Source organism: Styela clava, chromosome 11 (assembly GCF_964204865.1).
Source record: "Styela clava chromosome 11, kaStyClav1.hap1.2, whole genome shotgun sequence".
Taxonomy (NCBI): Eukaryota; Metazoa; Chordata; class Ascidiacea; order Stolidobranchia; family Styelidae; genus Styela; species Styela clava.
In genome coordinates, this window is record NC_135260.1 from 2,910,026 (window position 1) to 2,982,114 (window position 72,089).

The 72,089-nt window shown below is 35.7% G+C and overlaps 6 protein-coding genes and 1 long non-coding RNA gene across 8 annotated transcripts; 2 read left to right on the forward strand and 5 right to left on the reverse strand.

Moving 5' to 3' along the window:
• Window positions 1-2,036: 2,036 nt before the first annotated feature.
• LOC144429947 (uncharacterized) lies at window positions 2,037-3,695 on the reverse strand. Its single transcript, XM_078118195.1, has 3 exons — window positions 3,326-3,695; window positions 2,835-2,946; window positions 2,037-2,249 (listed from the first exon to the last, which is right to left on the reverse strand). Exons 1-3 carry the CDS (start codon window positions 3,334-3,336, stop codon window positions 2,061-2,063), a joined length of 312 nt encoding a protein of 103 aa, XP_077974321.1. The 5' UTR covers window positions 3,337-3,695; the 3' UTR covers window positions 2,037-2,060.
• Window positions 3,696-14,732: 11,037 nt separating this feature from the next.
• LOC120347002 (uncharacterized) lies at window positions 14,733-17,059 on the forward strand. Its single transcript, XM_078117979.1, has 6 exons — window positions 14,733-14,802; window positions 15,032-15,139; window positions 15,437-15,529; window positions 16,060-16,146; window positions 16,519-16,575; window positions 16,889-17,059. Exons 1-6 carry the CDS (start codon window positions 14,733-14,735, stop codon window positions 17,026-17,028), a joined length of 555 nt encoding a protein of 184 aa, XP_077974105.1. The 3' UTR covers window positions 17,029-17,059.
• A 641-nt stretch (window positions 17,060-17,700) lies between these two features.
• On the reverse strand, window positions 17,701-31,071 carry LOC144429859 (uncharacterized). Of its 2 annotated transcripts, none has more exons than XR_013479113.1 (3): window positions 31,020-31,071; window positions 20,282-20,490; window positions 17,701-19,748 (listed from the first exon to the last, which is right to left on the reverse strand). It is a non-coding gene; the product is annotated as an uncharacterized LOC144429859 (long non-coding RNA). The 2 variants fall into 2 exon arrangements; XR_013479112.1 differs by lacking the exon at window positions 31,020-31,071 and adding an exon at window positions 20,880-21,116.
• LOC144429857 (uncharacterized) lies at window positions 21,111-23,357 on the reverse strand. The gene is made up of 4 exons (XM_078118080.1): window positions 23,264-23,357; window positions 22,244-22,305; window positions 21,891-21,930; window positions 21,111-21,628 (listed from the first exon to the last, which is right to left on the reverse strand). Exons 1-4 carry the CDS (start codon window positions 23,322-23,324, stop codon window positions 21,183-21,185), a joined length of 609 nt encoding a protein of 202 aa, XP_077974206.1. The 5' UTR covers window positions 23,325-23,357; the 3' UTR covers window positions 21,111-21,182.
• A 5,007-nt stretch (window positions 31,072-36,078) lies between the features above and the next one.
• On the reverse strand, window positions 36,079-41,867 carry LOC144429777 (uncharacterized). Its single transcript, XM_078117980.1, has 2 exons — window positions 41,770-41,867; window positions 36,079-41,704 (listed from the first exon to the last, which is right to left on the reverse strand). Exons 1-2 carry the CDS (start codon window positions 41,865-41,867, stop codon window positions 36,079-36,081), a joined length of 5,724 nt encoding a protein of 1,907 aa, XP_077974106.1.
• A 2,746-nt stretch (window positions 41,868-44,613) lies between these two features.
• LOC144429778 (general transcription factor II-I repeat domain-containing protein 2-like) lies at window positions 44,614-46,155 on the forward strand. The gene is made up of 2 exons (XM_078117981.1): window positions 44,614-45,296; window positions 45,537-46,155. Exons 1-2 carry the CDS (start codon window positions 44,614-44,616, stop codon window positions 46,153-46,155), a joined length of 1,302 nt encoding a protein of 433 aa, XP_077974107.1.
• A 4,199-nt stretch (window positions 46,156-50,354) lies between these two features.
• Window positions 50,355-60,149, reverse strand: LOC120346989 (uncharacterized). Its single transcript, XM_078118231.1, has 16 exons — window positions 60,038-60,149; window positions 59,773-59,844; window positions 59,296-59,337; window positions 58,704-58,799; window positions 58,321-58,395; window positions 57,955-58,080; window positions 57,495-57,596; window positions 57,142-57,228; window positions 56,721-56,777; window positions 56,449-56,559; window positions 53,325-53,381; window positions 53,045-53,155; window positions 52,611-52,753; window positions 52,365-52,458; window positions 51,774-51,870; window positions 50,355-51,082 (listed from the first exon to the last, which is right to left on the reverse strand). The coding sequence occupies exons 1-16, from the start codon at window positions 60,081-60,083 to the stop codon at window positions 50,749-50,751; spliced, it is 1,650 nt and encodes a 549-aa protein (XP_077974357.1). The 5' UTR covers window positions 60,084-60,149; the 3' UTR covers window positions 50,355-50,748.
• Between the last annotated feature and the right edge of the window lie 11,940 nt (window positions 60,150-72,089).

A 72,089-nucleotide genomic window follows, 5' to 3' on the forward strand; every position in this document is an offset into this window, starting at 1 on the left:
TCCCTTTCTTATTTCATTCACACATAGTCATAACCAACGCTCCCTATGAATGATTTAGCCACCTATTCCTCCAACTGGGAATCAGCTAGTATTATTCCTTTTGATGATTCAAAACCCAGTCGATACCTCGAAATAACTGATGTCAATGAGGTTTCCTCCAGGTTTTTACCATCAGACCTTATTCTAATACATTATAACATCAGATCGCTAGCAAAATATGTTGACAATCTAATTGAACTGACTTCGAATTTTCATTTCCTTCCTCATGTGTATTGAAGTGAGACACGGATCAATAATAGGACCACATTTCTTAATGTAGACATCCCAGGGTACACTTTTTTCCATGTCCCCTCCCCAACTCAGGCGGGTGTGTGGGTGTCTACATCAAAAATCATTTAGATTTCCAAATAGTTCGTGATCTTGACTTAGCGTTCCCTAACTGTGAGGATATGTGGATCGAGCTCAAATTTTCACAACCCAACTCAAAACTACAGAGTCTCACTATTGGAATTATTTACAACCATCCGAGAAGTAATATTCCATCGTTTACCCTAGCAATGGCTCGCCTTTTCGAAAAACTTGCAATGACCAAAAAAAAATTGTGAAAAAAATAATACTGGGTTTTCCACTGCTGTGTATTTCGAAATGCTCATGTCATACTATGTTCTTCCTGTGTATACTAAACCTACTAGGGTCACCTCTACCTCCCACACCCTCATAGATCACATTTATATAAACGCCATAAACCAATGTTCTTCATCATTTATTTTAATAAGCGACTTGACCGACCATTTTCCTGTAATGTGCACAATATCAGGTGTAGATATAAGCATCAAGACCAATACTCGCATGAAGCGCGATATGTCTAAATTTTGTAACGATTCTTTTAGATCCGATGTTGAGTCAATGTGTAGCAACTATGTGGGTGTTACCTTTTGTAGAGAAAATTTCAACTACTCTTTTGATACATTCCTTGGTCGCCTAAAATGGTTAATTAACAAACATGCGCGTTAACAACCCCTTTCATGCAGAGAGAACAAACTTTACTCCAAACCCTGGATCACTAGGGGAATTAGGAAGTCCATCGAACACAAAAATATTATGTTCAAAAATAAATTTTTAAGGGGCAATACATCCCAGCGTGTCTACTTCAAAAAGTATAGAAATATGTTAGTACATTTGCAAAGGAAATCTAAAGAACTCTTTTATCGCAATGTCCTTGAGACCAACCGAGGTGATGCTAAACGCACGTGGAAAACGATCAATGACATCATTAAGATACAATCCAAAAATTCCATCTCCATCTCAGAATTGAAGCTCAAAAATCGAACCACTGTGACTGACCCAGTCCTGATTGCTAGTGAATTCAATAAATTCTTTTCAACGGTAGACAAGAAACTTGCCGATGATCTCCCACAAAGCTCAGTCTCATTTACCGACTTCTTGGGTACTCCCATGCAAAATTCATTTTTTTTTTGAACCTACGTCACCTTCAGAGGTCTTCCAAATTATAGCGAACCTGAAAAAGGGAAAAGCTGTTGGACATGATGGTATTCCATCCCACATTCTTAAATCTGTCGCTGATATCATCTCACCAGCACTAAGTCACTTTTTCAACGTGTCATTTAGATTAGGTACCTTACCTTCTTCACTTAAGATTGCAAGAGTGGTACCAATATTTAAGAATGGTAGTAATAATGATCCTTCAAATTATAGACCAATTTCAATACTACCCCTAATTGGCATAATCTTAGAAAAACTATTGCACAGCAGAATGCTCAATTTTTGTACCAAATTCAACCTAATCAACAAATGTCAATTCGGATTTCAAACCAATCACTCGACCAACCACGCTATTCTCGACCTAATTTCTTATATTTACGATAAACTGGATAAAGGAGACATTGTTTGTTGTATTTTCCTCGATCTTAAAAAAGCTTTCGACACCGTCAATCACTCTATTCTCTCACACAAACTGAGACATTATGGTTTTCAAGGTGCTACAGGCAACTTATTCTGCGATTACCTGTTCGGTCGACAACAATTTGTCGAAGTGGATTTCAATAGGTCCGCGATGCTCCCCATCCACTGTGGAATTCCTCAAGGTTCTGTATTGGGACGGCTTGCTCTCCTCGTCGCAATAAATGATCTGTCGTCCTCCTCCAACTTCTTGACCAAACTTTTCGCTGACGACGCCTGTTTGCTTGACAGTTCAAAAGATTTGAATACGCTCCAAGACAAAGTAAACTCTGAAATTAAAAAAATATATGATTGGATGGTTTGTAACAAATTTACAGTGAATGTGGATAAATCTAAAGTGATGTTGTTCACCCCCAAAACTCGTACTAGACATGCAAACATCTCGATTTAAATAAATGGTATCACTCTCGAAGTTGTCCACTCATACAAATATCTGGGCCTTCATATCGACAGCCAGTTAAAATGGAACACCCACACTGCTGAACTACACAGAAAACTTTCAAGATCGGTAGGGATTCTGAGAAAGCTCAGGCACTATGTACAAGACGCAACTTTGCGAACTGTAGATTTTGCCCTTTTCAAATCCCATTTACAATATGCTATAGCTGCTTGGGGAGCTGCCTCCCAATCAAACTTGTATAAATTAGAGGTCCTACAAAATAAGGCCATTAGAATTCTCACTAACACCCGCTCCTCGTCAAGATCTAATTTATTTGTACCCCGCTATTCCCTAAGCAAAACCCAAAATTTCCTTAAAATATAAAGGCGTTTTAATTTGGAATAGTATCCCCCAATGTTTACGCGACTCCACATACTCTACCTTTAAATATAAAAAACTCATGCTCTCTTCTCACCTGTCTCCTGCCACGACCTTGAGTTGATGTGTTGTCAGCTTTCAGTCTTGATATTGCCATGAATCCTCGATCTGATCCACAGATCCTAACAGTTGTAGTTGGGTTTTTGAATCTGTTATTTAATGTTTTCGTATCAAATGTTGGTATGCTATTTTCTCAATTATTGTCATTTTATATATTGATATAACCGTATAACTCGCCTTACACATTTTTGAACCATGTACCAATTGCTTTTATAGATAATATATTTCGTAAGACTAAGAGTCTTCATAAGAACATATGGATGGAGCTAAAAACTCAAAATCCATTTATTACTGCTGTTGATTAATGATATTTAAATCGTCTTCTATTTGATTGATCGAATATTATTTTTTATAACCGGTTTGGCTATGTATTGCATACGCTAGGTAGGTTGGTGAGCTATCTGAATAATAACTCTTATCCTGCCGGAAGAATTTTTGTGTGTTTTTTTCTTTTAAATAGTTTCTTACCTGTTATTCATGTTATCTTGCTTTTTAACTTATTGGATTGCTTTTGCATTTAATTCTCAATTCTTCTTGGACTTTGTAATGACTCCAGCACCACCTCTTTCTCACCTCAGCTTCACCTCATTCTCTATTTGAAGGTGAACTTAACAAAGTCCATGGTTACCGGCAACGTACTCTGTGTGGCCATATCTTTGAAATGTCGTTTCCATGGTTACATTACTGACGGTGCTCGGAGTCTAGTGTTGTACGTATTTGGTTTGAATTTTGCTGTCTTTTTTTTTCTCATGATATAATGTTTGACTTCTTTCTCTCTCCTGTTTATATTTTTGTTAGATTAATTCACGGGTGTCGCTGCTCGTTAACCAGTTTTGGTTTTTCGCGATTTAACACTTTCGATGCCAAGATCAGTTTTTTCAATTTTACCGTTCCGTGCCAAGGTGAAAACGAGAGAGTTCTCTCCTATTCATTCTCTCTCGTATTTAGTTTCTGATTCATCGGGAAAGGGGCGAACCCAGCGGTGTCATCAGTTATCGTTCATTCCGACACTTCAGTCGTAGGTGAAAGAACTCACCTACACACGCGTATCTTGTCGGAATTGCTCTCTCATGCTATTATAACATAAGTTGATGATAACTTGTCTTGATCTCTCATTGCGATAAAGATTCAATTCGAACATTTTATTCAGCAATCAGAATCATTTTATTATACGAAAATATCAAATTTGAACAAAGAAAACAAAATCGTTTACTAGCATAAAAATATATCCTTCATTCGCTATATATTCCAATAACATTAATAATGGCCAATTATTGTCACTCACAAGGATAACATATTGCAAAATAAACAAAGTAGTCACATTGCATATTCATACAACTGTAACACATATGTATCTCTATGACCTCGTCACCATTACAATACGTCGAAAGTATTGAAATCGGCCTCTTATCTTGCCATAGTAGTGCGAGTAATTGTCCTTTTCGTATTGAGATGATTTCCCCTTTCTTTAGTTTTGTTTTTATTTCTGCTGGAAGTCCCTTCCGGTTTGCCGTGACTGTTCCCGTTATCGATGTTTTCCTTCGCTGCAATTCCTCGGCTAATGCGACAGAGTTATAGAGTCTAAATTAAAAATGAATATTATTAAAAATTGGTTGTGATAAAACAGTTTATGCAATTGATTGATATATCCGACAATGATTCGTTATCTAAAATAGAACGCAGTATGGCGCCGATACGTAAATTATCTAATTTGTCTTATCAATACCGAATAATCAACATACCTATCAACAAATACGTGATATCCTCTATCCAGATGACTTTCCATTAGTTGCAAAACTAAATTCGAAGTTTTTGTGACGCCGGGTGGAATTTGTTCTAAGTTTGGATTACCATAATCTATTTTTACATTGAAAATGTATCCAATTGTTGAATCAGCAATCGATCTATCAATGATGCCCCATTTAACCGGTTTGTTTGGCATATATCTTCTGAATGAAACTCTTCCTTTATATGCAATCATGGTTTCATCGGTTCAGTCAGTAAACGATTCGTGGGTTCAGTCAGTAAACGATGAAATTCGAAGTCTTTACTTGCCTCGGCAAACATTTCATTCAATCTGGTATTTATAGCGAGCAAATACTTATTTGTGTGGATATTTGAACTAATATTGGCGTGCAAATGAAGTATTTCCAAATGCAATTTCAATATTCATTATACGCATCCGGTGTCTCTAAGTTGACATAATAAAAAGGTTTAAAGCTTCATCGAAATTCGTCAGTTGATCTGTCAAGAACACGATTTTCCGAAATTGTCATCTCACGCAATTTGCTACGCAAGTCGTCTCGACTGCACGTAGTCCCGTCTTCGTGGCGCCAGACACGTGATCGCTATTGCGTAGCTACGTAATCAGTACGCCATGGCTGCTTATTGAACTTGTTCATCCGACACAAAGTCGTAGGATTGCATATTTTGCTATAATTATGGTTATACAATAGCTACGGAAGTAATTCAATATGAGCTGAAAGCATACGAGGGGCTCTGTGTTATTGGTAATATATTTCCCACTAAATTACTATATCTCGGATCATATCTCACTGACAAGTAGAAAAATATATGTTCCGAATAATATCAATTTCTCACTTTATTATTTCAAAATGTAACATATCACCTCTCAGGACGATAAAATTTGCTTTCGTTGCAGATGTCCGTCAATCCGTTACCCAAAAATGATAAAAAATTCAAAAAACGTTCAAAAATACCAACATTTTGAATCATTTCATCGTCCTGCCAATAAGACGACGATCATGCATATAAAAATATTCGAATTATTTCCCGGTTTAGTAATGTTTTTCTACATCTTCGTAACATGATTGATAATATTATCATCTCTCCTCACACCTTTCAATCACTTCACCGTAAAAAGTTGAAACCGTGTGTTGGCGTCAGTCGGTCTCGTACAAATTTTTGATGATAATTTGCGGCTAATATGTACCTCGGCCATGCTAAATAGTTGATAATTTACTTCATGGCAGACCCTCCTTCTATCTTGGTATTTCTTGAATGACGCGATTGGCTGACGACGTCATTCTTTCCCCCCAACTTGACAACAAGAGAGAGAGAGAGAAGAAAAAAGACGGCAAATACCTGAACTCGACCTTCTTCTATCTATTAAACTTTTTACTTTTCGAATGACGTATATATACGTCATTTTGCATTGATGGCACTGAACGGTTGGCGCCAAATGACGTATATATACGTCCTTGGCATCGAAAGTGTTAAATACGGCGAAAGGCCCTGAAATGCCGTATTTAAATTCCTTTTTTATATTTGTTTGCATGAAGTGTTTTTTTCTGTTTGGTGAAAAAATAAATTACTGAATACTGATTACGTCTTATTTCTTATATGATTTCGAGTTTGCCACAGGTTTTGGTATCAATTTGATTTATAGACATAAGGATTTCCATAGGACATATTCCAGTATTAATCTCGGTTTATAGATATATTATGGTGTTATATGAACAACGGGTAACTATTAAACCTTATGGAATTTGGGAATGCCAATTCGAACAAGTGGGATAACCAGGTTCTATTATATAGTGTGGGCAGAAGACTAAACTACCTTTTGTGGTAATTTTCAACAGGGGTCAAGTGATTTCGGATTGCGCGAGAGAAAACGGACAAATACGACTAAATGTCCAATTTCGTAAAACATGAAACTTCAAAAGTCCGTGCGGTTAACTGGGAGATACAATGTATATCGTTGGCTCAAGATTGAACGAATACTAAAGTTTAAAGAAAAGTATTCATTATCAATAAATAGTGTTCAAGAGTGGAGCGGGATTTTATATTTATTTTTGTCTTTTTCGGGATTAATTGGGATGTGTTGGGCAGGTAGTTCAAGGTTTTCATGGATATATATATGCTGTTAATACACTTGAAAATAATAAATTTCAAGGGACTACTACATATACAACTACAAAAAAAAACGTAATCATATACTAAGATTTGGAAGGTATATAAAGTTTAGGCGGCGTTGGCTTATTTTCTATAAAGTTTATTTGTAAGACATTTCTTCGCGCAGAAAGCACGACATACTAACAAATGTCAAATATACTTTTCAAAAATCGTAGGGTAACTGAGAGATGCACTGCATGTCAGTGGCCTAAGGTTGCACTTTACGTAAAATAGGGTTCGAAAATGCATCTTTATTATCAAAATATACTCTCTGAGTAGTGCGAAGCCTGTTTTTAAAATATCCTTATGGAATTGTTTCGGGGGGCTATTGGGTACATGGGACAGGCGATGTCTGGTCTGTCACAGATAAACGTAAAGTTTAATAATACAGTATAAAAAGTTTACCATTTTCACTAAAGGATGGCGGCGTTTATAAATGATATTGATCGTGGATAATCGTGGCGTTTCAAAAGAAACAGAGTTACATGGTATAGTATGGAACAGCTAATTTTGTTTACAACAGCTTGTCTGGCCAATTATGTTGCACTTTTCAGAAAATACAGTAATTTAACCTGGTTTGTCGTGTGCAGCCATGATCGATATTTATTTTTACGTTATGCCTATATCTGTTCTGAAATCCTTTTCGTGTAGCTTAATGCTATGGACTAAATTTAATATAGAGTCTATAAGACTAGATTGAGGACGTTGTCTTTTCAGGGCAACTCTATCTTGTATGTTTTGAACAAATTTTCGGAGGACTTTTGTAGTTGATACAGGGGAAGTGGACTTGATTTTTCGGTTTCTTACGGCCCAGATGGATGCTTTTATTCCAGCTAGCATATAATTTAGAAGGGTTTTGGCTTTCTCTTCTCGTTGAATAGATTCGGGGAAAGCATGATAGATGACGTTTTCTTTTGTTGCTTGTGGCGGAACACTATTCGTAGCGGTTCCCCAGATTTTTAATATGCTTTCGATTGTAGTTGAGGAAAACTTGCATTTGAGGAAGACGTGTGTTTCCGTTTCTTCGTATTGATGGCATAAGGGGCACTTTACTTTCCCTGTTATTGCTTTTATCCTTGATTTGTTCGTAGTAGGTAATATCTCATGTGCTGCTTTCCATAGGAATTCGGTCTGTTTCGGGTTGTTTATGAAGTCATGTAAATTGGACCAATTCCTGTTGACTAAGGGCTTTATTTTCCAGGGGTTTTTGTCTCTAATAATTCTGTTGTAGATTTGCTTGCGGTTGCACGTTTGGATTTCGTCTTTTGTGATAATGTAGAGTTTGATAATGTCGAGGCATCTCTTCCAATGGCTTTCTGCATTGATTGTATGCGGTTTTGAAAGGTTGATTTGGAAGTCTGTAAGGTGACGTATTTGATATGCCAATTGGTAGTCCATTCTTTGTTGTATTATCTCATTCTGGAAAGTATAGTTTTGGCAGTATTTTATAACTGGGTCGACGAAGATTAGGTCTAAGAAAATTGGTATATCTATAACACTGAAACCACCTAATATCTTTGGTCGGACTAAAATTTCATAATCAATGCATTCTTTCTTGTTAAAAACGAGTCTCATTATCATTTTCCTAATTTTAATTTTGTTGTTTCCGGTGGTGGGAGTGGACGTTGCCGTGTATGTGAAAAGTAGGAGAATTTTGCTCGTAATTATTTTTGACTTTTTTTCCCTGGGCCAGATATCTATGTGATGAAACTTCTATTATAGATTGGGTTTTTGAAAATGCTTTATTACACTTAGCTTTGTCTTTCATGTCTCCGTAGTTATGTCCCAGAATGTTGATGTTGTCTGTCCACTTGATTTCTTTAAAATTTGAAATATTCCCGAATTTGATTCCCTTTGTTTTTGTTGAGTTGATTTCGAGCCCGGATACCTTTCCAAATTCTTTAATTAGTTCCAGAGATCTATGTATTGCTATATTGTCCGTTAGTGTTAAGGTGACGTCATCCGCGTACGTTGGTGACTCAATCTTTGCATTTGTTCCCTTCAAGTAGAAGGGTTTTATAGACTTTTCTCGGTTTATTTATTGTGAGAGTGGATCTATTGCCAAAGTAAAGAGAATTCCTGATAGGGGATCGCCTTGCCTAATTCCCCTATTCAAGTTGACATGGTGGGTTAGGTGGCCGTTTACTAAAATTGAAGAAGTTGACACTCTATATAAATTTGTTACGTAATTTACGAATACGTGATCTACGTTTTAGGCTTTAAGAATTTCAAAAAGGTATTTATGATGTATAGAATCGAATGCTTTTCTGAAGTCTATCGATATAAGTGCTCCAGATTTTGCGTCTTTTATGTCCGAGTAAATTTCTCTTAGCATGAAGTTAATGTCCGATATTTTGTGGGGTGGATTTAAAAATTGGTGGCAGTGGGTCAAATGGGGTAATAATTTCTTTATTCTTTCTGCCAGTATTTTGTTTGAAATTTTAATGTCCACGTTCAATAAACTAATCGGTCTATAGTTATTTAAATTCTACGTTGGACCATTTTTATATATCAAAGTTATAATTCCATATGTTGTTTCAGAAGTTGGGGGTGAATCTAGATAGATTTCGTTGATGGTCATGAGTAAGTCATTTTTTACAATATCTCAAAATGTTTGGTAAAATCGGCACTTCTGCCGTCGGGTCCAGGCGTTTTGTTTGTGGCTAAATTGAAAACAACGTATTTAAGTTCTTGTTCTGTTATTTTGCGTCCCAAGTCTGAAGTATCCACATCCGGATTGTTAGGTGTAAATTTATTTGGAAGTTTTTGGTCATGTCCTAGTTCTTTTTGAAATAACATTTTGTAAAATGCTCCCACTATATGTAGCTTTTTCATCTTCTTTGGTCCGAATTATACCGAATTCATCTATTACTTTTGGAATGGTGGTTCTTTTATTTCGCTCGCGAATTTGATTGAAGAAAAATCTGACGTTAGTTTTTTTTAATTTCAAGATCGGCAATTTTGGATTGCATTTGAATAGTCGAGAGGTTCGTTACGTGAAGATTCTTCAATTTGGCTTTTGTGCGAGTATATATTTTAAAAAGTTGCTCACCATCTGTTATTCTTTTCCTGATTGTCCTCAAGTCGTACTCCAGTTTTTGGATCTGATTTTGCTTACTTTTTCTTTGCATCTTGCCAAATTTGATTAATGTTGTCTTGATTTTCTTTTTTATGTGGTTCCACCATTCCTGATTTGTATTAAAATATAGGTCCTTGAGTGTTTTCCCATTTTTCACTAATTATTGATTTAAAAGTTCCGTTGTAGTGAGTGACGTTGTTTTTCCAGATTCCCGGGCCGTTAGTTTTAATATTTGTTATTGGTAATTCAATTTGAACAACGTCGTGGTCTGCAATTCACACGGCGTGTGTGTACAAGACGTGGGTATAATAAGATGGTTCGTGTAGAAACGATCGAGTCTTGACGAGCCAGTCGGGTAGTGGTAGGTAAAATCCTTTTTGTTTTTGTGCAGTGTCCAAAATAAAACACTCAAATTTAAATCTTTTAGAACATTGGTCATTTTGTTTATAATTTGTCAATCGTAATTGGTGAATTTTGCATAATTTGTTCGGTCGAGCTGTAGGTCCATCACCATATTGAAATCACCTCCAATTATTATGGGAGTTCGGGTATTCACAAAGGATGGTATAGCCTCGATTAAGTTTGGTCGAAGGGCTCGTACGTCTCTACTATCGATGTATCCGTATACATTTACGAGGTTTATTTTGTGCCCGTATGCGTTTATATTTATTCCAATTATCCTTCCTTTATTATCAACTTGTGCGCTGTGTAATTCAGTTTCTACATTTTTGTTGCATATGAGTATTGCTGTCCCAGCCGACATAGAAGTATACGAATTCCAGATAGATTTTCCGTATTTCCATTGTTGAGACCAAATTATTCGTCCTGATTAGTTGCGTCTCCTGAATTAAACATATATCACATTTGGATTCAATTATGAATTTAAGATTTGATAATCTTTAGTTTTGGTTTCGCATTTCATTTACGTTAATTGAGAAAATTTTGAGTTTATGATCCATTTATTTAGCTGTGAATAAAACGTTATGTGGGCCTAATTGGGAAGGGGCTTTTTATTTTAAACACTATTTAGGGAATGGGGCTTTGCATCTAGGGCATGACGTTTTGGATTTTTCATATTCTGTAGTGGGAATTAATGAATTGCAGCAGTTTGTTGGTATTGAATTCCTCTCGCATTTTCCGCAGATGGAGGGTTTCCGGAATTTAAACTGGGTACTTTCGAGTAACACTAACTCCTCGTCAGCACAGCAAGTCCAGAATATACTATAATCAATGTTACATTTAATGCAGTAGGTATCTTTTTGGTCGCTTACTATATCCATTGCTCTAGTACACTTTGGGAATTTAATGACAGCTATTGGGTCCGTTACACTTGCAAACTTTTGCGGTTGTTGTATTGATACATTGCTGATGCTGCTGGTAGAGGGCCGCGATCTTTTAATATTGGCCTTGACCGAGTCAAGCGAGTCTTGTTGCGGGTCGGTTTCATCTGCCCAGCTACTAGATGTCTTTGTAGTTCCCTCGTCGTTTAAGCTCTGTTCTTCGTTCTCCAAATTTTGATCGTTTGCTTTCATGTTTTCATTTCGGGTTTGCTGTTTTTTCGGTTGAGTAGTTTCGCTGATTACTCCGGCTTTACTTTGATTAATTGGCTCGTTTACGGTTTTTTGTTGTGGTTTCGGTCCTGTTTGTTTATCTTTGTTCTGGCTAGCCCGTAATGGGCATGGTGATCTGGTGTGGCCGGGGTTGTTGCAGTGGAAACAAGTCGGAATTATACCATGATGTTTTACGTAAAGGGTACATCCGTGGATTCGAATATAGCTCTTTACCGGGTTTTTAGTTATCAAGTCCTCACGCTTCAGAATTAGCCTCCTGGTCCCGGTTTTAAAACCGTCGTCGAATACATGTGCCACTTGATGGACTTCACCATGGTGTTTTTCAAAATATTCTTTTATGGTTTAGTTTTCCATCTTGATTGGAACGTAATTCACGTATACGGGGATCTTATCTGATATGTACATTCGGTGTATCGGGAGTTTTAAACCACGCTCTTTCATATCCCAGACCTTTCGGTCTAATTGTATTGCTTTCAGGCTTGTGGCGCAAACTGAGGTCTACTGATCCTGTAGGGTATAGTACGTATCCATCCAGATCTTCTTTTGTTAAATCCTATATATTTAGGAATTCTTTTAATTCATCTTTTGTAATCTGGCTTCTAAATTTAAAGTTAATATCGCAACTTCTATCGATGGTTGGGTGTGGCTCCTGCGAATCTAATTGCGCTTTCGTGATACTTGAATATGACGTCATTGTTGCTAACTGCCAAACGCTCAGACTGTAAGAACAACTGGTCTAGATGTTATTTAAACCTTTGCCTCCTTTACCTCGTCCAGACATTGTTTACGAGTAAACACTTTCACTAAGTAAAAAGCTCAATTTGTGCCGAAAATATTGTAAAAAAAATAGTTTACGCGGAACAACTCTATTTTTTTTATTCTTAACTTGTTCCGGCATGCATTCTAACAAAATACCGCATATCCATCGATAAAATGCTTTGCTGGTATATTAATTAACGTAAAATTTATTCAAAAGACATTTTGAAGTGCATTTATACGCAGAAGTCTGTCGAAGCGAATAAAAACGTAACCGAAAAAAACGATTGGCGACCGCAGACTTATCGATCTTCCAAAAAAATCAAATACTTGCTAATTATACGACATATTTCATCCAAAATCAATAGGCTTTTGTTCCGAGATATGATAAATGCACATGCAAAATTTGGAGCAGGTTCAACCTCCCTTTCGTGAGATATTGCGTAACATACCAAAGTGTCTGACAGACCAACAGACAAATACCTATCATACATACTAACCGATCAAACCGATAAGTAACAAAGGCGGTTATTTGCAAACTAGACTCGAACTCGTCTATCCGCGACTCGAAGAAAATGTTTAGCGTTGAAAAAACTACTAGGACTCGGACTTTAGAGACTTGTGTCCAATACTGATCATATTTTTTTATAGTCAGTAGTGTACTTACAGACGTATTTCTCACGCCTTGTTGTTAGACAAAGTGCATTTCATTTCTATTATGCTTCGACCAATATACATTGGTAAATTTAATAACCTTCCTAGCAGTACATTAATCTTATGACAAATGCATCTCAACACCCGAATATTAATAAGACAATAAAATTTTTGTGTAGCCTTATAATATCAATTAAGAAAGTATTATGAAAGTATAGTATGACGACATAAAGAGCTCGAGATGTATAGCAGTAGTTTGGCAAGTTGATTTATCCATGTTCTGGTTTACGATTAGACAGTTAGTCTATGCTATGTAGTGTTGTGTATTATGTATCGGAATTCAGTGAAGTTCCAGTGAAATATTTCACCACCAAGATAGAGAAGTGAATAGATAAGCGAAAAAGGGATAAGCGAAAAAAGAGAGAGTAAATAAGTTGACCAAACCAAAAACATGATGGTTCTTATATTTATTCGAATAGCATGACTTCTGTCTTTAAACAATTGTGCTTTAAATAATATAACTAATGCTATCTGCTGGAAAACGTATGAACATTTATTATTGGTATGAAAATACAACATGAAAAATCTGTCAATTGTAAGTTGCAAAAAAAAGTAAGTTATGTCTTACTAGCGTTTCGATCTCATCTTATAAGTTTTTCCGGGCAACTGTAAATCTGTAAGAAAATGATTATATCAATTAGGACGTCAACTTCAACAGCAGCGAGATTTGAGTTAGTATCTTGTGCGCCATAGTTTGGTATCATAATTTGTCTACCTCCATCTTTCCGAAATGGGTACTATGACCTCACGTTTCTAGTACCGCATTACCTTTAATTAGAAGCGATTTGCACATATTTCGAACTAGTTTCCTGTCTCAACTAATTGAGCAATCGCATACAGATTGCACCCGCAGTCATTTGCACCCCGGACATTTGCACCCACGTACATTTGCTCGCGTGTACATTTGCACCAACGGACGTTTGTACCCTGAACATTGGCGCCAATGGACATTTGTACCATATACACTTGCATTTTCTAGTTGCACTCATGTAAAATGTTGGTGCAACTGCACGTGAATGCAAACGTTCATGGGTTCAAACGTCCGTCAGTGCAAATGTTCATGGCTGCAATCTGTATGTGGAGTGGGTGCTTAATCTACTGGTGCAAAATGTATGGGAGCAAAAGTATACAGGAGCGAATGTCCTGGCTGCAATGTAAGGGTGTAATGATAATGGAAGAAATGTCAACCTATAACTAACATCTCTGTTGCAAATCTAAACATTTATATTAAAATTCCAGCGCTCAATGATTAGCTGCGAATCTTTTGACTTCTTGTCGAAACTTGTCCTTTTTTTAGCAAACTGTATAATATTGCACAGTTCATATCAGAATGAATTTGTTTTAAGAAAACTCGCAAGGGCAACATGGACGTAAGTTTGATAATGATATGCATGATCTCTCCGGTGTCCAAAACGACGGAATGCAAGGCAATTCGTCTGAAAGAAATGCGATTAAGTACAGTTCATTTTATGTATATTTCTGGGCAATGCGTTTTGTGAAACAAAGTAATAAATATCTAAATAATAGAATTTGTTTAAAAACATTTAGGTCCAATATTCGTATGCAACTCTTGCTAACTGGTGAGGATTATATTAACATTCTGTAGACAGTTGTTGCACAATGTGACTTTGTATCTTTCCCACACAACGTTCAGAAAATCAACCCCGCAGTCTCACTACTGTTGAGGGAACAGCCAAGTTTCATGACACATAGCGAATGATTTGTTACTTATCACCGAGTCGGCGAATTATGTCTTACAGTCGTTTTGATTTGATATCTTAATAATTTTTCCAAGACAACTCTAAATCTGACTAGGATTTCATCAGTTACAGAAGTTAACATGAAGATGCAGGAACTTGAAAAAGAAGTGCTTGCGTTGAAACGTCAACAGCACCCACCTCGGGATGCAAGTAAGAACCCTGATACATTTTTTGATTCTACCAAATTAACACTATATCGTCAAGTTTGCTGAAAAAATGGCTCCCGTGTTAAATACAATGAAAGTAATTTAATTGATGGTTTAATTATTATCAGATGCAGCATTTCATATGTAACTTTGCAAACAGGTCTGATGAAACATGGTGAAACATGAAAAAAGCAAAAACGTTGAAGTAATATTCTTATATTTTTATTCAATAGAAGAAAGAGAAAGTGATCCACAAAAAAAAATTGGCGACGGAAAGAAAATCGTACTTAAGGTTAAAGATACAAACTTGGAAAACTACTTGAGAGAACAGCTAGAGAAATGTATGCTTTCATTATTATTCGTACTTTAACATCAGATCAATGCTCAAATATATTAACAACGTAGTCAATATCAAGTAAATTGTTCCCATTATTTGAAAAAAAAAATTGGTGGTGAATATCGAGTTCCTTAAAACCTGAGGAATTGAAAAAATAAAACTAGATCTAACGATTTTAATTTCTCGGAATCGGTGATTGACATTTTCTACATTTAAAATGTGCAATTATACAGCCTGCGATAATTAAGGTGCAAAGTAACATTATACACTTATGCTTCACACATTTTGTATTTCATTCTAGTGATGACAAAACAGAGAGATCTAGAGAAGGAAGACGCGAGAATTACGAAAGAATTGCGGGAATATGAACGGCAAAAGTACGAGCAAGATGGAAGTAAGGGCTTTATACATATTTTCGACCTTGTGGGACAGGAGTCGCTTTAGCACTTCAAGCATAATTTCAAATATAAGATCACAAGACATCTTCTATTATAAGCTTTGCTTTACTGAGGTTAAGGTTACCTAAGCTTTGCTGAATATTTGGCAACTCTTCAAAGTTAGTCCCCGTCGTTTCCACACAATTCTTCAGTACATTAAGTTAGTACTAGTCAATTTGGTAATTCAGTCATGCTTATTGGACACGTAGTGGACATAACGATGGTTTCAATATTATGTTGTTGTTGTTGTTGTTCTTGTTCTTTGACACGTTTTTAAAAAGTCGCTTTTCTCTTCGAATACTGGACCAATTGCTTCGAAATTTTCAGTGGTTAAAGATAAAAATTTTCTCCAGAAGGCTATTACTTTTTTTTCGCTATGACGTCATCAAAATTATGTGACTCTACGTGTCCATATATTTGAGCATAGCTCTCTTGTTTATAATTCTAATTTGTTTTGTTCAAAAATATGGCCGCCAACTTATTTCAGATTTTCGTCGCAACGCTATCTATTATACTGTCATTTGTATCGCTGTCCTGGTCGCTGTTCATGATGTTATGGAAATATCATTGCAAGGTACATGTTCTCTAAGTTGAGTTCCATTGAAATTATTTCCAACTTGAATACCCATAATCTGTGAAATGCATTTAAGAGTACATAATCGCTATTACGACAACTTACCTTATAATTAAGGAAGTGATTCAGAAGTGAATTGACAAGTATGATCAATATTGATATAAATGACCCTCGGACATTATTTTTATACTCACTCCCATCCATCACTCTGCTGTGTAATAGATGAAATTTGTGCTAAACCTGATTACGAGTTGTTTTCTTTCGAGGCTTATTTATTTATCCATGCATAAAAGCACTTTGCCCTACTTCTGGCTTCAGAACTATTGTGTGCAGCTTCGCAACAAACTTGATTTTGTTTATATTTTATCGTAGCCGCCAGCAAAGCAGCAGATGACCTAAAACAGAAACTGGAATACTGCCAAGAAAGAGGTGGGTTGCTCGATCTAATGAATTTTTAATGAATTCAAAGCGCCTAAAGTGCTATATAATTAACTTGACTGTTTGTAACATGTTATCTAAGACGGTTTCCTACATTACAATTCAATAAAGTGCACACGGAACCCATATCACAAATGCATATAGAAAGGCTTCAATTTAGTACACGCGTGCCATACTGTTTAAAGTTTAATGAAGTTTTTAATTTGCATTTCATTGAATTTGAATATAGATATTCGCGAAGCTGCATTCATAGATTTTTAAATTCCATTAACTAGGAACTCATTGTTTATTATCCCCAAAAAAGGTTTTCCAAGAACGTGTGAAAATGCTCGTAAATCGGGAGATGTGAGCGGGAGATTGGCGACGATTTTTATTCCAGATATTGGAATGACGAATGTTACTTGCAATTTTGACATTGACGATTCAAGCACTGCATTAAATTAATCTAAAGTAAACAAATATCGTCACACGCGTTTTTTTAAGTTTTCAGTTTTCGTCCCTCCGTATATTTAGAAAATTTACATTAGCTTAAGTAATATTTTTTTATACGTAGAATTTTCGTAAGTTGGATTTCTTGTATACAGACAGAGCCTTTCGTAGGTTGAGTTTGAATTGCTGTTTAATTGAGGTGCTAAAATAAAAATAAAAACTTAATGAAGAAGAACCATTGGGGTTTTGTTATGTATTTTTACGCTAACAATTATTCGAACTTGATAGGGTACGCACTTGATAGGGTACGTAGTCGTGGTTAAAAACATGAATGTGCATTGAACAAGAGCTAAAGCCACTGTGATTTTGAACCAGCTCTACTGACTGGGCTCTTACGACTGAGTCATTGCCACTCCCGCATTTCCAGTTTGCACCATTCTTCCTCTAAGTTGTACCCGTACCTGTTTTCAGTTCACTCTAGTGATAAATAAGACACCAAATTTTCCCTTCTACTACAAAACATTTAAACTACCTGAACATTAAAATTTTACGTATAAATACTGATACAGAATGGAAATGTGATGAAAATTAATTAATTGAAAAATTGAAAAAAAAATAAATAAAAATAAAAAATTATTTATAAAAAGAGGGCGTGACACTAGCTCATTGGATCAAACTGTGTTGACAAATTGCTGCGTTGCGTCTTCACCGAAGTATGTGCTCGCCACTGGTGAGTTCAAAAGATACTGCTGCAAAGCCACACAAATAGATTCGAGTTCACGATGCAAACGAAGAAAAAACTTTATTATACTGTGTAAAACACTCGATTAAAGCAGATAATATCAAATCATAAAATGAAGTGCCGTGACAGCAAAAGCAAAAAGAAAGACGCTGCAAACAGCAGCACAGGTAACGTATGCAGCGGTGGTTGGAGTCGAGCAACAAGATATGACTATCAGCGCAATTAAGGCTCAGACTCCACACACCAAAGCATATTTAATAACTAGACAAAAAAAATATATAAATAAAAATAAAACAATGAAAATAAAACGACTTCTGATGAAGTGCATACACTCTTTCGCTCATATTAGCTTGTCAGTGTGGCGCATCGTGCTGAGCATTATGAATACTACAAGAAATATAACTACCCTATTTTGATACCTTCTGACAAACTTGAGTTCCTTATATTTTCTTCAGGCTACAACGAAAACTCAATTTAATGAGAATCGAAAAAGATGTCGAAAAAAATGTCAAATACAACTTGAAAACGCGGAGCCAAAAATCTGATCTCTGAAAAAAAATTTTCAGCAAACATTCTTCTAATTTATGATATTATTTTATCTGGGGGAAATATATGGACCTAGCAATTGATGTAAAAAGGTATGATGGCTTTAAACATCGACAATAGGATCTCTTGGACTTGTTGAAATAATTGCTCAAATATTTTAGTCAAGAACAATTAACAACAACAGCTTTTACTTAAAGTGCTTTTAATCGAGAAACGACCTTCTGGAAAGGCATTCGTCGGTAAAAAAAAAGTTAAAATAGCAAAAATAAAATAAACTCATTCCGACCAATTAAGTTTATATCAAAATTATTCGGTACTTTTAATTTATGGTAAATTTGATTTCAATTTTTCTAAATGAATCTAATTTGCATAAAGCGATTCATCGTAAAATGAAAAAATTCATAAAATGAAGGGCTGTGAAATCGGAGTTGAGCAAGTTACCACTAGAGCGCGAGTTCAAGATATGAATTTTGTCAGAATTGTACATTTTCTATGCTTTCAAGATGAGTCAAAACTTCACCATAAATTCAAAAGGATTATTTAACTGAGCGTTCTTATCTTTCTATTGAGGAAAGTTTGCATTTACCAAAGGTTTCATTATCAAAATTAGTTTTTTTTAGAGTCGATTGTGTTTTTTATCCGATTTCACAGCATTGACAAAATGAAGTTCAATGCCAATTATTCGAAGACGATGTCTTTTTATAATTTTTTAAATTATAAAATAATGTTAGTTGTATTCCTTTAATATCAAATATTTAGAGGTTACATATATGAAGCCGTTATTTATAAAGTATCAATCATTTTTGTAATTTAGTGAAATTTCCTAAACATGAAATATATATTTGAAAAAATCTAATCGAAAACCTTTCAAGATTATTTACATTCACTCAGAATAAATTGAGTTATATTAATAAATTCAAACATTTCTTGGACACATCTAAAACATAAAAAATAGTTTGTTTGGTAGAAATATTAAAATAAATGCGTAAATAATTTTTTTTACGTCGTCACCCCACACCCCAACTGTATCCCATACGAGGGTAATATACCACATGCAAAATATATTTACTTTATATGCTCGTTCAGCTATGGGCCGGGGAAATAGTAAGTTAGGCTGTATGTGTGGATAATGAATATTCTAGTATACAAAAGCCTAAATAGTAAATTTAGTTAAGCTACTGAGGTGAATAACAATCACTCTTAACTTTTACAGTTTTTTTTTTTATCGACCTTCCAATGGACAGAGTTATAATTCATTTTCACAGATGGCTCCATGAGATACACTGTAAGGATGAACATTTAAAATCCCTTGATGGCTGTTTGTCGGGTTTCGATCGACACGGATAATAACAGTTGTGTCCGATGCATAGGAAGACGGATAATTAGGATACCAAACCTCAGTTGGCAGAGATATAGATTGGCCCATTGTTGAATTCAGCTTACCGTTCTGTTGAAATAAAAATATGTTTTGAGAAATGTGACAAATGGCAGTTTTAGAATATAGTTGGATATGGTTGAACCAGTAGTCCTTGCCATATGACCTGACAGAGCAAAACAAACTTATTTGGTCTGCAGGGAGAAACTGATTGAAGCGTGACACCATCACGTGATTATTCTGCTCAGTCACACTTCAGTGATTACCGTTGGTGGATGACAATTGAATGGAATAGGCACATAAAATCAAATTAGTTTGAATTAGTCTTTTCTGATTTAGTATCAGAGTCGTAAAGTTGAAGCGTTCCACTAGAGTTGGAGTCAAATTTGGAAAACGAATCCGGTAAGGAATTTTAATTTGATATCATCCTGCAGTAGTCAGTGTTATAAATTTCCTGATTTAAACTTCTCTCCCATGCTAAAGCTATATGGGTTTACCTCAAGATAAAATGTGATAACACATGGTAATGCAGAAACAATATCGGCCACATTTTATTATGAGTTCACGTATGGCCGCATAAGCAACATGAATCAGACTCGACTTACCAAGTGGTTGTAAGTCATTCCAGTACGAACATAAATATATGACAATTCATCAAGAATCATGGATCGTAAATAATCTCGAACCATGTTGTAGTGTGTGACGCCATAAATGTTAGCAAGTTTGTTTTCGCAAATAGATTCAGCGACGCTTAATGAGACGTTATGCACGTTATAAACTCGAAAACATTTCGAATTATAGACAACGCCACATTCTGAAAAATAAAATAACAGTTTGAAGTCAGATATTTATGAAACTATTATTAAGGAGAATATTTATTTTTACGTTTTAATTAATAAATTTCATTCATTTTCTTCCGGATAATTGTCTTTTGTAGTTTTTTTACAATAAATAATACGAGTGTCCCTTTAGAAGTTTCGATCATTCAAGAAAGGTAACGCTACTCACTCAGAAATAAAGTAAACGTTTCTCTGAAGAAATTACGGTCAACCACTGAGCTATTAAAGCTAAAAAAATACAACAGTGAGATATGCGCTAGAATTAGATAATACAGACAGGTGGGACTTGAGATTAACTATGGTCAGGTTAATTGAGTTAATTATGGTTGCGAATGAAAAACGAGAAATAGAATGCCAAACCAACCTGTACTCTGTCCGACTTTTGTAGATTGGAGGTACACAGTAGAGAGAAAGGTTTCCTTAGTTGACCATGGGTATGTAGCAAGGACGGTTGAAGTATAGGACAAAGAAGTTTTCTTGACTTTGTTACCTGTGTGAAAAAGTGAGTTTATCTCACAAGTTATAGAATGATTTATAGTTTTTGATACCTAATGATAATGGGGGTATATTTCAAATTTTTCTATTTTAGCGTCTTCGCATAATTGCCATAATACCAATTACTATGACTGGAAAGGACTTTTCAATATCTATTCTAATGAATGAGATTTCACAAGACATAGACATTTATACCTTGGGCCGTGGTCGTTTCCTTGACATCTACAGCAGAGGGCGTGGTCGTTTCCTTGACACCTACAACAGAGGGCGTGGTCGTTTCCTTGACACCTACAACAGAGGGCGTGGTCGTTTCCTTGACACCTACAACAGAGGGCGTGGTCGTTTCCTTGCCTCCTACAACAGAGGGCGTGGTCGTTTCTTCGGCGCCTACAACAGAAGGCGTTGTCGTTTCCTTGACACCTACAACAGAGGACGTGGTCGTTTCTTTGACATCTACAACAGATAGCGTGGTCGTTCCTTCAGCGCCTACAACAGAAGGCGTGGTCGTTTCCTTGACACCTACAACAGAGGGCGGCACAGAGTCCGGCTCTGGTTCTTCCATCATCTTTTTCAATTGATGTACTTTACTTTCCACTCCGTCTAATTTTTTTGTTAAAGCTGCGAAACATGAAAGAAATTAAATTGAGCCCTCAGTTTTATAATTACTTTTCAGTGAATTTATTGTCAGAATATATGTAATGCTCTCTTTCTGGTTAAATTTGGAATATGAGTTGGAATTGCTAAACTACACGACATGATGTGATCCTTAAAAATAAAAAAAATCATACATTTTATTTAAAACCATTGTTTGAGGGCGTGTTTGTTATCATACCGTTTGACAAATATGAAAAAAAAGCAAATTTATATTGTGGACACGAACCTTCCAAAGCCTTCTCTTCTTCTTTTGTGCACTGTCCTTCCTGAAATAGAACAAGAGAGAAATGTTCAAATACATGGACATGAAGGTTTTAGCTGACCAGGTGTTCCCATACGCAGTGAAAAAGTGTTTCCATGGATTAAAGTGGAAACGTAAAATCTGAGAAGAGGTATCAATTAAAAAAGTCTCAAACCTCCGGAACTTATTGCTGGAAGAAATCGCTAGAACGTAGAATTTTTTTTTTTGTTTTCAAATTTCAAACAAACAGTTTAAATTTTGCAAATAATAGTATAATATAAAATATAAAAATACAAAATTTAATATTCTATATAAAATTACTTCACAGAAGTTCTCACCGTATTAATATCTTTCCAAGTAGGCTTCCCGTCGCAAACCATAGGCGTCCAGCATTTCTCACCTGTCGGGGGAAATTAAAATTAGATATCTCTCGAATTATTCCTTACAAAATGAGGCAACCTAATAATATTTAGCGTTACTGCAAGCATGGTCTAATTAGATCTGATCGATACCCGCGATTCAATTTTGAGAATCTGGGAATCATATCAATTTTTTTCTGACGAACAATAAACTTAGGAATAAACAATAAACTTAAATTTCCACATAATTTGATGCTTTGGGTCTTTTGTCTGGGTTCACATAGTTCTGAGTAATTGTGTAGTTAATTTGTCATCTAACTGTGAATTTTTTTTTATACGCCTTCCTATTCGAACAAGACTCTGTGTGGACGATCGCTGAATATTCAGTTTACAACACCTTTGGTAAGGAGGTTGGTATAAAATTGTACCTGACATTCTACCGCACGATGCAAAAATATCCGAATCCAACGCTTGACCAATGGACCACCACGCCCGCTAATCTATGATCAAATTTTCTGTTCTGAACGAAACGATTCGAATGGATAACACGATTCCAAAAGTTTAGGTTCAAAAACTAAAACATTCTGTATGAGGCTATCCTGTCATCGAATATATATATATATATATATATATATTATGACGAAGGAACGGCAATTTAGCATGCTCTACGGTCCAGCTGTGACAACGCATTAAATACGAACAATAATCATTTATTTTTTTCATCAGGGACAGTCTCCGTTTTTGGAGTGCAACGAAGTAGAATTTTCTTCGTACCCAATCCAACCTTTAAGAAGGGATCGAAGTTTGCCATTAAATTCCTCCTGAAGTATGCGCACCAAGATGGCGCACAGCCTGAAAATAGTATGTACAGGCCTGTTCGGATTCAGGTTGTGCGACATCTTGGTATGTATACTTCTGGAGCACCAAATTAAACCGTCATACTTGCCTCCTCTATAAGCACAGAGGAGCACAGAACAGAACACGCCCGGTAATACAGACCTCCTATCATTTGAAATGCCCCGATAAACATAATAAGAACGTGTTGAATCAGAATCTTCATTTCGAATCCATAAATTTCGTCAAATGAAGTCGACTCCCGAACAACGTAAGTTAGAATGAAGCTTCAATCTATTTGCATCGGAATATATCCTATGCACACTTACGCAGAACTCTGGAGCAGAAAGAGAAATTGGTTTTTCTCTTTCAAATTTTAGGATACCAGTTGCGTCATAAAAAGAGAATTTGGTAAACGCTGCTCTTTCTTTATGAAACGATTAAGACGACGTCACCACCGCACCCGCGGAAGTAATATTTGATTGAAATTGTTGCCAATTGTTAGAATGTGCAAAATATGATGCCGGGGTTATGATAGTTTAAAACGACGAAAGTGTCAAACGATTATTTCCTGAAACCCAACAGGTTAAACAAGTTGAACAAATTAAAATATTTTGATATTGATTAATATCTATTTGATTTGCCGTTTATATAACATTATGTAAAGCAAATTAATCCCTGAATATATCAGTCAAAGACCAGATTATGATTTTCTTAAAACTGAGATATTACACATACAGAATTATAAAAATATCGTGATTTAGATATTTCTCCACCACTTATAGAAGGGTGTGCAGAAACCGCGGTTTCTGCTGATTCATGCACAAATGCTGCGCTTCCAAAGATTTTGTTTTCTATTAAATCTAAACTCGCTCAACTGGTAGAAGGCAAACAATACAATTTAGTCTATGTCTTAGATGCCAATACCAGTGGTTTTGAAAGCATTTCGGTGTAGCGGTAATGTTTGGATTAAATCGTTTGCAAGGGTTAGGATGTGCAAAATATGATGCTAGGGTCACGCTAGTTTAAAACGGCGAAAGTGTCAAACGATTATTTCCTGAAACCCAACAGGTTAAACAAGTTGAACAAATTAAAATATTTTATATTGATTAATATCTATTTGGTTTGCCGTTCATATAACATTATGTAAAGCAAATTTATCCCTGAATATATCAGTCAAAGACCAGATCATGATGAAACCCAAAACCCGATTTTTTTTTAAAACTGAGACAACGCACATGATAATGCAACAAAATACCGCGATTCAAAAACATGTGACACTTTGAGCCTTGGCTCTGATGACAATTTTTATTTAAGTACTTTCTACGGTTCATTTAAAACTGAGATATTACACATACAGAATTATAAAAATATCTTGATTTAGATATTTCTCCACCACTTATAAAGGGTGTACGGAAATCACTGTTTCTAGTGATACATGCACAATTGCTGTTAACTTCAGCCAACGTTTCCGAAGATTTTGTTTTCTATAAAACTAAAACATGTTCAACTGGTAGAAAGCAAACAATACAATTCAGTCTATGTCTTGGATGTCAATACCAGTGGTTTTCAAGCTATTCGGTGTAGCGGTAATGTTTGGTTTAAATTGTTGGCAATTGGTAGATTGTGCAAAATAGCTTGCCGGGGTTATGCTGGTTTAAAACGGCAAAAGTATCAACCAATTAATTACTGTAACCAAAACAGGTAAAAAAAATTGAAAACAAGTTGAACAGGTTAACATATTTTTCATATCGATTAATATCTATTTTGTTTGCCGCTTATATAACATCATGTAAAGCAAATTTAACCCTGAATATATCAGTCAATGACCAGATTATGATGGTCTTAAAACTGAGATATTACACATACAGAATTATAAAAATATCGTGATTTAGATATTTCTCCACCACTTATAGAAGGGTGTGCAGAAATCACTGTTTCTAATGATACATGCACAAATGCTGTTAGCTTTAGCCAACGTTTCCAAAGATTTTGTTTTCTATTATACTAAAACATGTTCAACTAGTAGAAGGCAAACAATACAATTCAGTCTATGTCTTGGATGTTAATATCAGTGGTTTTCAAGCCTTTCGGTGTAGCGGTAATGTTTGGTTTTAAATCGTTTGCAAGGGTTAGAATTTGCAAAATCTGATGCCGGGGTTATGCTAGTTTAAAACGGCAAATTTTCAAACCCTCATTTCCCGAAATCAAACAGGTCAAAAAAGTTTAACAAAAAATTGAACAGGTTAAAGTGTTATTTATGTCGATTACTCACAGTTGAATCAGAAATATCAGTGAATATTGTTGTGTTATGTAACGTGGGTTTTTAGTGCTATTCGTCGATATACAATCATAAAAAAAAACTTAACACTAAATATATCAGTCAAGGACCTATTTACGATATCAACCAAAGCACTTTGTAGATTTCCCTGTAACTGAAACAGCACTTATAACAATGCGACAAAATACCGCTATTCAAGGACATATAACACTTTGGGCCCTGACTATGATAACAATTTTAATCAAAGTACTTTCTACAGTTCTCTTAAAACTATTATAATACACATACAGACTCATAAAAACATAGTGATTCGAAAATAAGAAGCACGCAGGTTTTTCATTTCTGCTAGAAATTTCAATCAAAATTATTTCCTCTAAATTTCGGATTCAAAATTTCCAATATAATCAATTTTAAATCAATTTGGATATTTGGTTCGATTTGGGCATCAAAACTGCTAGTTGGCCGATGGGAAGAGGCCAGGCGGGAAGGATACCCGGAGGAAGCACTTTACAGTCTTAGAGCGAAAATCTGCGTACATCCAGTCCAATCAATCAATATACCGAGTCTCATCGGTGGTTAGTTGCGTCCGAGATATTTAATTCAGTTAACTCGATTCGATTCAAGTCATTGATAAATCGCCATTCGATTTATCACAGCGCTGCTTCTCTTACGTTGCGATATTTGACATAAGCTTCAGTGTCAAAATATATTTCATATTAAAATTTATTAAAAATAAAATCAATAACTGTTTGGCAAGCAACCCACTTCGCGACGCAAAGATTGCAAAACATTGCCCTGGCTAAAACCATAATAATTCATAAATAGGCTTTGAACTATTTTTCGTGTTTTAATGAATTGATCACTGTGGTAGAAATTTAGGATATAAATTCACATAACGTAACATACAATGATAAACTGTAATCTTTCGGTAGAGTATTCATATTCACTACGATAGCACCATCATTTAGTTCCTTTTTGATTCGTGTTATAGTTGATTTGTAGAAAATATTAGTTGAACATCCGATCATTTGTATCACGAAATAATATAATATCAGTTCATTAAAAAAGAAAATTGTCAGACATGATGTAATACAGCAATTTGTATTTGAATTATCACCACTAAGTGGACAAGAAGTTCAATCGTTAGTGGAGATTCAAAAGTTTATTACTGCATGTTCGTGATATTGAATAACATCCTGATGCTTCAGCATATTTTGTGCTATATTTCAGTGCTTAGTTATCGAATATTATCATCATTTTCTTGACCCAGTGCTTCATATTATTGCTTGATTGCAATGTGTATCGCGTTTCTAAGTCAACTTCTCGATGACATGTTTAGGCGGAGTCGTAGTCAAAAACGGTTACCGATACTGTCAGCACATTGTTATCTCTCTGAACAAGGCTTTGGAAAAACATCGACATGCATTAAACAAATAACTTCCTTTTCCCTGGGATAAATTTTTATAAATGTATTTCTATATTTGTTTGTATTTACTCGACTTGGATAGAACTGTTTTCAAATTATACTTCTCTGATTAAATTAATTTCCTAGTTTTCAGAGAGATAAATTTGGTCTCTATCAATTTAAAAATACATCGATAACGTTTTGCGAGACTATTTTATTCACACAAAATGGCAAATAACATTTTTGAACTGAATTTTTCATAAATTTCAATTTTTAAGTCTGTTCGTAAATAATAATTTGTTTCATCGAAAGATTCAGAAACACATCTAAAAAATAAAATATTAGAGCAAAGTTGATGGAAAAGTTCTTTATCGCACTAATTCATACACAATAAGTTGAAAAACGAAAGAACTGACATTTTTGCTATGTTTTGAGGGGACGGAGGTTCAAACGAAATATAAAAATTTATTTTAAAGAGAAGACAATGCTTTAATTTGTTTTAACATTGGTAACTTTTTGACAAATTTGAGTTCCCAATATTTCCTTCAGGTCGTAATAAAATTTTATGAAATGAATATGAAAATCGAAAAATATGTCACATTTAAATCTCAAATACAAATTAAAACTTGGACCCGAAAACTTGGTAAAACTTCTCAGCAAAAAGTTTTCTAATTAATGAGCTCATTCAATCTGGAAGAAATATATCCATCGAAATATAACGACCTGGCGATGAAAATAAGAAGAGATCAGGCTTAAAACATTAACAATATGGACTGTTGTACTTATCGGAAATAGTTGTGAAAGCTATGTGATAAATATATCAAGGACAATTAACAACAATTACAACTCTTTTACTCAATGTGCTTTTTATCGAGATACGACTTTCTGAACAGGTATTCGTCGGTAAAAAAAATTAAAATAGCAAAAACAAAAGAAATTCTGCGAAACAATGAAGAAAAGTAATATCAATCCATTCCGGCCAATTACGTTTATATCAAATTTATCCTGTACTTTTATGTTTTATGGTAATTTTTATATCCAGTTGTCTAAATGAATCTATTATGCATAAAATGATTCGTAGCAAAATGACAAACTTTCACAAAATACAGGTCTTTGAAATCGGAGTCGAGCAAGTTTTCACAAGGGTGGTAATTTGAATTTGTCAGAATTGTTGATTTTCAATGTTTTCAAAATAAGTCAAAACTTCCCTATGATTTGAAAAAGAATTATATTACTGAGTGTTCGTAACGGTTTATTAAAGAAAATTTGCATTTACCAACGGTTCCATTATCAAAATTAGATTTTTTCAGAGTCGATTGTGAATTTTCTTCGATTTCACAGCCTCATCAAAACAAGGTTCAATGTCTGATGTTCAAATATCCGAGACTTTATTTTTCAATATTTAAAGATATGAACATCAATATGACAGATATGAAGCCGTTATTTAGAATCAAACATTTTTGTAATTTACTGGAATTTCTTGAACATGAAATATATATTTGAATGAACCAAATCGTCAACATTTCAAGATTATTTAGATTCACTCAGATATAAATTGGGTTAAAATAATAAATTCAAACATTTTTTCAACGCATCTAAAAAATAAAAATAAGTTTGTTCGGTAGAAATCCAGCAATGAATGCAGTTTCATTTATTTTTCTATCCAAAGAAATGCCCGAAAGACAATTTGAATAGGTGAGCATTAAATCGCTTCGGTTAAACACACAGGCCACAGGTTCGAATTCAGTGGAATTGATTGCGTGGAGTAAATAAGAGAACATGGTCACCGAGACATCGACTCGTCTCTTTTCAATATAATTTTCAATCTTATTCCAAATGTCATGCGAACATACAACCTTCCAATATACCGATTGTTATCTATTTATCACAATTCGAGCCGAGCCGAAACAAACTATTCTTAGTTTCCCAAATATAAGCGACAGACTGTGAAGAGCCTTGTGAAGAGCGAGGATTTGAAATACCTTATGCTTTTAAGCAAACTCTGTTATTGTGCATTCAACAAATAAAAGTATCGGTAAACAAGAGAACTATGCTCAAATATATGGGCACGTAGAGCCACATAATTTTGATGGCGTCATAGCGCCTTCTGGAGAAAAATTTTATCTTTAACCACTGAAAATTTTAAAGCAATTGGTCCAGTATTTGAAAAGAAAAGCGATTTTTTAATTATATTGACGAAGAAAAATAACAACATAATATTGAAACGATCGTTATGTCCACTACGTGTCCAATTATACAAGTGATAGGAAGTCACCTACACCCCAACAAATTATATATTATGTTAGAGTGTAAATCAAGCTGCGTGTGCGGCATAACGAATATTCGGGAATACAAGAGCATATTGTTCAACTGTGAAAATAGCAATTCGAAGTTTTATTAAGCTACTATGATGAATACCAATTACTCTTTAAACTCAAGTAATTCTACAGTGTTTGTGCATCGATCATTCAATGGACAGAGTTATAATTCATTTTCACAGATGACTCCATGATATACACTGTGAGGATGAATATTTAAATCCCTTGATGGCTGTGATTCGGGTTTCGATCGAGACGGATAACAACAGTTGTCCACGATGCATCGGTAGACGGATAATTAGGATACCAAACCTCAGTTGGCAGAGATATAGATTGGCCCGTTGTTGAATTCAGCTGACCGTTCTGTTGAAATACCAAATGTTTAAAGAAATGTAACGAATGGCAGTTTTAGAATATAGTTGGATATGGTTGAACCAGTAATCCTTGCCATATGATCTGACAGAGCAAAACAAATTTATTTGGTCTCCAGTACGAAGCTGAATGAAGCGTGATACCATCACGTGATTATTCTGCTAGGCCACACTTCAGAGTGATTACCGTTGGTAGATAAGAATTGAATGGAATATACACATAAAATCAAATTAGTATAAATTAGTCTTTTCTGATTTAGTATCATAGCTGTAAAGTTGAAGCGTTCCACTGGAGTTAGAGTCAAAGTTGGCAAACGAATCAGGTAAGGAATTTTAATTTGATATTATTCAGCAGTAGTAAGTGTTATAAATGGCCTGATTCAAACTTTTTTCCCATGCTAAAGCTACATGTGTTTAAACTCAAAACATGGTAATCTCACATGGTAATGTAGAAACAATATCGGCCACATTTTATTATGAGTTCATGCATGGCCGCATAAGCAACACAAATCAGACTCAACCATCCAAGTGGTTATAAGTCATTCCAGTACGAACATAAATGTATGACAATTCGTCAGGAATCATTGATCGTAAATAATCTTGAACCATGTTGTAGTGTGTGACGTCATAAAGGCTATCAAGTTTGGTTTCGTAAATAGATTCAGCGACGTTTAATGAGACGTTTTGCACGTCATAAACGATCGCTCAAAAACATTTCGTATTATAGACAACGCCACATTCTGAAAAATATAATACCAGTTTGAAGTCAGATATTCATGAAACTAGTATTAAAGAAAATATTTATTTCCACGTTTTAACTAATCAATTTCATTCATTTTATTTCGAATAATTGTTATTTGTATTTTTTTTTACAATAATACGATTGGTCCCTTGAAGTTTTGATCATTGTCATATTTAAGAAAGGTTACGCGAACTCACTCAGAAATAAAGAAACGTATCTATGGAGAAATTACGGGAAACCACTGAGCTATTAAAGCTAAAAAAATATAACGGTGAGATATGCGCTAGATAATACAGATAGGTGGGACTTGAGGTTAATTATGGTCAGGAAAAAGCCAAAAGGTATTGAATTTTAAATAACTCAGGTTTTAAAAAAACATTTTATCAATAAAACTTTTTGTATCAACGTCGCAGTCAGTGTGTAAAATTCTCCAATCATTTTAGAAATGATAGCTCGTGTCCTATCTGTGGCTGTTTGTGCAAAGCCTTGTTCTAAGTGAAGAGAGGATTGAAACCAATAGTCCTTCATCTCTAGTACAGCCTTGTTCGGAGAGAACGTGTGAAAACTATCGGTAGTATCTCAGATACATTTTGTGATTCGTATTTACATTCCACTCCAAACAAGATGCTAGACAAGACAATTACTAGTACACAAGGATCTTCTTTTTGGGAGTATTATCATTTTTCCTGTTTTGAACCTGTGATGCTGGAGAATTCCTCATTAACATATATGACACGTATTAAAAAGCATTCAAGGGAGAAATATTTTCCGAATGGAAAACTAGAAATAGAAGGCCAGACCAACCTGTACTCTTTCCGACATTTGTAGTTTATAGGTACACGGTAGAGAGAAAGGCTGCTCTAGTTGACCACGGGTATGTAGCAGGGGCGGTTGAAGTATAGAACAAAGAAGTTTTCTTGATTTTTTTACCTGTGTGAAAAAGTGTGAGTTTATCTCACAAGTTATAGAATGATTTATAGTTTTGATATACTGAATGATAATGTGGATATATTTCAAAATTTTCTATTCCAGCAACTTCACATAATTGCCGTATTACCGATTATTATGACTGGAAAGGACTTTTCAATATCTAATCTAATGCATGAGATTCCACAAGACATAGACATTTATACCTTGGGCCGTGGTCGTTTCCTTGACATCTACAACAGAGGGCGTGGTCGTTTCTTTGACATCTACAGCAGAGAGCGTGGTCGTTTCTTTGACATCTACAACAGAAGGCGTGGTCGTTTCTTTGACATCTACAACAGAAGGCGTGGTCGTTTCTTTGACATCTACAACAGAGGGCGTGGTCGTTTCTTTGACATCTACAACAGAAAGCGTGGTCGTTTCCTTGACACCTACAACAGAGGGCGTGGTCGTTTCTTTGACATCTACAGCAGAGAGCGTGGTCGTTTCTTTGACATCTACAACAGAAGGCGTGGTCGTTTCTTTGACATCTACAACAGAGGGCGTGGTCGTTTCTTTGACATCTACAACAGAGAGCGTGGTCGTTACTTTGACATCTACAACAGAAGGCGTGGTCGTTTCTTTGACATCTACAACAGAAGGCGTGGTCGTTTCTTTGACATCTACAACAGAGGGCGTGGTCGTTTCTTTGACATCTACAACAGAGGGCGTGGTCGTTTCCTTGGCACCTACAACAGAAGGCGTGGTGGTTTCTTTGACATCTTCAGCAGAGGGCGTGGTCGTTTCTTTGACATCTACAACAGAGGGCGTGGTCGTTTCTTTGACATCTTCAGCAGAGGGCGTGGTCTTTTCTTTGACACTTACAACAGAGGGCGTGGTCGTTTCTTTGACACCTGCAACAGAGGGCGTGGTCGTTTCTTTGACATCTACAACAGAGGGCGTGGTCGTTTCGTTGACACCAACAACAGAGGGCGTGGTCGTTTCTTCGACACCTACAACAGGGGGCTTGGTCGTTTCTTTGACACCTACAACATAGGGCGTGGTCGTTTCTTTGACATCTACAACAGAAGGCGTGGTCGTTTCTTTGACATCTTCAGCAGAGGGCGTGGTCTTTTCTTTGACATCTACAACAGAGGGCGTGGTCGTTTCTTTGACATCTACAGCAGAGAGCGTGGTCGTTTCTTTGACATCTACAACAGGGGGCTTGGTCGTTTCTTTGACACCTACAACATAGGGCGTGGTCGTTTCTTTGACATCTACAACAGAGGGCGTGGTCGTTTCTTTGACATCTACAACAGAGAGCGTGGTCGTTTCTTTGACATCTACAACAGAAGGCGTGGTCGTTTCTTTGACATCTACAGCAGAGAGCGTGGTCGTTTCTTTGACATCTACAGCAGAGAGCGTGGTCGTTTCTTTGACATCTACAACAGAGGGCGTGGTCGTTTCTTTGACATCTACAGCAGAGAGCGTGGTCGTTTCTTTGACATCTACAGCAGAGGGCGTGGTCGTTTCTTTGACATCTTCAGCAGAGAGCGTGGTCGTTTCTTTGACATCTTCAGCAGAGGGCGTGGTCTTTTCTTTGACACTTACAACAGAGGGCGTGGTCGTTTCTTTGACATCTACAACAGAGGGCGTGGTCGTTTCGTTGACACCAACAACAGAGGGCGTGGTTGTTTCGTTGACACCAACAACAGAGGGCGTGGTTGTTTCGTTGACACCAACAACAGAGGGCGTGGTTGTTTCTTCGACACCTACAACATAGGGCGTGGTCGTTTCGTTGACACCAACAACAGAGGGCGTGGTTGTTTCGTTGACACCAACAACAGTGGGCGTGGTCGTTTCGTTGACACCAACAACAGAGGGCGTGGTTGTTTCTTCGACACCTACAACATAGGGCGTGGTCGTTTCTTTGACATCTACAACAGAGGGCTTGGTCGTTTCTTTGACATCTACAACAGAGGGCGTGGTCGTTTCTTTGACATCTACAACAGAGAGCGTGGTCGTTTCTTTGACACCTACAACATAGGGCGTGGTCGTTTCTTTGACATCTACAACATAGGGCGTGGTCGTTTCTTTGACACCTAAAACATAGGGCGTGGTCGTTTCTTTGACACCTACAACATAGGGCGTGGTCGTTTCTTCGACACCAACAACAGAGGGCGTGGTTGTTTCTTCGACACCTACAACATAGGGCGTGGTCGTTTCTTTGACATCTACAACAGAGGGCGTGGTCGTTTCTTTGACATCTACAACAGATAGCGTGGTCGTTTCTTTGACATCTACAACAGAGGGATTGGTCGTTTCTTTGACACCTACAACATAGGGCGTGGTCGTTTCTTTGACATCTACGACAGAGGGCTTGGTCGTTTCGTTGACATCTACAACAGAGGGCTTGGTCGTTTCCTTGACATCTACAACAGATAGCGTGGTCGTTTCTTTGACATCTACAACAGAGGGCTTGGTCGTTTCTTTGACATCTACGACAGAGGGCTTGGTCGTTTCCTTGACATCTACAACAGATAGCGTGGTCGTTTCTTTGACATCTACAACAGAGGGCTTGGTCGTTTCTTTGACACCTACAACATAGGGCGTGGTCGTTTCTTTGACATCTACGACAGAGGGCTTGGTCGTTTCGTTGACATCTACAACAGAGGGCTTGGTCGTTTCCTTGACATCTACAACAGAGGGCGTGGTCGTTTCTTTGACATCTACAACAGAGGGCTTGGTCGTTTCCTTGACATCTACAACAGATAGCGTGGTCGTTTCTTTGACACCTACAACATAGGGCGTGGTCGTTTTTTTGACATCTACGACAGAGGGCTTGGTCGTTTCTTTGACATCTACGACAGAGGGCTTGGTCGTTTCCTTGACATCTACAACAGATAGCGTGGTCGTTTCTTTGACATCTACAACAGAGGGCTTGGTCGTTTCTTTGACATCTACGACAGAGGGCTTGGTCGTTTCCTTGACATCTACAACAGAGGGCGTGGTCGTTTCTTTGACATCTACAACAGAGGGCTTGGTCGTTTCCTTGACATCTACAACAGATAGCGTGGTCGTTTCTTTGACACCTACAACATAGGGCGTGGTCGTTTCTTTGACATCTACGACAGAGGATGTGGTCGTTTCTTCGACACCTACAAAAGAAGGCGTGGTCGTTTCCTTGACACCTACAACAAAGGGCGGCACAGAGTCCGGCTCTGATTCTCCAATCATCTTTTCAATTGATGAACCTTACTTTCCACCCTGTCTAATTTTTTCGTTAAAGCTGCAAAACAGGAAAAAAATTAAATTGAGCCTACAGTTATACAATTAGTTTTCAGTGAATTTATTGTCAGAATATATGTATCTCTCTCTCCCTCTGGTTAAAATAGGAGTTGGTATTGCTAAACTACACGTCATGATGTGATCATTAAAAATAAAAAAAATTTGTATATTTTATTTAAAACCATTGTTTGAGGGCGTGTTTGTTATCAGACCGTTTGACAAATATGAAAAAAAAAATAGCAAATGTATGTCGAAGGAAAGGAATTGTTGTGAACACGAACCTTCCAAAGCCTTCTTTTCTTCTTCTGTGCATTGTCGCTCCTGAAAGAGCACAAAAGGGAAGTGTTTAAACATGGACATGGAGGCTGCAAATCGTTAAAGTAGGCGGTTATCTGACCAAGTGTTCCCCGTGAAAAAGTATTCTCATGTATTAAAGTGAAAACGTGAAATTTGGGATGACGTATCGATTAAAACAAGATTACAACTGTTGCGCTCGATTCTATGTAGCCTGGTTACTTCTCACGCACATTAAGAGATTGGAGACTTCAAAAACGCGTCCCAATACCCCAGTCCTGACCCCAAACCTATATCGGTTAATTGTTACAACTAGTCCGTGCTTCCAAGCAATTAAAGTCTGTAAACAACGGTTAAAGTGCCGCCAGATTCTTCTGTGCCTTTCAAATGCTGCCCCAATATAATTCAACTTGAAACCGGTGAATATCTTTAATAACAATCAACAGACACTTCAAATCAAATCTCGTACATGAATCAGGAAAATAGAACTTGCCGGGTACCGGAAACGAAACGTTGTTAATGGAACGTAACGTAAATCTTGATACCGGGTATGAGGAACGTAAAGGTACGTTGTTAATGGAACGTAACGTAACGTTGTTAAAGGAACGGTTTTCTGCCAAAATAATAGATAAAACTAAATAGCTTATATGGCACAATTAATCAAATGTAACAGCATTACCATTTTTACAAGCAATAACAATTCACATCAATTAGCAGATAACCATATGTCACAATTATGTACAGATTAAATCACATAGGATAAAATAGTATTCATAATACTAAAATACAGAATAAATCATACAAGATAAAACAATATTTACATACCGAATGTTTAGGATCTCCAGGCAACTCAATTCAACAATTTATAATCCAAAGTAAATACAACTTAACTTATGTGACTAAATACAAGAAACAGCATTTATCATTCTATTTGGACTATATTACAACCCTAACCTGTATCCCTACATTATATTACCACTCCAGTATGAACCGTTGATTTTAAACCCAATTAATAACTTCAATTCGAATCGTTTATCCTAACCGCAATAGTAAACCCAATATTAAACACGATAAACAACTACTAGCGCAATAGATTACACTGTATACAAGGACAGAAGGTGCCAACTCATCGAAGCAGCGTGGCGATAATTTAGAATTCCCGGGATTAATCGAGAAACAGGACTCTGTCGCAATAATGCTGCGTCGATACGTTTGCAACGTCTGCGTAACAACGTAAAACGTCATCAAATTAGAAACACGTTATGATTCTCGCTAACATTCCCCGCCCCAGATGTAGGAACGAAGAGAATACATCTTACAATTCAAAAAGAAAAAGTGAGAATCATCACAAATAAGTAATACAACTAACAATGAATTACTCATCAGCTCTCTGAATCATACAAAGTTTTGCTATTGGTCTTCTTAAAAACCCATGAGAAGTTTTGACAGTCACTTGTCTGACAGCTCCAAATTTGTCTGGTATAACTTCCATAATTCTGCCAGTCAACCACTTCCCTCTTGGTATTGTGTTGTCAACCAGTAGCACAAGATCATTGACTTTGAAATTGTCTTCCTTCTTCAACCATTTATGTCGAGCTTGTAGATTGACAAGTACTTCTCTGGACCATCTTATCCAGAATTGGTCAGCCAAATATTGTATTTGACGCCATCTTCTTCTCGCATAACAATCTTTCTTGTCAAATATTCCTGGTGGTAAATTTGCTTTATGCTTCAGCAACAATAAATGATTTGGTGAAAGTGGTTCTTCATCCAAAGGATCCATACTAATAGGTGTAAGTGGTCTTGAATTCAATTGACTTTCAACTTCACAAAATATAGTAGACAACGCTTCATCAGTAACCAATTGATCATGCAATAATGCAGTCAATATCTTCCTTGCTGATCTGATGAGTCTTTCATAGAAACCTCCAAAGTGTGAAGCTGTGGGAGGATTGAACTTGAATATGATATCACTTTGTCTGCAAAATTCTCCCATTTTACTAGAATTCCAAATTTGAATTTCTTTCTTCAATACTTTATTTCCAGCTGTAAAATTGCTCCCATTATCACATATAATGGTTGACATCTTGCCTCTTCTGGCAATGAATCTTCTTAATCCATTAATAAATGAATTGACATCCATACTATGCACAATTTCCAAATGCACTGCTCTAGTTGTTGCACAGGTTATTATCAAGCCCCATCTCTTCACAGAACTTCTTCCTTGCTTCACCAACAACGGTCCGAAGTTGTCAACTCCAACACATGTGAATGGTGGTTGATCTGGTGTCACACGCTCTTTAGGTAGGTCAGCCATAAATTGCTTACCCATCGAAGCATTTCTCTTTTTGCAAAAAATGCAATTACGAATATTTCGCTTTACAACAACAGCTCCATTGATAATCCAGAACTTCTGTCTCAGCAAATTCCATGTATGACTTGCTCCACAATGATGTGAACTTTTATGGTATTCTCTGACAATCAACTGTGTGATATGATGGTTACTTGGCAGTATTATTGGATGTTTCAAATCAAATTCTATGGGTGCGTTCTGCAATCTTCCACCCACTCTCAATATTCCTTCAATTAAAACAGGATTCAACTTTTGCATTGAAGGTGCAATTTTCAAATTTCTAAGCACACTTTTCCCTTGTACATCGGAATTTTGTAACTTTGCAATAACTTTATTCAACTCACGATTTTGTAAATACTTTATCAGCTCATTTTCGGAACTTCTCAACTCTTCTGTTTGCAATTCACCCTTTTGAACAGTTGGTTTAGCTTGTAAATAAATTTTGAATCTGATAATCCATGCCGTAGCTTTCTTCAACTTATACCATGAAGAATAATAGTTGATAAACTTGTCCAAAGGTTCATTCTCTGTCACTAGATTCACTAGAACGTTAATTGGCTTCTTCAGAATAAATTCCAATGGTAAATCTGGTAATTTAACTGGCATTTGTGGCCAGTTCTCTTCATTCTGGTAGAGAAATTCTGGTCCTTGTAACCATGATTTCTTTGCAATCAATTTCTTTGCTGTCATTCCACGGGATGCATAATCCGCTGGGTTCAATTCACTTGGAACATAATGCCATTGATGTGGCTCTGAACCTTCTTCAATTTTTGCTAATCGGTTAGCTATGAAAGTAGGAAATCTTTTCGACGAATTGTAAATTGATTGAATAGTAGCTGTGCTATCACTCCAGAATATAGACTTAACATTCTTCTCAAATTTTAATTGACGTCTTAAAAACTTATCCACTCGCACACAAAGCGCAGCAGCTGTAATTTCCAGCCGTGGAAGTGAACATATTGTCTTGATAGGACATAATCTTGATTTTCCAAGTAAAAATGAACAGTGTATCTGACCGTTTTCATCTGTTAACCTCAAATATGAAACTGATCCATAGGCAACTTGTGATGCATCGCCAAAATGATGTAATTCTTGTGAAACAATAACCCCAAATGAATTCGGTTTAATGTATCTTGGTAATTTGACTTCTGATAATTCTGGAAGTGCTTTAGTCCAGCTTTCCCATGCTATTTGTTCATTTTCTCCGATAGTTTCATCCCATCCCAATTGTTGACGACATAACTCTTGGAATATAAGTCTTGCTTGCAATATCACAGGTGATACAATACCCATGGGATCAAATACGGAACTAAGAATTGCTAGAACTCCTCTTTTCGTAGCAGGTTTTGTCTTCAGCTTTGTATTAAATCCAAAGCAATCTTCTATCACGAACCACACAACTCCCAAAACTCGTTCAACACGATTTGGGTCTAAATTTACGTTTGCTTGAATTTGTGCTCTATCCTTTTCTGGAACACAAGAAATAATTTCTTCTGAATTACTCCTCCATTTGTTTAAATGAAAACCTCCACATTCAGTAAGTTCTGAGGTTTGCTTGACAATTCTCTTCCCTTCAGATATACTATCTGCTCCAAGTAGGAAGTCATCTATATATGAATTATCTTTGATATTGTCACTTATATCTGATGGAAAGTCTTTTCCAAAATCTTCTGCAGTTCTCCTTAAACAGTAATTTGCACAAAATGGACTTGATGTATTTCCAAAACAATGCACTAACATCTGATGATCGACAGGAGTTTTTGTCAAATCTCCATCAGGCCAAAATAGGAATCTCAATGCATCAACATCCCTAGGCGTTACACGAGCTTGTAAGAACATAGCTTCTATATCTGCAGTTATACCATATTCGTACATTCTGAAACGTAGCAAAACAGATAACAATCCATTTGCCATATCTGGACCTTGCAGTAATTGATCATTCAGTGATGTGTTCAAATATCTTGCACCTGCATCAAATACCAGGCGTACTTTACCAGGTTTCTGTTCTGATGTAACGGGTTGATGAGGAAGATACCACGCTTTACCAATGGGTGCTTCAAATTCATCAGCAGGAATTTTCCTTGCCCATCCTTTCTTTATAAATTCAGCCATGGTACTGCAATATTTGTCCCTTAGAACATCATTCCTCAACAAGCGTTTTCCCAAATTGTTGGTTCTTCTCATAACTGCATCACGATTATTAGGAAATTCAGGACATCCCGGTTTCCATGGTAACGGAGATTGGTAATGTCCATCCACCATCTTTATATTATCTTCCATCAGTTGTAATGCATACTTATCTTCTCTTGACAATGTTGGTGCGGGAGTCAATGATATATCTTTGAAATCCGTTTCCCACATCTCTCGAATTTGTTGTTGAAGATCTTCACTTTTCACTTCAACATGATTAACATGTACATGAAAACTTTCTTTCCCAGAAGCTTTATTAAAGGCAGGCCCGACCAGTGACCAACCAAGAATACTTCTTTTTGCAACTGGTTCATTTGTAGTACCACGTCTTTCATCTTTCACCCAGAATACTTCAGGTACATTCACGCCAATCATGAGCATCACTCTTTCATCTGGTAATTTTGGAAATTCAATACCCTCGAGATATTCATGCCTTTGTAATTCAATCCTTTTAGGTAATTTATTCGGTACTGTCGGAATTTCATCCACAGTGAGCACACGATGTAAGGTCACACAACCTTCCCCTTTCAGTGGTTTAACAGTTAAGTCAAGAGCGAATCCATCTTGTTTCTGTGGATTCGGTGTGTTTACAGTAGTAATGGAATAACTCATTGGTTCACCATCCATCTCTAAAAGTTCCATCAATCTTTTATCACATAGACAAGAGGTGCTTCCCTCGTCTAGGAAACAGTATACTTCAATTTCTCTACCTTGAGGTGAGGATACTTTCACTGGAACTATATTCAAGTATACTCCAGCTGAATTTCTGGTATAGTTCGTTAAGGTCGATCCCGATGTAGCAGTTTGAGTAGCGGAACTTGTACTTTGCTCTTTTCGCTTAGTATCTGCAACATTTCGATGAAGCATTCTATGATGTCTGCCTCCACATCCTCTCTCAGTACATGCAGGATTCTTACGACATTGCCGTGCCATATGACCAATGTATAAACAGTTTCTGCAAATATGAAATTCACGAATTGTAGCCTCGCGTTCACATGCAGATTTTCTTTCAAACTCTGGACAATGAATAAGAAGATGATCTTTTGAACAGATAACACATCTGTATCTATTTCTCACAAATGTACCTTTTCTCTCGGTAGATTGTTCAGGTTTGCCATCACCACTTGTTGAAGTAGAATTTGCATAAATTCTCTTCTTTTGAGGGTGTTTAGCCTTTTCCCTCTCTTTATGAGCTCTCATAGCTTTGCCCATCGATGATTGTGCCGTAATTGCTGCTTTCTTGACAAACTTTAAAAGATGTTCAAATTTTAGTTCAATGTTTCTATTCTCATAATCTGCTGCCTCTTCTTCCCATTTATTATGGTACTTCAGGGGTAATCTACATGAAAGTTGAGCAATATTGTCAAAATTATTTAGATCTGAATATTGCTTCCAATGCGACAGCGTTAGGTAACATTCTTCCATTTTATGAGAAAGATCCAGAAGACTATCTCGATCATCTGGTTTCAACATTGGACCATGTACTAACTCTTCCATATAAGTTCTAGCAATCAACAATGGTCGTCCGTAAGCTTCTCTTAGAAGTCTCTTTGCTAAAGTCAATCCTTCTGTAGGAGGATATACCGAACATTGACGAATCAATTCTCTTGCTTTACCTTTGCAAAACTGTTGCAAGTAAGTAAGTCTCAGATTGTCATCTGAAATCTTGTTCTCAATATTTATCTTGAAACTATTCATGAATCTTGTATATTCTTCATGAGAACCATGAAACGAAAGTAATTCTGGTTTAGGTAAATCTACCATGTCACGCATTGTAGATGTCATAGTAGCAAGAATTGTGCCAACATCTTGTGATGGCATATTAGGTACTTCTACAGGACTCACCAAATTAGCCTGTCTCGTTCCACCTTGTCTAGTTCGAAATTCTTGATTAACGGGATTCATCACTTCCGCAACCACTTCCTGGACCGGATCCAGGGATAATCTAACTTGTGGCTCTCTAGGAGGCACAATACAATTGGTTTGACCCACTTGAGGTATGTTTACTTCAGCCCGTGCTGCTTCACATTCTACCAATTGTGCTATCGGTGGTCCAGAATCCATTTCTTGAAACTGAACCCTTTCATTGCGATTAGAGCCTATTTCCCACACTTCCGCCTCTACACATGCGGCTTGATATTCGTGTATAGCTTGTACTCGCCTTATTTCTCTCTCTGATGCTGATTTTAATTCTTCAGCTTGCCGTTTCTTTTCTTCGGCTTGCCGATTCATTTCTTCCGTATTTCGTTCAGCCTGTTCTAGCTCTGACAGTTGCTTCATTTTCAATTTTGCAAGTTCTCTGACAGCTATTGCCTCAGTTCTCTTGTAACTGGAACTTGTACTTTTGTAACTCGATGCTGTCCTTGCAGATCGAGGTCTTGACATATTAGATGATTTTCTACTATCTATAGATTGTGGTTTTGATGGAGGATTCTCAACGATTTGTGTGCTTTCTTGTCTGGAAAGCCACTCTTCAACATGTGCCTTAAACTCTTCATATCCATAACTTTCTCTCTAACTAACTTTGGATTCAACATCAATTCTTCTGCTGATCTATACTGACCATTCAGATCAGCCAATAAACGTTCCAGTTCTTCCTTTGAAACTGGTTTTGCAGCCATTTCGACTTTTAAGTGACTTTCTTCACTCAATCTAGGATCAATTGAAAAGTTTGATATCTTTCAATTGCTGCTTACAATACTCTGGTTTGATTTCGAAATAGAAAACTTCAGTTTTCCTACATTCGAAAACTTTAATGTTGCGCTCGATTCTATGTAGCCTGGTTACTTCTCACGCACATTAAGAGATTGGAGACTTCAAAAACGCGTCCCAATACCCCAGTCCTGACCCCAAACCTATATCGGTTAATTGTTACAACTAGTCCGTGCTTCCAAGCAATTAAAGTCTGTAAACAACGGTTAAAGTGCCGCCAGATTCTTCTGTGCCTTTCAAATGCTGCCCCAATATAATTCAACTTGAAACCGGTGAATATCTTTAATAACAATCAACAGACACTTCAAATCAAATCTCGTACATGAATCAGGAAAATAGAACTTGCCGGGTACCGGAAACGAAACGTTGTTAATGGAACGTAACGTAAATCTTGATACCGGGTATGAGGAACGTAAAGGTACGTTGTTAATGGAACGTAACGTAACGTTGTTAAAGGAACGGTTTTCTGCCAAAATAATAGATAAAACTAAATAGCTTATATGGCACAATTAATCAAATGTAACAGCATTACCATTTTTACAAGCAATAACAATTCACATCAATTAGCAGATAACCATATGTCACAATTATGTACAGATTAAATCACATAGGATAAAATAGTATTCACAATACTAAAATACAGAATAAATCATACAAGATAAAACAATATTTACATACCGAATGTTTAGGATCTCCAGGCAACTCAATTCAACAATTTATAATCCAAAGTAAATACAACTTAACTTATGTGACTAAATACAAGAAACAGCATTTATCATTCTATTTGGACTATATTACAACCCTAACCTGTATCCCTACATTATATTACCACTCCAGTATGAACCGTTGATTTTAAACCCAATTAATAACTTCAATTCGAATCGTTTATCCTAACCGCAATAGTAAACCCAATATTAAACACGATAAACAACTACTAGCGCAATAGATTACACTGTATACAAGGACAGAAGGTGCCAACTCATCGAAGCAGCGTGGCGATAATTTAGAATTCCCGGGATTAATCGAGAAACAGGACTCTGTCGCAATAATGCTGCGTCGATACGTTTGCAACGTCTGCGTAACAACGTAAAACGTCATCAAATTAGAAACACGTTATGATTCTCGCTAACAACAACCTTTAATACTCTCTGATGGAAGAAATCGCTAGAACGGTCAATTTTCTCTTTTTTGTTTTCAGATTTCAAACAAAACAGTTATATATTTCTGCAAACAATATCAACAATATGAAACTACTACTAAGCTCTCACCGTATTAACGTCTCTCCAAGTAGGTTTCCCGTCGCAAACCAGCATTTCTCACCTGTTGTGTGAAGCTCAAAATTATAAATCGAGCAAATTGTTTCTTTTAAAATAGGTTTATGGCAGATAAACGAAAATTGTTTCTAAACGTTTTTCATAACGAGACTAATTCAGTACCTAATTTTTCATAGCGCGCATTCGCCCGTTCTATTTTTAATTTCATACTGCTACTCACGCAATGCGAACTATTTTCCCCGATGATGATTGCTCAAATCAAACTTGAATTATTACACCCGCCATTGGGGAAACTAATAATGTTTAGCGGTCGTGTGGGCATGGCCTAAGATCTGAGCTATACCCACGATTCAACTTCTGCTTTCTCAAAATATTTTTATATTTATTTTTATTTTTTGCGAGCAATGAAATCAGGAAAGTCGAATTATACCATAGTTTGTTGATTTGATTTGGCTTTCGTTCGGATTCAGATTGGTTCATCAATTCTTATTTGACATTTCACACGCCTCTCTACCCAAACGAAACTATCCGTGAACGGTCCATGATACGTAATCAGCTGCCATATTTTGATGGGCAGCAATATTGTTGATTCGGCTTTGCTCATTCAGTATACAACATTCTAGGTGAGTTGGTAGGTATAAAATCAAACCCGAGATTTTTACCCCGCAATACCAAACTATTCGAGTCCAACCGACCCAATGGACCACCAAATTCGCTAATCTACAACCAAATTTTTTCGTCTGAACATAATGATTTGAGTATTACGATACCAGAAATTCAGGCTCAAAAACCAAAAGATTCCGTGATCTTCTCCTCGGATCTGATTGTCTAATCCAGAGGCGTGCAACATACGGCCCGCGGGCCACAGCACGGCCCGCGGTACCTATTTATGTGGCCCGCTACAAACTTCTTACTTCGTAGCCTATTAATTTAAAAAACTTTTTCTGAATTGTAACGACATTATTGGCATTTTTGACTACAGTAGAAGTCTATAAGACTACATCACACTGCGATTTATTCTGTCTACAGTACTGTGACGACGACCCATTGTTGCAATATAATGTGCATTGTATGAATACTGCCCCGTTCTGGCAGTGGTACCGGTACGTGATCTTACTTTATGGTTACAGGTTAATATACGAAAAAGCTTAACAAAGTTCAAATGTATACCAGTAAGGAAAGGAAAGTTGATTATGAAGGGCGCAAGTTCAACAATGAGTGGTGTGTGAAATACTTCATTGTGCAACACAATCAAGATGTAGTTTGCCTGATTTGCCAAAGCGCTATAGCAGTAATGCAGCAGTACAATATCAAGCGACACTATTGTACAAAACACTCAGCTAGCTACGATAGCATTGTGGGTCAATCATGGGTTGACAAAATGCAGCAAATGAAAAAGTCTTTGAGCAAACAGCAAGTGGTATTTCATGGTTACAAGAAGGAAACTGAGTTAGTTACAAAACTGAGCTTTAAGATAGCTGAAGCAATTGCCGAAAATGGAAAGCCGTACAGCGATGGTGAATTCATTAAGAATTGTGTGGAGATATTCATCGAAAATGTATCCCCAGAAGAGAAGAATTTGGTGGAGCAAATAAGTCTGTCTCGTTTTACTGTGGCTCGTCGAATAGATGATCTATCGGAAAACATCGAAGTTTCTCTAAAAGACAGGATGAGCAAATTATCCGCTTTTAGTATCGCTTTGGACGAGAGTACAGACTTGAGCGATACTGCCCAGCTAGTCGTTTTCATACGAGGAGTAACAGATAATTTTGAAGTAACTGAAGAATTTTCAGATATGGCAAGTATGCAATCAACAAAAACTGGTCAAAATATTTGTGAAGAGGTAACAAAATTGATGAACAACTTTGAAATAGATTCTTCTAAGTTCGTTGGTATCACTACGGATGGAGCACCGTCAATGGTGGGAAAAAACAATGAATTTGTCAAAAGATTTTTGGATGTTATTGAAACTGAAAATGTATTTGTGAGCCATTGCATCATTCATCAGGAAAGCTTGTGCTCGAAAGTACTGGGTTTTGGTGAAGTAATGAAAAGCGTTGTTTCGTGTGTTAATTACATTAGATCGCGGGCGTTAAATAATAGGCAGTTCAAGTCGTTTCTGCAAGCACTCAACTCCACTGCAGTGGGATGGCTAAGCAGATCTGCTACCCTAAAGGTTTTGGAATCTCAAGGAGCTTTTTCAGACTTTTATGAAAAGTAAAGGTCAAGACATTTCCTTTCTCAAAGACGATGCATGGTTGAACGATTTTGCCTTTTTAACTGACATTACCCATCATCTTTCAGAACTGAATGTGAAGCTGCAAGGACAAGATCAGTTAGTGCACAAGATGATCGAACATATTTCCTCATTTCAAGCAAAACTACAACTTTTTCTTCCTTTCACTTTCCTAGTCTGGAGAGCAGAAAAGTTCAAATTCAACTTTTTAATTGTAAAAAATATGTTAGGACGATTGAAAAGTTAACTTTGGCATTTGAAACTCGTTTTGAAGATTTCAAAAAACACAAAGCCGACGTTCAGCTCTTTGCTCATCCATTTGACTTGGTTGTGGAGAATACTCGACCTAGCTTTCAATTAGAAATAATAGAATTGCAAGCCAGCGTCGATCTCAAACGAGCCTACCGTGAAAATGACTTGCTTACTTTTTACAGAAGTCATGTGTATGGAAATTACACAAATCTAGAAAACCATGCGAGAAGAATGATCTCTCTTTTTGGCAGCACATACTGCTGTGAGCAGTTTTTTTCAAAAATGAAACTGTTCGAGACAAAATGCAGAAATCAGCTTACAGATGAGCACTTGTCAAGTCAACTTCGAGTTGCTACTTCTTCTGTCAAAGCTGACATTGGCAAGATCTCTGGATCGAGAAGATATCAGACATCTCATTACTCACCTACCCAATGAATAAATTGATTGTACGTGCTGTTTCATTAAATAAATTGTTCATAAAAAATTATATGAGTTGTTCGATGGTCTGGCCCGCGGTATCACAATAATTTTAGTTTGTGGCCCATTGCGCTAAACAGTTGCACGCCCCTGCTCTAATCGAAGATTTAAAATTAAAGCTTTGTATGATACATATCACGTATCTATACATGGTATCTCAAAAGTAAGTATACACTTTTAAATTTGCTTTTCAGGTACTCAAACAATACCTAAATATTACTGCTTATCCGCGCTATGTTTCACGAAGAAATAAACGCTCTATGATGAGTACGTGAAACGCAAATAAAAATTAAAAGTGTTTGAGACACCCTGTAGAGGTATTATGATAAAAGAACGACAATTCAGCAAGATATACGGTACGTATGGGGCAACACATACGCATTGAATACAAACAATCATCATATATTTTTTGCACAATGACGGTCTCCGCTTTTGGAGTGCAATGAAGATCTAGTTAGATTTTTTCCGTAACTAATCCCATTTTTAATGAGAGATCGAGGTTTGCCATAACATTACATCGTCATACTGGCCACCTTTACTCCTGATACAAATAAGTAATCCGGGGAGCGACAAACAAGTGTCTGATTTGGCGATAAAACCCGGGTAAGCAAACCCAACAAAGCATGCACAGTTATACCGACCTTTAATTAATAAACAATCCTCCATCAACAGTATTAATCCGATGAAACTGTGTTGAATCGGAATCTTCATTTCTAATCCAAGAATTTCGTCAACTTTATTTCAATGAAAGTCGATTCATGAACAGCGTAGGTTAGAATGAAGCTTCAATCTATTTTCATCGGAATATATTCTACACAAGCTCACTCACTCTTCTAAAGCTGAAGAGAAATTGTTCTAACTCTTTTAAATTTTAGGACATGTGTTACGTCACAAAAAAGAGAGTTTGTTAAATGCTTCTCTTTCTATCTTTATGAAACGACGTTGACGACGTCATCACCACACCCGCGAGAGTAATATTTTGTTGAACTCGTTGGCAAATGTTGTGCCAGGGTTGTGCTAGTTTAAAACGGCAAAGATTTCTATGGTTTATTTCCTGGAATCAAAATGGTCCAAAAAGTTAAAAACAAGTTGAATATGTTAAAATATTATTTATATCGATTACTCACAGCTGAATCAAAAATATCAGTGATTATTGTTGTGTTATGCAACGTGGCTCCGCGTTGTCGTCTAATCGCTGAGACTGTTTTCTGCATAGCTATTTTGTTTGCCGTTTATGTAACATTATATGAATTATTATTATCATTACACTGAAATTATTTGACTTCCTACAACACATATAGAGGGGGTAAGGGTTGGGGCCACCGTCTCTAGTGATACATACACAATTGCTGTTAGCTTTAGCCGACGTCTGCAATTATTTTGTTTTCTATTATAATAAAACAATATAATTATTCAATGTTTTTGATGTCAATTGCACTGGTTCTCAAGCCTAAGCCTTTCCGTGCAGCGGTAATATTTGGTTTAATTCGTTGGCGAAGGTTAAATTGTGCAAAATTGTTGTTATGCTAGTTCAAAACGGAAAAGGTTTTGAACGTTTAATTCCTGGAATCAATCTGGTCCAAAAAGTTAAAAACAAGTTGAGCAGGTTAAAATATTATTTATATCGATTACTCAGCGTTGAATCAAAAATATCAGTGGTTAATGTTGTGTTATGTAACGTGGATGATTTATCGCTATTTTGTTTGCAGTTTATATAACATCATGTAAGTAAATCAAATTTAACAGTTGATATATCAGTCAAGTACCTGATTATGATAATGAACAAAGAACTTTACAGATTTCTATGAAAACTGAGTGAACGCACATGATAATGCAAAAAAAATACCGCAATTTTAGGACGTATAATTTTTCATCTCATTTCTCGGGGTAATCTCTTTGTCATTCTGTGGGTTGTTGAATAATGTAAAAAAAGCCAAATTTTACTACTCGCCCATACTATATTTCCTGAAGAAATGAACGCTCTATGATGAGGACCCAAAAAGCAATTCAAAATTAAAAGTGTATACTTACTTTTGAGACACCCTGTATACAGTAATCATTTCATATCCGTCTCAACGAGATATACGTTACCAGCTGATGCCTGCCAACAGTCAACCTAATATTAGGTGCGGCTCCAAAGAATCAATGTCTGTGCACAAGTTTGGTGCGCCTTTGCTAGTATGAGGTAAACTCGTTTTTATTCGTTTTTATGACAAAAGCGAAGTTATAGCGCTGAAGTTAGTTGCTTTGCCTAACCTAAGTTGGAAATTGAACAGGTAACAGACAAGGACCTTATTACTCATCGATCTTAAGATCGGTAAGTATGTTGATATTTATTACTTATCGATCTTAAGATCGGTAAGTATATTGACAGGTATTTGTCTGTATGTATGTCTGTCTGTCTGTTAGATGAACGCGATATCTCGCGAATGCGAGGTTGAATCTGCTCCGAATTTTGCATGTGCATTCATCTTATCTCGGACCAGAAACCTATTGATTTTGGGCGAATTATGTCGTATAATTAGCGAGTTATCGATCAATTATTGATATAGTGATCTAGATTTTTGTAAAGCGAGAGAATTTTGAGACCCGCCGAGTGTGTGTGTGCGATGCGCAGTGCGCAAGTTACAAGAGCGGATGAATCGAAACTGCAGTTTCTGTTTTGGGGGATCCCCTAACTATCGATCGATAAGTCTTCGGTTTCCAACCGATATTCTCGTTTGTCTGTTTATTTGTCTGTCTGTATGTCTGTTAGATGAACGCGATATCTCACGAACGCGAGGTTGAATCTTCTCCAAATTTTGCATGTGCATGCATCTTACCTCGGACCAGAAGCCTATAGATTTTGGGTTAATTATGTCGTATAATTAGCGAGTTATTAATTAATTAGCGATCTTCGGTCAATAAGTCTCCGGTCTCCGACCGATATTCTCGTTTATTAATTAGCACAAAAAGATTACCACAAACAAGTAATAATCACAACTTACAAGTAAAAGTAATTAGTATGGTAAAACTCGATTACTGTTCAACACATTTGTTTGGTACAGCAATTGTTCCATACATATCACTCCCCAGCACAATCAATGCTACAAAATAATGCAATGAATATTCCTATAATATTGTACCGCTTATTAAATTGTAAAAAATATGTTTTGGATTTTGGTATAAATATGAGCATTTTGTAATATTTGTGATAAAGTGTTTTTCAGGTTGAACATTAAATTCTCATTGATCAACAATATCACTAAGTTTTTTTCAAGCGCAATGACGTCACATCTAGCGTATACAGGGTAACTAACACAGCATTAACTTTGTTTCATTCCACAGGTCTAATTTTCATTTCGACGAACCTAAGTGAGTAAAATTCTTCATCTGATTTTTTCCACGAATTCCATTTTATTCCCGGATCGTCTCTACCAATTACTCCATGTTTGACATACGGTCCAGTCAAATGACAGTAATAGCATTTACAAAACCACCATCCTCCCTTTCAATTTTAGCGCAGTTGTCAGAATAATCATCATTATGTTGAAGCATTGCTCTCTTCTTATCATAATAATGGCGCGAAATTTTTACCTCGACAATGATTTTGTATTATATTTTGAGAATGACCATAAAATCTACCACATACATACAAAAGAGATTTATAGTTTTTATGCAAGCACTTTAAGATTTTGCAAGTTTTTTTTTGTGTGGTTAAATTTTCCACTGGAACGCAGTCATACACGGTAAAAAGTAAAAAATCTTTCCAAAAATAAATCCGCCTTGATTTTTTAAAAAATTTGTTGACGACATTGACGCCCCTATTCATATTAACCTTACATCCCCGCCGGAACGAGATGACTCTAGATGCTGCCTGCCAACTGTCAACCTAATATTAAGTTCTGTTCTTACGAATGTATGTAGAATGCTAAAGTTTGTGCGCAAGTTTGCTCCTCCACGATAAGATAATATAAATCTATCACGTCAAGCAAGGTAAACATCGTTTTATCACAAAAGAGAAGTAAGAGCGCGACATTGAGCTGAAACCAATTCGGAAAAGAAACAAGTAGCGACAACAACGATACTATTTTTTTATTTGGTACACAAAGATAAATAAAAGCAAATAAAAAATCACATAACTCGATTACTGTTCAACATATTTGTTTGGTGTAGCAATTGTTCAAAACATATCCCCGGTACAAGCCATGCAACAAATTATTAGAATGATTTATTCTGTGATTTACACTATTAACCGCTTATCTAATTGTATATCTAAATTTGTTTTGGATTTGGGCAAAAATCTTGACCATTTTGTAATATTTGTGTTTCTGGTTAAATATTATATTTCCCATGATACCAAATACAATCTACCGAAGTTAACTTTAATTAAAACCTAACTGGATTATTCAAACATATATATCATATCGTACAAAATTTGCAATGAATGATCCTTGTAATTTAATATGTTTTGAATTTTGGCGAAAATGTTTCAGGTTAAATAATATATTTCCATTGATTACTATTTGTACTAATAATATGTACGCTAACTATCACTGAATTAAATTTGTTTCATTCCACGGGTCTCATTTTCATTTCGACAAACTTAAGTAAGTAGAATTCTTCATCCGATTTTTTCCACGAATTCCATGATATTCCCGGATTGTATCTATCGACTACTTCATCTTCGACATACGGTCCAGTCAAATGACAGTAATAACATTTATGAAACCACCATCCTCCCTTGTAATTTTTAGCGCAGTTGCCAGAATCCTCATCATCGTTATCATGATCTTTAGTTGTAAACGGTTTTTGATCGTGGTAACCAATCGAATTTCCTGCATCTCCTGAGTATTCTCCAATTGTCAGTTTGTACTTTTCAGATGATGATGCAATCTGGAATTTTCTAAAAATAATGATATTTGATTAGAAATAGAGAATATATGAAATTAAGATTTCAAAGGGTTTGAATAGGCATCAATGTTTCAATGTGGTATCAAAATATTCAGTCAAATCTAATTGATAAACCGGAATATATTAAATATAATTATTCTGAACAAAAACGAAAGTAAAGAAATTTTTTTTTTTAATAGATTGCTTTTCGAAAGTATTTTGTAAATCTGACGACCAAGACCTTGTCTCCTTCGAATTAGATCAGGATTTACGATTTTCTGAAAAACGAATATAAATGTCTGAATAATATACCAGCGGAATAGCGGGCGTTTATATTCATCTTTCAAACTATCCGATTAAAAGCATAAATGCACCTATATTTAACAAATCTCTTCTTTTCGTTAATGTTTTCTATATTGGTTCGAATTTCATACGTTTGACTCAATGTATCGATTCAGTCAAATTTAAGTATTGATAAACCGGAATATATTGAATAAAATTATTCTAAACCAAAACGAAAGTAAAACGTTTATAAGAGATTGTTTCTTATTATTAGTCTGTAAATCTGTCGACTAAGATGTTGTCTCTTTCGAATTTAGATCAAGATTTAGGATTTTCTGAAAAACGAATATAAATGTCAGTCAGCGGAATAGCAGGCGTTTATATTCATCTTTTGAACCATCCGATTAAAAGCATCAACATACCTATATTTAGCGAATCTCTTCTCTCCGTTGAAGTTTTCCATATCGATTCGAAGTTCATAAGTTTGACTCGATGTAAGGTAATGCAACTTGTCCAGACCTAGGCCAAAGTTTCTTTGTTTTAAATAAGGAAAAAATATCAAATTTAAGTCCTAGACGGCGGAGGAGTTTTCATACGGGGAGAGCTGTATTTAATATGGTGCTAGATAAATTTTATTACGAGGTTTCTCAGAGCAACGGAAATTGTCATCTTGAAACGTAAGTAAAATACTTATGAAAGTCGCTATTCAAAGGAGAATGACGGATTTTATAGCTAATAAGCTCTGTTAAAAAGTACTACCTTAGTTATTGATATATTGGGTATTTGCGGTACATGTAAATTCAAACAAGGAACTGATATGTTATCATGAATAAGGAACTTCAACTATCTACTGAAAAATACTGGAACAACCAGAGCATTTAGGAAAAATTTCGTGTCCAGCAAATCAAAAGCTGTTTAGAAGTCGATAGCGGAATAATGAATATAATGCTTTTTAAATAAATTCCACTCTAATTCGCTTCCATGCGAACTATAACATCATATTATCAACATACCAAACCAAAACTCAGTTTCAAGATCGAATCCGTTTACGTATTCTATCCAATTTCTATCAAAATCGGCCGAGCCATCTGAACGTCGAAGAATCACCTGAAAAACAATATTCATATTTCATTTCTTGCTTTGCGTATGTGGCCAATTTTACTAATAGTAATTTATTTATCACCTCAATTTACATTCAAAGATATCTTTGAACACTAAGTACCGAATAATTGTAAAAAAAGACTTTAGCTTAAACTCACCAACCAATTCCCTTTGTCAGTGTAAAAATCGCATCTGACATTTGTTCTTTCAACACCGAGAAGAAAAATCTTCACCATATTCCCACTTGAATCTTCTGTTTGACGGGCATCTTCGCATGTCTTTGGAAATTCCTTTTTCAGGGCTATAAAGCATTATATCGTTGTTTATTAAAATTCCGTAAGCACGACCACAAATTCCATGTCATAATTCCAACAGGAAAGCACTTCGAAAATCGCATACGATAACACAGATATTTAATTTATATTCAGCTTTCGTGCAAAACAGATGTATTACGTTCTGTACAAAACAACTAAGTTCCTGAAGATTCAGAATATATTCCTTCTACTTCATTAGGTGGTATAAGTCAAAATGGTTTGATCCCAAACATCGTTTATACAAATAAGCTTAGAAATGCATGCATTGTGGTGTATACCTGTTATCTTGTTTTTGCATATTTCTAACTCTGATTTCATCTTCAGTTTTTCTTTTTTTAGGGCTGTTTTTTCCGACTTTGCCTTTTTAAGAGATGTCTGTAATTGACCCGCTAAAAAAGCACAATTATAATGAGATTATGGAGATGTTTGTTATTTTTTCTACCTGGCTTTAAAAATTGGGATTTGTTGAAAGCTTGAAATCTTATCAATGAAGTATTCGACAAAGATAATTGGTGCCTATCATAAAACATCAATAAAATATCACAGAAGAATACTCACAGTTATTCTTGACATTTGCAATTTCGGAGTTCAATGTGTCAACTTTCAAAATGGAATCTTAATGAAAATAAATGGAACGCTTGAATTCAGTGTCTATGTCTCATATCTATTTCTATGTTGACACTAAAACAAGAGAGCAACGCTCAAATATATACCCACGTGGACCAGAGCGAAGCAATCCTTATCTTTATCAGTCCTTATTCGAAGAGAATGGCGATTTTATAATGATGAAGACGAAAATTAACAAGAACAACAACAAAATATTGAAAATGCGCAATGCGTCCATTCACGTGTCAAATAATAAGTGCACTACCGTGCTGTAGGTACCAGTGCATATGAATGCAACAATGTTTTCATGCCAAATACAATAAATACATATTTAAATACAATTTTCACAAATTTTAAAAATAGAACATGGAATAAATTTGAAAAAATATTCATCAAGTTTTTATTCCCACAAAAACGAGAAAAAACTTGATTTCCTATAATTGGACAACTTATACGGGAATTGTCAAGAACCCAACAATTAGTCAACTATTAGCACTCAGATGCTTGAGAATAGGTATGGCGACAAATTCAGATGCTTGATTTTAGCTATGGAACAACTGAAATCATGTCGGTTTAGCACACATCCTACTCACTACTAGGGCTGTTCAAAATCGAACCGGATATTTTTCTCCGATCGAACCGAATGATCGAATATCATTGCGCAATACAAAATCTGTCTCTATTGTACAACAAAAATGACTCTTTGATATTGTGATAATGTATGTGCTGTTACATATAAAATACTGCTGATATTTAGCATAACTCTTTTTCTAGAGTTATGAAAGGAAATCACATGCCTTCATGAACTGGTCAAACAATTTAGAAATCTCCGAAAAAAGTTTCGAAAACTGTAGAAAGTTAGAGAATTGCACAGAATTTCAATTCTTTTTTACCCATTTCTAATGAATTCAGTTTTAATAAGGCATGTAGAGCCTAGCCTGTAGGTGCTATTAGGCTTGCACGTAATTTACGGATTTACGGAATTACGGAATTATTTCGAGTTACGAAAGCGAAGTTACGAATTACGTAAAGTCGTAATTATTGGTCGAGCGCTTTCGCGATTGAAACGAGCTCTCTTCAGAGCAGTCAATTCCGTCGATTGTAAAAAATTAAAGTTTAAGTAAAAAGTTAGAGTTCCAGTATTCGCAGCCGTTTTTCTCTCTCTTGTTATGCAGATGGGGAAGGCATAACGCGTCATTTACTAACCTATTATCAACTTATCTAGGATGGCCAATTAACCGTAGATAAGGAATAGAATTGTGTTGAGACCGATGGACGTCAACACACCTGGTTTCAACTTCTTCGGGTGAAATGACTAAAGAATGTAAGAGATCAACTTATAAAAAACATGGTCTATTTGTAAATGCCGCGATAATTAATGTCGCGCTTATCAAACAGCAATATAAAGACGGAAGAGAAATTGCGTAATGAACCAACGCAACTTAAGTCTTTTCGGCATCGGTAAAGCGATTGAGACGGCAGAGAAACAACAATACGGCGGGATTTCACGTGTTTATTCTGCGCGAGATCCATTTTCTATCACAAAATCTTTATGTTCTGTTACCGATTTTATCGTTATATATCTGTCCGGACTTGGCATTGCTCAATATGTTTTTCACAATGCCTCGCAATATGTCGGCCAAATATGATTACCTGTCTTTACCAAATGCGGCAACTTATTTTGATTTATCGTCGACTCGAATACCACCGGCACTTGACCAAACTTGTGTCAATCTTGGCAAATAGGATTGTCGACTTGAGTTAGAAAAATAAATTAATATTTTCATGAGTGCAAAATAAATATCACAAAATGCATTGTTTTGCGATATAACTTTGTATTTTCGGAGAAGGCATGTCATATAAGTACGGTATTTTAAATAATGCGCAAATAATTAATATTTGATCTAAATTTATCGCAAATAATGCTATAACTTTTAGGCCGCGAAATGATTTAATGTAAAATGAAGCATGGAATTCGGAATATCGTCAATAAGTCGGCATCAATAATTGTTATAAAATGCTAACTAAGTAGTAAAGTCGGATATTGTAAAAAACGGTGAAATAACAAGCCTTCGTAGCCAGGCAAGCGAAAGTATAATCAAACGAGAGAATACGCTTGTAGTTGATTAATAAATTAGCAACCCGGAATTTTTATTTAATACGAAAGTCGTATTAATACGTTCATACGATTTTAAAAAAGTGAACTATCGTTTCTTAAATATATTACCAGTGTTGGTAATGATAAAATTGATCGCATAAAATTTGGTGATAAAGTGGATAAAAAAAAAATCAAAGCTAATACAAAAGATAAAAATCAGAATAAAATTATTTTGAATTCACTCCTTGATATTTGTCCTTAACATCTGTCGCCGGCGTGTAGTACTGCCGAGAATATGAAAACCAAACTTCGATGTCCCATTCGGAATAGAAGTGGATTAAATTGGTTGTTATGATAGGTTTAAATGTGTGAAAAAAATATCGCAATTACGGGGTCATTACGTAATCGATTTGGCCGTAATTACGGAATTGATTTTTGTCAATTACGTGCAAGCCTAGGTGCTATTTAATCTTATTATCATTAGTCTTAAGGTGTTTATGTATAATTTTCAGCAAAATCATAAACAATTATCAATATAGGTAAAGCTGTTGCCCAAGAAATTCGAAATTACATTAAGGGAGATTACAAATTCAAAGCTAGTTTAATGATATTAATATCTTTAATATCATCTTCGCACGTTTTCGGAAATCCCTCTTTTAAGGCTATAAAGCATTAAGTCGTTATTTATTAAGATAATTTAGCATGTACAAATTTCTTGTCATCTTTTTCATAATTAAAATATTAAAAATACAGCTTTATTTGCATAAAATTATTTTACCCTTTTACAGACCAATAATTGAGTATACTACTAGCACCCGGGTACGTTAGATTTTGTGTGGAACACCTGCAAGCATGAAAGTTAAGAAGACATATTTCATCACATGCTTGATGTGATGAGGACGGGAATATTCTAAGTCTTGGAATATTCTAAACATCTTTCATATAAATAGGTATGAAAATTTACCGATTTAGGCCTACCTACTATTTTGTTTTTGCAACTCTCTAATTGCATTTGGATTGTCTGTTTTCCCATTCGTAAGGCTGTATTTTTTGACTCTGTCTTTTCGAGGAATGTTCGTAATTCTTCAGCTAAGAAAAGCACAAGAATAAAAAAAGTACGTCTATTTTCTGTCGTATGCCTTATTTCGGAAAATTGAATTTATTTTGAGTCATCTGATTGAAGAAGAATTTGTCAAGAACAATTCATGACGATTACAACATATCAAGAAATATAACAGACGAATACTCACAATTATTCTGGAGTTCTATAATTTCAGAGTTTAATGCGGCAACTTTCAAAATGTAATCTGAATGAAAATAAGTGGAACGGTTGAATTTAGTGCCCATGTCTAATATCTTAATGTTGACACCCATAAACAAATTAAATATTTATTTAAATTTCGTACTGTAATTATCAGTGGGATCTTTGAATAAATGAAACTTCTTTAAATGTCAACTTGTGCAATCGATTGAAATCTGCGGGCAAACTACTCACCCAACGATTCAACTAAATAAATCCTACATTTCCTACATAAATACATTTTATTTATTACAATTATTTAATTCTCACAGTTGAGCAAAACTAGAGCGTCTTCTGGAATTTAGATGTCGGAAATAACCAATATAAAAAATTAAATGAATTTTGTTGATATGAAGACGTAAATTATGTACCTTGCATTGATATGTCCATAACATCTTGAACAGCGACCAGAAGACCAATGCAAACAATAGCGTAACAGATAACGCTGCGACGAGAATCTGGAATATAGATTATATATGATACCTTTTACAAACAAAGACAGCAATGACGAAAAAGTTGTCTGGATACAATCTCAATTAAGAAATATGCCGATTATGACATTTCTAGTCGTCTTATACTTGTCGGCTTTTCGTAAATTGATTATTACTTGGAGTAGATTTGAGTAAATGTTTCATCACTGCTTCAGATGAGATAATGCTGGAAATGTCTTATGGATTAAGCTTGCAACACTAAAAAAGTGGCTTTTACTCAATACTAGACTCACTTTTAACGTGTTCATTCTTTTGTTCATCATATGCACGTAATCTTGTTGTAATATTTACTATCGTTATGTCTTTGTTATGTAAATCTCTTTGTTTTACAAGCGCTGTAAAAAGATCATAATTGAGTGAACATGTATTGCGAGAGACACGGTAATAAAGCAGTTGAAATTACAAGATACCCCATATCGAGTTCATGACTCACGTATATATGGCAAGCAAAAATTGTCATGAGAAGATACACCGGGGACGTTTTTGGCATTATCTAACTTAACGTTCGCCATTCGAATCGCGCATTGGTAACTTTGATAAATAGATTGTCACCGGGATTAATATTGAATTTGGTAACAAGTAAATACAGTGTTCTTCGTGAATTGTAGTAAGTCATCTCGTAACAGTTGTATTGTTCATATTTTACAGCATAAAAAGGCATATTTAAAAAACTTTTCTGCAAAGTTCACAAACCTTGTTCTTGCTGTTGGACATCTCTTTCTTTTAATTCATCGTTTTCTGCTTCGAGCATCTGCATTCTCCTATTACTTTCAGCAACTAAACTTTCTTTTTCTTGTAATGATCTTGCTTGAAGTACATCTGTAAAAATTACCCTCTGATTTAAATTAGTTTCTAACGGTTAAAATTCCTCTTGTCCGTTCCGGTGTCCGCCATCTTAGTTCACATATTTTGGGAGTAGGCTACCGTCAAAGATATGCAGTATATTCTAGTAGAAGCCTTGTTCAGAAAGATAATGACATCGGGAACCCTCACATTCCAATAAAAATTATTCAAGTCAAGTAAATGAAAATAATAAGAAAAACTTCGAAATGTATTTACTTATTTCAAGTTGCTGTTGCAATTGTTGTTCCAGCTCAAGTTTTTCCCTCTCTAGTTTCTGTTTTTCCAAATTATCTGCAACAAGGTTGCCCTTTGTAAAATTTTAGCTATTATACATCTGTCTAATTGCTGAATCTTTAACCATTTTTGGGGGGCGATAAATAAAGAGATCGTTTCTATTACACGTTATTCTCATTTTGCGCAATTCGAAAGGTAAATGGTAATAACATATGATTCGCTAAATGTACGTACGGAAGAGTTCGCAAGAGAGCTTTGTGAGTTATCAAACAAAACGTGCGGTAAATATCAACGTGTTAAAAATATATCTTTCTTTTTTGTATATCGAATGGCCAACGTTTACACTGTGCTTTCGTTCAACTCACTTGAATTGTTTTCTGCAAAATTGACTTGTATTGCCTCGTCTTGAGCAGGCGGTGCATGAACGTCGATTTCTTGCCGAGGTCTGCCTGAAGGACGTGCTAAAATACAGTTTGCTATGAACCTATAAATATTATTGCTCTTTAGGCGTTGTTCAAATTGTAATCAACAGACCCAAATTTACAGTATTGAGTTGAAGTGTTGGAATATTTGATGAATTAAAATAAGAATTATGACATTATGAGCCATCATATAATAAAAGAAAGCACCATGTAATAATCGGGGTCATTATGACGTTATTTTCATCAGTATTTTCAACGGAATTGATACCTATAAAAATTATAGTCGTAATTTCAGACACAGGTGGGCTGAATCCGACCTGTGGGACCTAATTTTACGACCCCTAGTACGGACCACTGGTTCTCAAACGGTGGGGAGCGCCACACAAAGGGACGTATATAATTTTTTTGAGGCGGCGGGAAGCTAATTGAAAATAAAAAGTTTGAGAATCACTGATTTAGACGTTTTATGAATCGTGTAATTGGGAATTGAATCTATCTTACGTTGATACCCTGGAGTCAAAATAAACTTTCCTACCTGTATCATCCGGTACAGCTTTTGGAGGCGACTCGCCGGATTCTGAAAAAGAGACAAATGCATGCATCTAAGAAAGAGAGAATGTAATTCCTTTATTCCCGCAACGACGTTTTTGTTCATAATGACGCTACATGGGAAGAGAAATCCGTAATTCAAGCTTCCTCAATGTTTATAAATTCCGTTATTAAAGTTGCAGTGAACAATATATAATATTTACCCATTTGGAAGGAAATTTTATACGGATGTATCTTGATAAAAAAGCAAGGTGTTTTTTTTTTCAATTTCTCTAGCAAGTCTTTCAGTTGTTTACTTGAATGATGATATTTTCAAAATTGCTGCTTTTCCTATATGCACTAAGTAATATCAACCTAGTCCTAATGTTTTAGATAGAATTCACCAATATACGTCCAATAGTTACTCATGACAATTTAGATATTTTTGAGAAGCAACAAGGAACTTCAATCTTCAAAAACCTACCCGACAAACGTTGAACTTCTTTAAGTTCTTCCTGAAATTCATGTTTTACTTTGTCACTTTCTGGTACGAAGACTGAAATGAATAAAATCAAAATTTTCTGCTATTGAGAAGTTAGGAAACCATTTTAATTTTAGATTGGAAGAAAATTTTAAAAGGCATGATGTGTTTTGCATTTATTCGAAGTGGAAGTTTAAATGTACAGTTATTCGGTACGATTTTTGAAAATCTCGATAAATATCAAAATACTGTAAAGAACTGATCAAACCTTTTTTTGATTCTGCTGGGTTTTTGCTCTTGTCGGCATCATCCATTTTACTGTATTCCTCGTTTGCTCAAATGAAAAGTTTAAATGGATTCTAATAATAGGTGTTTCAACTGTGGAATTAGAAGGAAAACGACATTGAACATATGTAATATCTTTAATTATCCAATTTAAAAATCACTAATAAATCACCTTAGCCATGCTCTGTTAACTCAACTAAGAAGTTTTGTACAAGTTGGTTAATTTAAGTTGTTAAGTTAAATTGTTTGTAACTACAGATTAAACCACAGATCATTAACTGTTATTACGTATGGTAAAGGATGGTATCTTCCCAAACCCAGTTGAGATAGACTTTTTATTCAAGCACAAGCATAGTTAGTACTAGCCTGAGTTTTTTAGGTTTGTATCGCTTACGGCCCATAGTCAATTATCTATTTTTCAAATGTTTCAAAATGGGGAAAATATACAAAGGTCGCGCCCCCATGTCAACGCAAAACAAAGGCCATTGTAAATCGATCCGACCATACAGATGTTTACGAACCAGATTTGTTTATCAAATTGATATAAATTATTATGTTTGGCTACTATTAAAAGAATGATAGTAATTTAAGATCAACATGAGTCAATACATGAGTTGTTTGAGGAGCTGAATCTGATGAACATATGGTCGTTTCTCCCAGTATATACCAAATACCTTATGTTGCTTATGCGTATATTGTTGTATATTTTTATTACTGTTGCAATGCACTTTTTTTTCTGGCCGACGAAAAATAACTTATTCTACTTCTGTTTCCTGTACACCAGGACATATTTTTACTTGTATGTGAAATACCTGGCAATTGATATGACTGTAATATATATTGATAATATATAAGTTAAAAGAGCGGAAAAAATCTTAACAAAGCTAATTACTCATTGAAATTAAAATAAAAAAAATTAAAGTCATTTTAACAATTTTCTCAAGTTGATGGTGGCAAATATTCTTACTATATTCCATGCTATTTTTCAATTCACTCAACTGGACTATCCCGCAAATACTACCTATTGTCAACATTCTCATCTGGCTGACTGTAACGTAAATAAAGCTTTAAATTCATTTAATTGATTTTTGCAAAAATTATTCACGAATGCCATATACAAACAAATAGCATTTTTTGTGTCGTGTTTTGAAAAAAGCCAATTACGCGGGTAACAAAGCAATGCCATGACATAAATAAATACACTTATGACAATGGCACACTCTGTTTCTATCAAACATATATGGGACAATCTCATCCCACGTCTGGGCCACAGAAACATTTTCAGGTGGGCCCACAAACCTATTAAAAAGTGCTAGAGTTATTGATAATTACGTTAAACATTGATTGTAGTAGCTATGAATATGATGCTGTTTTTCTATTGGTGGTAATTCTCCATTTAATTGTGAAAGTGGATTCGTCTATCTTTACAAGAACTTTTCTATTGTTTTTCTGTGGTTTTTCCCTTATATACGAAATTAATGGGCCACAAAATCTTTTTGTGAAACAAATTGAGCCATGCAAAAAAATGGTGGAGAACCACTGCACTATACATATCAACAAACCCGTCTCGACAACAAACAAAATGGTTTCCATGTAGACACACAATACACGTCACGCTGATAGATAGCGTAATGTATTGTGTGATCTTTTTATACAGTTAACGGTATTTTTCAAATATTTCATATGATGATACACAAGCACAATGTCTTTAACACTGGCTTGGTCTTCTAACATTTATGACGCTTAGAGTGTATTGCTTTGTTCAGCAATTATATTATTATTTTAAAAGTCAGAATAAAATGTAAACGTCGCGCCCCCACGGAAAACATAGACAATGTAATGCGATCAGAGCATAGACCATAGAGCTATGTACGGTCCAAACTTGGCATATTCACATTCATGTGTTAAAAACTGACAATTTAACTCATTCACTCAATCGAAAGTGGATCTACTAACTGAACAACAGAAAGTTTGTAATTCTTTTGAAAACTTGACAAGTTTAAACCCTACGAAAAGTATATATATATATATCAAGCTTTTCAGAGTAGAAAATTCTGTACACAACTGGTTTCAACCACATTGTAAACAACCATTATTGCGTCGTTTGCATCATAACAAGGGAAATTATTATTATGCGCATTCTGCTGGAAGTTTCTATGTTATGGCTGTAGCGGTTGTTTGATCAAAGAAATTGGAAGCAAAAGTATTCTCTTATCACAAGCAGTTGGAGCGCATATCCCACAGAGCACGGCGCGTTGGCAGAATCTCATGGTCTAGTGAGAATGACGTCATCGGAAACACCGCGCTCATTAAAATTTCAATGAACGATTATTAAAAATCTTGACCATGTTTATCATAATAAAAATTTCAAAAAAGATGTAAAAAATATTCTATCCTCAAAACTGCCCACGTATACAATGAAAGATATCTAGAAAATTACAAAAAATGCAAATTTCTGCTCTGGTGATCACATTCCCCATAAGAGCTAATGTTAAAAAAGATTTTTTTACATCACTTTTCTTTTTGCGCGTAGGATGGGTTTTTAATGAATAAGGTTATTGTGTGCATGGCAAGAATAAACACATATTGTAAGGGCAGGAAGCTTGGGAATCTCAATAGCTCCAGTTCAACAGTCTCAGATGTAGTTGAGCAGAGTTTTTCTGCATTGGCTCCAATCATACTTGCTCGTGTGTTTTGCTTTGTAGAATTTATAAGAATTTAAGAATTTATCCTAATATAACTGATCATTGATTAAATTCGTAGTTTTCAGCTTTTTTTCACTCCAAAACTTTCATACGACTTTCTACTTCCTGACATTCCCAGTCAAAAATAAACACATTGCTGCCGACAACTTGCGTAAAATTATTAAAGGCATTTAGAAATAGTGTGTAATAGTCATAAACGATAAACCTGTCTACGGGCGCGCAAGCACTCTGTCGCCACCGGGTGAGAAACGCGTGATTGATAAGATAAAATTAAGACTGTTGGACCGCGACAATCAAAGTCATGCTGGTTGGCCAAATTAAAACTTACATAGATACCATCCCCAAAGTTATCTCTCACAAATACAGGTCAAATATTAGGCCTATTATCGGATAAAACAACCGCACTACCACAAGAATAATAATTAACAAATATAATTCAACTGTTGTTTACATTACTATTCCAAAACCACCGACATACCACTTTGTTTATCAACTACTAGACAACAGCGCAGTACTCATATATTTACTTCACCAACTCAAAAATCTTTCGTTCTGTAGCCGACCCATGGGAATCATCCTTTCGATATTTGCGAAGGTAACTTTTAAAAATACATTATGTCACTATTTCGCAAAGCGCGTTTGTGTGGTATGAGGTAAGGTCACCTCGCTATTGTCTTGAAAGACAATAGTTCATAAAAAAATGGCCGCACCAGGGTAGGCACGGACACGTAATTGTGTTTTAAAACAATAGCGAGGTAACCTTACCTCCTTATCGCATACCACACAATCGCGCTTTGCGAAATACCGACATAATTTATTTTTAAAGGTTACCTTGGCAAATATCAAAAGGGTGATTTCCATGGGTTGGCTACAGAACTAACGGTTTTTGAGTTTGTGAAGTAAATATATAATACGCTTTCTGAAACATTTGACACCATTTATTTTTCTATACATCAATCACATATCAGGTAAGGTTTATTTTATAAATTAATAAAGAAACTGCCAATGACGCACATTAACAATGAAATTTTCTACAAAAAAGTAGCATTAATACCATTGTTGCCTATGCATCCATCTGATATCAAACGAGAAACGTGTTCCTACGATTTTACGCAAGTTATGAAGATCCCCGTCTCAAAAACAAACAAAATGGCGTCTATGCACACAATACATTGACGAAACGAGTAACAGCGCATCTCATTGCGTATTCGGACCAGAAATGACAGCTTATTCCTACATATTATTGTATATATGTATATCAATAAGTTGTGTGAGTAGAGTTTTAAGGATTCCTATCAATGATGATCCAGGTTTATTTATATATCTTTAATTCACAAACTCGCAAATAATTTATCAACAAACCGACCAAGGAGAATCACCTATTTATACATTCACGCGTTTGTTAGGTATGTTGCCTGCCCCCTATATCAAGCGAGAATCTATTGAATACGCTTTCACGAAACAATTCGACATCCCCGTATAAACATCGAACAAAATGGCGTCGATGCACACGGGTTGTACATAGACAAGGAGACATTGCGTCATTTGTTCATACACATCCAATAGCAGTATCTTTCAAATATTTTCGATGCTTCAGACAAGCCAAGCCTGCTTCAGTAGTAGCTTGAGTTTAAAATTTATATCGTTTTTGACTCATAGTCGATTGCTTTATCCAGCAACTATATTGCTTTGAAAAAGCCGGAGAACAATAACATGTAAAAGGTTGCGCCCCACGCCGACAGAAAACAAAAGGCAATGTAATTAGAGTATAGAACAATGTGCGAATCAAACATTTTTAAATCACTTCGAGTTATTTTGTTCAACTACGAGAGACATCGTAATAATGATGAGAGAGAAACCTAAGTCAATACATAATTCGTTTCTTGGCAAAGACAGGGGTAATTCATTGTGTTGCAAACCTGAGCATATTAACGACTTCGCCGTGACAAAAACTATTTTATCTATTTTTCATGAATCAATTTACTTACTTTCATTTACAGTTACTTCACAAACTTAAAATTCTTTTCTCCACTAGACAATCTTAGGGAATCGACTTTTCAACATTTGCGAAGGTAGGCCTTCAAAGAACATTACCTTTACAATCTAAAAGCGCTTATTATACGTGAAATCATTTGTATTTCTTGGTATGCATATTTTTAAACGTCTTTCGAGTTGAAAACGTTTATACATCAGCGTAGTCCAATCTGGATAAACTAATTTTGAGCGAAGTCAGTGGCCTCCCTTATTGAATTGGTGGGACTGAATAAATTGAAAACAATATTTCTTACTAAGTGACTGAATTCTATGTATTTGACGGCAAAGCTCACCATGGATACTATACTCACTCAGCATGCTGACCCGTCAAAATATGCCCTTCCTGGACTAAGCTCACAATAAGCAAGAAACGAGCGAATACTATCGCTCTAGATCGATATATAGACATTGTTTTTAGACAAGAGCAAACATGATACTGTTAGGGTTTGTTACATTTTCATCTTTTATGGCCCACAATCGATTGCTTTTGTTCGCCAAATGTTTTGTTTTTATGGGATACCAGGAAAAGGTCGCGGCCCCACGCCAACCCAAAACAAAAGACATTGTAACTCGATCAGAGGTTAGAATTACGTACATGCCAAACTTGTTTTTTAATAGCTTTGGGTCATTCTGTTCGACTACTATAAAAGCGTAATAATATTATAACAGTAAAATCAGTGAATACATGTTTCTTGACAAAGATGAATAAAGTTTGATTCGCGTTGCAAATCTGAGCATATTAAAAACTTCCACATGGAGAAATCTGGCAATTTTACTCATTTATCGTAAACTACATATTTCGATATAATAATATGAAAATATATATAATGATTCAAAGAAACATTTTTCATTCGAAACCAAATCGAACTTTGCGAAAGCCGACCCAGAGCTGATTGACACTGGTGCTCCATTTCTAGTTGACGACACCCGGTAAAATTAGAAAAATACCAATGACGCACACTATAAATGGGTTCGACTGTCTATGATAAACTATGATATGATATACTTCACCTGCTGAATTGTTTTTAATATTCTCATCGTTTTATATACCAATATCATATCAAGCTAGAAACTTGTGTTTCCGTATACGCTTTCACTGTACATATAGACAACAACGTCTCAAACGCAAACAAAATGGCGTATATGCAGACAGACAGATGGCACATAATAATTCTTCACTTTTTGAAGGATTCGTTGAAAATAATTATATATCTCATATCAAGCAAGAAACTTGTGTTTATGTATACATATATGTTCCGCTGTACATATAGACAACAACGTCTCAAACCACAAACAAAATGTCGACATGCATTTAGGTCGATGCATAGGCGAGAACAAGCATGGTCGTTAGTATTTGTGTTTATCAGATTTGTATCTTTTATGTTCCAAAGTCAATTGCCTCATTCAGCAACTATTTGGTAATGTCTGGTATACATCAATTTAACAGTAAGTGTAAATCGGAATAGCGACCACCTTCCGATTTTGGCGATAATATTCGAAAAAGTAGTTTATATTCTGCCCTCTGGTGTATAGAAATATTATACATTACGTTAAAGTTCGCGTGGGTGCTCGTGCGTGCGTCGTCGTGAGCGTCAATGTTAGGTGTTTCGCCCCTTCACACCCCCGTGTATGATTATCATTTCATCATATAGAAATTCTTCGACTAATAAGCTAATATAAATATATTGCCAATCGGAGAGTTAACATTGTGGAAATCGGCAGGATGCTATAAAAGACCACCCACTGTGATTAAATACTATTAAAATATTCAAATACCAAACGAATATATGAGGAGGAATAACTGAAAAAATCACTCATTTACTATTAAAAAATAAGGAAAAACATGCACGATCTATACATAGATTCGGGACGATTCTTTATCACATCTCGCTTGATCCCGCATAAATTTTTCTTTTCTTTAACTTCATTCCTAGTTGATGGGTAAGTATTGAATCTCACGAAAATGCTCGACTACTCAAGTAGTGTTCAAACAAGCGATACCTGGTACCCGACGTAGCAAGCGATAACACAATTTACCCAGTTTTATGCAAGAAGTTTGTTATTAAAAGAATTGACCTTGGGCGTATGTAACAATTGACAGTTTCTTGCACTCTGTCCTCGATCATCTATGGGTCGATGGTAGATGAGGACTTAACAGTAATATTGATCTACGTTTAACGCTTGGGCAGAATATACGGATTGCCGCTATAATATAATATACACGAATAATATACAATAATAATAATATACACGAATCGAGACAGGCAATGCAGCACATACCTTTGCGCTATACTTTAGATTTTTATATTGGGCTTATTGTTCATTCTGGAGAAAAGAACAGTCTATAAAATGGTTGAATAATTTGTTTAATCACTTTCACTGATATGGTTGGTGACATTGATACTAAGAAGTCCGTGTGAGTTACGCATTACCGTTGAGGGCAAATTTGTGACGGAAGCTGAGATCGACTTTTATTACGTCAAAGAATCCAGTAATTTAGTTACATCACAATTTCTCACCAAGTTCAAACCTGCGGTCGCGTTTCGGTAGAATGTGGATTGCTTACACTGGACCGATAGTTCAAGCGTTGGAAGTACAGGGCTGAATTGGTCGACGAGTTAGAAAACGCAAATAAACAGACCAGGAAACGATGAATTCAGATAATTTATTTTCCCCTTGCATGATATAATATAAACACAAGTACAAAAACAGACACACAATGTTTCGACCGCAATTGACGTGGGCCACGAAAAACTATTTAGTCATCGTGTCAGCGACACCGTAATTGATCAGCATCAGATGACGTCAAATAATTTAACTATATTAAAACATGTTATGAGAATTAGAAAAATTTGGGTAGCGTGAATTGAATCGAGAGAGTAAATCAAAAGAGAAACGTTTAAAATTCGAACATTTCTCTCTCGATTCAATTTATATTTTTCATTTAAACTTTAAAAGGAAAATATAAATTGAATGGGGAACGTGTCGGAGATAAATGTTTAAACGGAAAATATGAATCGAATCGAGAGAGCCAATATGCAATAAAAACAAAAAATCCTAAAAACTCCAATTTATATTCGACAGCCCACAGTATCTAGTTTTAGTTTAAACTTGACGTCAACGATTAGGAAACCTGTTCAGAACGAGTGAATCAAAAAAAATGTAAATACATTTCAAAGTGGACGTGAGCAGAAAAGGCATCTCGAAAAAGGTGTGTTCATTTTATTAGTTTCTTTAATTTTCAAAATATTAGCATTGATAATTGGCAACACAAAAAACTTATGTTTCAGAACAGTAGTGTTGTTAGGATTGTAGAGTTATTAGTAACAAAAGTATACCATGATTTCCGTCATAAACTTCTGTCTTTTCAACTTGCGTTTCATTGGTTTCTTTCGTACTTTCCCTAAAAGTATTGCCGTGCCCGCGATGGAATTGAAAACCACCGTTTCGGAAGGAATAGAAGAGCGGTTCCCAACCGGTGGCGCTTAGCCTCCAGGAGTAATTACAGAAACCCACCATGCTAAGCCACGCAAACTTTATTTTTTATTTTATTTTTCGCTCTATAGGAAAATTACCCGTTCTCTCTCGTTTCATTTAGGCTTGCACGTAATTTACGGATTTACGGAATTACGTAATTATTTGGAGTTACGGAAGGGAAGTTACGAATTACGTAAAGTCGTAATAATTGCATTGAAACGAGCTTTCTTCAAAGCAGTCAATTTCGTCGATTGCGAAAAATGGAAGCTCAACAAGTAGAAGAAGTTAGAGTTTCGGTATTCGCAGCCGTTTTTCTCCCTTTTCTCTCTCTTGTTATGTAGGTGAAGGAAGGCATGACGCGTTGCCATTTACTAACCTATTATCAACTTATCTGGCATGGCCAATGTTTATTATTAACGTAGTTAAGGGGGAAGAACTGAGTAGGGCCGTTTGACGCCAACACACCTGGTTTCAACTTCTCTCGCATCTTATCTAGCATGGCCATGGCCAATGTACATAATAACCGTAGATAGGGGGAAGAATTGTGTTAAGACCGATGGACGCTAACAGCCCGGTTTCAACTTCTTCGGGTGAAATGACTAATGAACGCAGGAGATGAATCTATCAAACATGGTCTATCAAACATTTGTATGCATTTTACTTTTATTTATTATTTACTTGTTCCAGTTTTCCGTTACTTATGGTATATATGTTCCGTTTCTGTTTTATTCTAATTGATAGTCACGCGTTTAAATAGTGGGAATTCCCCACCAAGTGTGGATTAGCAATGCTTAACCATTCTTTATTGTTAATATCAACACTTGATATATGAACATGGAATATCATACTGTTTTTGGCTGTTTTATTTCAGACTTGGGGAATAACAGGAAAATATCCATAACCTTTCAACACGACGATCTTGTGAAATTTAACGAAGAGCTTTCGCGACGAATTGGAACCAAATAAGCGAAAAGAGCGATTGATCACTCGCGCCAATACCTCGCCGTGATAATTAATGTCGCGTTTATCAAATAGAAATATGACGACAAAAGAGAGATTGCGCAATGAACCAGCGCAACTTCGTCTTCTCGGCATCGGTAAAGCGATTGAGACGGCAGAGAAACAGCAAAACGACGGATTCCTCGCGGATCGCTAAAAATTTAACTGCTATCATATATAATCAAATATGAGCCAGTGTGTATATTCTGTGCGAGATCCATTTTCTATTACAAAATCTTGATGTTCTGTTAACGGTTTTATCGTTATATATCAGTCCGGACTTGGCCTTGCTCATGATGTTTTTCACAATTCCTCGCAATATTTCGGCCATATATGATTAACTGTCTTACCAAATGCGGCAACTTATTTTGATTTATCGTCGACTTGAATACCACCGACACTCGACCAAACTTGTGTCAATCTTGGCCGATAGGATCGCCGACTTGAGTTAGCAAATAAATGTCGTGAGTGTAAAATAAATGTCACAAAATGCATTGTTTTGCGATATAACTTTGTATAAGTTCGGTATTTAAATTATACGCAAATAAATAATATTTGATTCAAATTTATCGTAAATAATGTTATAAACATTCAGTCCGCGAAATGATTAAATGTAAAATGAAGCATGGTAATCGAAATATCGTCAATAAGTCGACATCAATAATTATTATTATAAAATGCTAACAAGGCAGTAATGTCGGATAATGCATAAAACGCTGCAAAAACAAGTCTTCGTCGCGAGGAAATCGCAAGGTTAATCAAACGAGAGAATAAGCTCGTCGGTGGTTAATAAATTAGAAACCCGTCATTTTTATCTAGTACGAAAGTCGATTTTAAAAAACTATCGTTTCCATAAATATCCGTATACCAGTGTCGGTAATGATAAAGATGATCGCATAAAAATGGGACAGTTAATTTGCGAAGGTGATGAAGGAAAACCAAAGCTAACACAAAAGATAAAAATCAGAATAAAATTAGCTTGAATTCACTCCTTGATATTTGTCTTTAACATCTGCCGCCGGCGTGTAGTACTGCCAAGAATATGAAAACCCAACTTCAATGGCCCATTCGGAAAAGAAGTGGATTCAATTGGTTGTTATGATAGGTTTAAATGCGTGGAAAAATATCGCAATTACGGGGTCATTACGTAATTGATTTTGCCGTAATTACGGAATTGATTTTTGTCAATTACGTGCAAGCCTAGTTTCATTACTTGATAAGATTATTTCAAAATATCTGAATTTTGGTGGAATATCGGATCCTATAGCACTCTGAAAAAAATTTTAAAATATTTTCTTGATCATTTTAGTCTTTGTACCAGAAAATGATGAAGGCGAAAATAAGAATCAAGAAGAACTTCAGGAAATTGAGTGTGTGTCAGGTATGGTTCTGAAAGTCGAAATGTTAAAATTGATATTTGTGAGAAATGTTCAAAGTGCATTGAAATTTATTTTCACACCACATTCATGGTTTGCAATATGCACTCACGGCGTGTACTTCGCATAACCCATTCGCCGTAACTCCTCAATTGAGCCAACCCAAAATGTGACGTGAAATGAACGCCAAAGCTTCCTAAACAACGCCAAACAAAAATGAGATGTGTAATATTTATGTTTTTTTTTATTTATATCTGGCGCTGAATGAAATTCTTGACAGACGTATTTAATTGAACTCAAGCCCGCTCAATTTGTAAGCATTAGTATTGCCAATTAACTAACAGTGGATGATAATTTGACATCGAAAATATTGAACGAACTCAATTAAAATAAATAAATTGTGCACCCGCTGCGAACTCATTCTGACAATTTTCTCTTTTTGACATGCATTTGATTTCTTTTTAGAATCTGAACAATTCTTATTCGCAAAAGCTATACCAGTGTATGGTAAGTCATTTTGAAATAAGTTAATATAATTATTTTGGTTATAATTTTCCTGGTGCCAATTAGAGATGTACCGATGTATCGGGAATATTGGCCGTTTTTTCGGTATCGAATAAATTTACATCGATATTTCTGATTTATTTAGATCTTTGATTTGACCCAGAATGTTTTTAAATATAATTAAGTAGGCGGAAGTTGAATTGAAATCAGTTTGCCCATGGAGGGAGCGTGTACGCGGCCCACCCTTTCAACTAGAAACGGGTATTATGACGTTACGTCGAGGTGTCTTGAACCATGTTTTTGGGCACGTAGTGGACATAACGATCGTTTCAAAATTTTGTTGTTATTGTTTTTATTTGTCTTCATCATTTTTAAAAAGAATCACTTTTCTCTTTGACTACTGGACCAATTGCTTTGGAATTTTTAGTGAGTAAAGATTGATTTTTTTGCCAGAAGGCTATTACTTTTATTTATTTCTAAATTTCGCACGAAATCTGATATTTCGTCTAAAATTTCGCTCTATTATTTTATCCATGGAAACACTGGCTGTCCGGTTTGATTCTGTAAATTATTTCTACGCGAAACTCGGAATTTTTTGTGGGTACCGTTGGCATCAAAGGTAAATACTGCTTCGCTATGGTTAACGTGTCCATATATTTGAGCACAGCTCTCTTGTTTTATCACAATCCAAAACTTACCAGCGTTTTCAAATCCCAGTTATCATCAAATATACTTTTAATAAAGCTTTTGTTTACCGCAGGTTTAATGAAAATATATACGTCATTGAGTATGGCTCGGTAATGCATCTATGAACTAACATGTCGCCCGAAACCGCGTTTTGCATAATATAAAATATGACGCTCTACTGACGTTTTAAATATGTACACGGAATCTTTCAAGAACAGATGGCTATGATTCTTGTTTGTTTTAAGATATTATC

Bases quoted from the DNA above. Each gene is read 5' to 3' on its own strand.
- LOC144429777 (XM_078117980.1), bottom strand. From the start codon at position 41,867: ATGGCTGCAAAACCAGTTTCAAAGGAAGAACTGGAACGTTTATTGGCT. The intron at 41,705-41,769 runs GTTAGTTAGAGA...GTGGCTTTCCAG, and splicing joins GAATTGATGTTGAATCCAAA to ACAAGAAAGCACACAAATCG.
- LOC120346989 (XM_078118231.1), bottom strand. From the start codon at position 60,083: ATGGATGATGCCGACAAGAGCAAAAACCCAGCAGAATCAAAAAAAG. The intron at 59,845-60,037 runs GTTTGATCAGTT...TATTCATTTCAG, and splicing joins CCCAGCAGAATCAAAAAAAG to TCTTCGTACCAGAAAGTGAC. The intron at 52,459-52,610 runs GTGAGTTTAAGC...ATTGTTTTTCAG, and splicing joins CTGACAAAGGGAATTGGTTG to GTGATTCTTCGACGTTCAGA.
- LOC144429857 (XM_078118080.1), bottom strand. From the start codon at position 23,324: ATGAAGATTCTGATTCAACACGTTCTTATTATGTTTATCGGGGCATTT. The intron at 22,306-23,263 runs GTCTGTATTACC...TTCCCCCGACAG, and splicing joins GGCATTTCAAATGATAGGAG to GTGAGAAATGCTGGACGCCT. The intron at 21,931-22,243 runs GTGAGAACTTCT...GTTCTATTTCAG, and splicing joins CTTGGAAAGATATTAATACG to GAAGGACAGTGCACAAAAGA.
- LOC144429947 (XM_078118195.1), bottom strand. The intron at 2,250-2,834 runs GTGAGAAGAGAG...TTTTAATTTCAG, and splicing joins AAGGTCGTGGCAGGAGACAG to AGTTTACTTTGTCTTGGAGC.
- LOC120347002 (XM_078117979.1), top strand. From the start codon at position 14,733: ATGAAGATGCAGGAACTTGAAAAAGAAGTGCTTGCGTTGAAACGTCAA. The intron at 14,803-15,031 runs GTAAGAACCCTG...TTTATTCAATAG, and splicing joins GCACCCACCTCGGGATGCAA to AAGAAAGAGAAAGTGATCCA. The intron at 15,140-15,436 runs GTATGCTTTCAT...ATTTCATTCTAG, and splicing joins GAGAGAACAGCTAGAGAAAT to TGATGACAAAACAGAGAGAT.
- LOC144429778 (XM_078117981.1), top strand. From the start codon at position 44,614: ATGCAGCAAATGAAAAAGTCTTTGAGCAAACAGCAAGTGGTATTTCAT. The intron at 45,297-45,536 runs GTGTGTTAATTA...ATCATCTTTCAG, and splicing joins GTAATGAAAAGCGTTGTTTC to AACTGAATGTGAAGCTGCAA.